Source organism: Amblyomma americanum, chromosome 10 (genome assembly GCF_052857255.1).
Source record: "Amblyomma americanum isolate KBUSLIRL-KWMA chromosome 10, ASM5285725v1, whole genome shotgun sequence".
Lineage (NCBI taxonomy): Eukaryota > Metazoa > Arthropoda > Arachnida > Ixodida > Ixodidae > Amblyomma > Amblyomma americanum.
In genome coordinates, this window is record NC_135506.1 from 44,016,759 (window position 1) to 44,088,069 (window position 71,311).

The window sequence follows — 71,311 nt, forward strand, 5'->3', positions numbered from 1 at the left end:
CCCAACGTGTGCCTTTTGCGCAGACCCACCGACCCTATACGACATTGCCCGGGAACCTGCAAGCACCCTTAAATCTCCCTTCCGCTACCCCACCTATTCCCGGAAATTCTGGATTGGTGCATTTCTTCATCTCGAAGTTGTTTTTGATCGTAATTTTTTCGTATATCATACCATTGCACCATAAAAAACAATGTATCCGCAGATCCGTCCTCGGGACGCTCGTAGTTAATTCACTATTTACTGACAAAACCGCAATGTATTAGTTTTATATGGCAGTCTTAACTACTCGGCTCGACCGCAGACAAACTTGCAAAGCAAGAAACCAGTAGACAGCGAAGCCGACAAAGATGACGTGAATCCGAGGAAAGAGCTAATAGGAGGTAATGCTGTAAAAAGAAAAAAATATGCATGAAAGTTTTGAACAGCACTCGAGTACTTATACGACTGGAAAGGCTGCTTTAGAGGAAGACGTTTCGGATATATTTCGCATTAAAAAAGAGGGAGACAAGTGTGTGAGCGCCCCGTCAGTAGCCTTCACAAAGAAGGAAAATGCATGCCTAGAAAAAAGCACGTGCATCAACATTTTGTGGTTGCCTGCTGCGCTGGACCAGAGGGAAATTAAAACGAAAAAAAGAAGAGGAAAATAAAAAAAATTCAAGATGAAAGGCAGCGCTTTCGCGCATACGTATCTGGAAACTGCTTTACTTTGCCTTCATGCGTGCAATAAGCTTAGGTCGATGTCCAGTCCTATGAACCATGCGCAATATTTTTGCTGCCCTTTGAGTTGCTTACCGCTAGTAACCAAATCCGAGCCATCAACAAGTGAGCTCAGAGCCTAGCTGCCTCTTATCATGCGCCAAGTTTCCTGCTGTGGCTAACCGAATTCCATGCAACGACAATCCTCCAACTGAAGAAACCGAAAACTTCTAGGACAGCATAAATGAACACCGAAAAAAGATTAAAACACGCTAAAGAAAACATGCGATTGTGGATGGTGTGAAAACCGGCTGGGATGAAGCGGTAATCGTAACAACAGAAAGAACCGCTTTGACAACACATCTAAAGTTCTTGAGTATCCAGACGCACATTGAACTGACACATTAAACAACTGAAGGCGTCATTCGTCATTTTAAAAATCCAGAGGAATGCTGAAGGTCAAATTGGGACGGAGTAGAAAACGACGAATTGTGCAGTGGCGCGGGCAGTCGGTTCCCCTCCTCCTCTCTTTCGGTGCGAGCGCCAGGAGTTCTGCATTGCATCAAGTTTTCGAATACCTCAACAATTATATAACAGCTACCGACAGATTCCCTTGCTAATTGTTTCCAAAATTTCCGCATTCAGAAGAGCATTTGGGTATTTTCATATATTTAATTATTTAATTCTCAGATATTCTCTCCCGAAATTTTTTTCTTCCTTTTCTTTTAAATTACTATGAAATTTCACCCAAGGCACAATCGTTTGCTTGACACCAGTTTACCCTATTCTATGGGGTCTCCCATTGAACCCTGGCCAATCCCCCGTCATGGGTATGTGCCATGTGACCAATGCAACAACAACAGGAGAGCTCGCGTCGTTCCAATCCCCCACCGTGGGTATGTGCCATCGTATTTGAGGCAACAACAGCAACAACAGCAAGCCGTTCGCCATTAAAATCATTCTGTAGCCATTTGTCATCTCATCTCATTCATCAGCCTGCCGTCACGTAACATATGGTGTGAGGTGCTGGGGTCCCTTCATCGCCATCCTGGTCCCGGAGCGTCGGCTTCCTGCGCCTGCCGTGGACGTCGGCCGTGTGTACTTGGTCCACCCCGCCCGGCTGTGCCCCAGCCCGCCAGACCTGAACCGACCTCGCCGCTCACCCCAACCCCGTCCCCCGTCCGGACCACAGGACACGACGAACTGACGACGTGGCCGCGACCAGAATTACCCGACCGACCCGAGACGCTGCCCACAAGTGAAGACGCTGCCCCCTTGCCCCTGCCGTTCGGTGTGTCCAAGGACCTCGGCCATTGGCCTTTGGCACCCTACGACCCGGATGCTTCGTGGACCTGGACTCAAACGCCGATGATGTCAACCGTGACGGCAAGCCCTTCACCTCCTTCTTCTGTATTCAACCATTTTTCAAGCCTATCGTCATCTACAGCATTTCGTCTTCAGTGCCAATCTGAATCTGAAGGCGTTCGCGTTGTCTTTGTTCTCTCTTCGTCCTTGTTTCATGCGTTGGTACCATGTTCCATAGTTATGCAAACCAACTAGCCCAGCTGTCTACCCTTAGTGCCAATCTTCTCGTTCGCGATCGGGACGATCCCCTGGCGGTCCCGGGTAGTGCGACGGATTAGAAGACGACGAATTGTGCAGTGGCGCGGGCAGGAATGCTCGCGCCAGGCCGTTCGTTATTGAAATCATTCTGTAGCCATCTCTCATCTCATCTCATTCGTCGGCTTGCCGTCACATAACACTATCAGCTGTTTTAGGCTGCAGCAGTTTCACTTTGAGCGAGGTTTTTTTTTATTGGAATGGACATAAAAGGAGACGTTGGTACTTGATTAGAGTTCTTTATTGAACCCTAAAAGCCAGGTTTGTTTGTTTTTGGCTTGATCATTGTTCTTCATCCTGGTCAGGCTTCCTTCTGTCGAGCTTTATGCCAACTATACTGTGACGTACCTGTATAAGCTCTCGTACATCCTGTCCAATCTGGATAGCATGAACAAAGGTGGCATAGTCTTTTAACTGCCCAGCATATCACAGCGTAACAACCGTGGAGCGGTTATAACGTTTATATTCACTCCAAGTTAAAATAATCTTATTCGCGCCCAATCAAATTTTCAATATTTCGCGCCTTTTTTCTCTGTCTCGAATAACCGAGCGACGATTTTATTATTATCTCGATTAGCGAACGTTGATGTGCCGACCAGCAGTCACAAAATGTTATGGAGTTCTCCTTGCATCTCAGACTTTTGCGATTACGGCCCAGCTCATGCGTATTATTTTTCTCAGAGTGTCTGGTGGCATATATCCATCCTGGAGAATCTGCCCAGAATCGGGAGACGCGGGGTGGCTGATTAGTGAGACACGATGTGCACAAAAAAATGAAAAGACGTTTAACACAAGTGTACAACCAGTGGCTAGCGTTATCTGCTTCCCAAAATGGCTAGCGGAATGTTGACGCCGCGGGTAACGGTACCTTATTATGCTCTTTTTTTCTGGGTGGACAAAATGAGTGCATTTTTGTCCCCGGAATATGTGGGCAGAGACTAGCGGATTTGATCGGGAACCGCGTTGGCGGCCGACGTCTCACACCCGTCCTCACCGCGAAGTCGGATGCTACGTCGGCTATGAACTGCTTCTGCCAATGACGTTGTCGCTGATGTCGTCAGCAAGGGAAATTGACTCAGTGCGATTGAAACCTGTAAAATCGAACGAAGAATTTTTGGCTCTGTCTCCGAGACGTGTTTCAAGGCGTTTGGCGGCGTCTTTTATAAGACTGCGCGTCCACTTATGAGAATGAAGGTCAGACGAGGCGCGAGGCATAGGATTCGTGAACGAGGTGGCCGCCCAACTAGCAGTCCCTCGATATAGAAGCACGCTGTTAGAAAGACAGCTTGAAAGAATCACTCTGCGATAGAGAAAACATAGCCATCAATCTCTCTTAGCAGGGAGCACAAGTTTAGCATCCGGTTCGCACACAGGTTTCCTGTGTACGTTCATAGCGTACAAGCCTGCGAACATCGCAAATTTCCTGTGACCTAAATCGTAACCTGCGTGTGTTTCTCCCAATGTAGGGACTCGATTTAACAACAATAAAACCGCATGAAGCTCGACTTTAATGCCCCAAAATGCAGTAGATTCGGGAGTTGTGAAGCTGGCGTACTGAAGTCCCTTGAAAATAAAATGTTGCGAGCAAATATTTTACACTAATATATGTTATGATAGTGATTACAAACTTCCCTTATGTCTTCCATGAAGCATCAGAACGCAAGGTGCTCTCAGTTTGAGAGAGACAGTTCTTAACTATCAACGTTCGATAGCATACTGAAGTCACGAATTAATTCTCCTGGTAAACTTGGCTGCAACCAGTTGAAGTCTGTAAATTAATATTTATGGTAACGATCATATTGTGGCTGACGACAAAAGTTATCATTGTACCAGCGTAACGTCGCTCTAAGTAGTGGCGCGTCAAGTGAGCGGTAAGTTCAGTAGAGTTAAGGTTGTTACAAGCTACAGGTGGAATTAGCCTTGTGGATTCTGCCGGCAATTGCTCCACCGTAGCGACACTAAAATGTTAATTCATTACAATAGCAAGGCGGGCGAGTTGGTGATACATATTTGAAAAATTACAGCGCGGAAAACGGGGACTTCAAGAGTAGAAAACACAGGACAAGTTAAGAGTCAGCGCTTGCCCTGTGTTTTTTACTCGAAGTCCCCGTTTTCCGCGCTGTAATTTTTCAAATAAAATGTTAAATAAGCCCCACAAATCAGGCACATACCTGAGACCTTGTTGATCTATATCGCTATGCACACAATCAACCATAATAGTCAATAGCTAAGTCCTGCTTTCATCTTCTGGAATCCAGATCCGAGTCCAGGAGAAACTTTAAAAGAAGGCGTGAAGACTCCTTTCTACATAACTGTTTTCCGCCAGGGTAGACAATGCCCTGCAGGGAACTGTGAGAGACTCCTGTATTCTTGAGGGAACCGAACAACACACACTTTTCTGCGTTGTACATTGGACAGCACACAAGATAATGTTCTATATCCCGCCACATACCACACCTGGAGCATAGCAGAGACGAAGGCTGGCCCGTCTTATACATCCACGAAGGGGTACGAGTTGAACACGTGCGAATGTCATGGAGTAAAATGGCTTGTTTTTTTTTGTCCCATGGTCACACATGTCTGGTTGGGGGAACTCCACAGGGTACTGAAATGGCTGAGTGCCGTTTCTCTGAAGAGTCTCTTGGCATCATGGGAGACTTTTTAATGAATTTCCTGAAAACGCTTTATGGGCGAGGCTGACCGGCACCTCGCTGCCTATGACATCCATGAGTGAGGGAAACCATTGGAAATTACATGCCAACAAACTGGGATGTGCATCTTTACAGAGAAAATCATTAAATGAACACCCCGAAAATTGGCGTGTTCATCCTCAGAGCCACGCGCCAGAACTCACGGAGTCATTTTAAAGAGACATTGAAGGCAGCTCCTTCCAATTATTTTTTATCAGTAAAATTACATTCCCAGCGGGCTTTTCATGACTCAGCTGAAATTAGTTCGGTAGAAAATTCGAATTTATTCCTGACAGATTTCAAGTTTAAAGCCGAATGTTTTCTTGCGCAATTGAGTTCCTCTTGACGTTCATGGTAACGTCAATGCTATTCAGAACTTTTAAGATTTCTGGGTGCAAATGGGTTGTTGCGGTACCTCTTTGCTCCAGAGATCTGCTCATAAATGAAGAAGTATTGACGTCATCACAGTTTACATGTGAAAACAGTTAATGGCGAAGAAACCTGCAGTCCTATATTTTATAGTTAGAAGTTATTACAAGGTGCTTTAACGGGACAGTATGCATCGATCCGTCTGTACATCCATGGGTGCGCACCGCCCAACCCCGACGACGAAGGCAACTCAAGAGTCGACGACAAAGCAGCAACCTTCTAAACACGTGCTAACGGATGGACAGCGGGCTGGCAAAGTCACACATCAGCGGGAACGCCTACATGTATAAAAAGCTTTTCGCTCAGTTCTTCGCGTCAAGCAGCACCTTACCGCGGCGCTTTTTTCAACAAAAAAATGAGGCTCTTCCTCTCATCGTCATCATGGCCAACTTCATCGACATCACCAAACAAAAGCACAGTCTCCCATACAGTGACAAAATAAAGTTTTACCTCATTCAAGCACCTTCAAATAGAGGCAGCGAGGGTTTGGGCCGAATGCCGGCGACTGTTGATGGGGATGGTTGATGGTGACGGTTGGTGGTTGATGGTACCCCCCCTTAACTGTTTTTTGACATGTAAAAACAACGGCGCTCTTTATTTACGGCTGGCAATGCTCCGGTAGTTCCTCAGCCCATCGCGCCTGCTTTTCATAGCTCTGCTTTCCTGGCAGGCCATTACCTCTACCTCACTCAGTCGTCAAAGTGTTACCTCTTTTACCCAGCGTACTTTGAACTGTGGTAGATCAAATTGCCCGCAATTTCATAGCTGTGAAGTGAACCGACCTCGCAATTTTCAGGCGCAAAGGACGCTACTGAGATCAGGCTACCGGTGGTGGGCCGATGCACTGTGCTAAGGAGCGAAGAAATGTGTCTTTCAATCGTGAAAAAACGGAGAAATTACTTTATCAATGGCCTCCGCAATGCATCCAGCAATACGCGAGGCATTGAATTCTGACGTTGAGCTGAAACGCTTCCTTGATAAAGAAATAAATGTATAGCTCTCAGAAATGTAATATTTTCTCTATTAATCGTAATACATTTTTGTCTAAGCGGGATTCACTCGTGTAATACACAACATTACAAAATATCTCAGTAGGGATCATGAAGAAGTTCGCTAAATATGTTTGTTTGGTCCTCTTATGAGCGTCTCAGTCTTTAGTATCGCGGTCAGCAAATTTCGCGACGGAAAAAGTGAACTACGCCGCTTCACAGCGAAACGTTGTAGAAATATGAAAAACGAAGGAACAATTTAACGCCAAAGCACAGAATGTCAAGCGTTTGCATAGGCTTTTGTTCGCGCTCGAATTTCCTATTTATTTTTGGAAATGTAGCCACCAGCATATAAATTTGTGCTGGGTGACACTTTATGTCCAACATAAGGCCTCTCCATTGGTTTTGATTTCACGACCATCTGGAGGTTCTAACTGCGCACCTTTCCACGTGCCCTGAAAACTCGCACCTCAGCGTCCCAAAAAGATAAAAACTACTCACTATTGGCCGGCTGGTTAAAGCAGTCGAGAGGAACAAACTTTCAGGGCACTGACCAAAACTTGAACTTCCACTGCTTCTATTATATACACCCTTATATGTACTTCCTTCTTTGAAAACAAAAAAAAAGAAATGGTTGAAAATGTACCTGGTCCGCTTTGTACAGAACATTTTATGAGACGCACACGTGATCCATTATGGAAATTGAAAGCGGCAGTCACTTTTTATTTTTGTGCAATGCAGCTAGCGGCATTTCCGCCACATTTTAGCCATGAGAGAAACAAGTTATAAATACGTACAAACTTAAGCATCAAAACTGCATCCACAGTGGCTGCCTATATTAGAGATCGCCAGGCTAAACTCTTCGGCATTTCCACTACTGCTGTAATGGCCACTTCTCGTTGGGGGTAAGTTGAAGTGTTTTTGCGGACCTTCGTTGCCATACTCCTCCTCAGCAGAACTACAATAGTCGCGTAAGAGCAGAAAAGAGTTCCGTGGTTTTGGAAGCACTGGTGTTTTCGTGTGTGGCAATAATTTATACATCTTGTTAATTAAGAACTAAACGAAAAAGTCATACTTTCAACAATTTGCGTGATTGTACATCCACATCAAAAACTAGACGCGTCACCTCAGCTGTAACCTGCAATACACATATGCTGCCAGTTAAGTTTCAGGCAACTAGCGCGAGTTACAACGTCCAACTCTAAGCGCAGTTTCGTGATGAATACCTTAGAAACGTGTAAGCAGCTGAAATTCATTCGATTTCGGAATTCAGTGACCTGTCCTCCACTGTTCATTAAGCTTTCTTGGATTTTTCATGTTCTCCCTATCTCCTACTTTGGAAAGCGTAAATCTTTTGCCATGTATTCTTTCTTGAATATATATTCATGATGATAATGATTTCGTTTCTGAACGATGAAAGGCCAGCTTGATTAAAGAGCTGGATAAGTATAGAGCCAATCGGCGTGAGGTTGAGCCAAAGACCCGCCTTCACCAATAATTCCAGCCCAAGTAAAGACAGAAGCGCACTGTGAGAAACATAATCAGTGGAAAACCGCCCGGCGGCCAAACCTCACGCAAAAGCATTGGGGCCGAATTGACCAGAAATAAACACCAGTAGTCTAAGTTAATTAGGTTATGCACTATCTAGCAAAAGAGCTCTTCAACATCGCCAGTGTAATAAACTTTCTTCACCTTTACGTCTTTCGCCTAGCTCAGCGTTACAAAGAAGAAATCAAACAGAACATTTCCCGTTATCTTAGTGGAGGAACTTGTGACCGTTGTACCAACGTACTCACTGCGTCGAACTAATCTGTACTTTATACTCACCCCACGCACTAACTACGACGCTCGGATGCCATGTTATCTGCTCCCGTCACTATTGAATGGGGCAGCTGAAAGCGGCTTCTAAATCGTCTCCTTTGCTAAACCAGATTTACTGAATTTCCTCAAAGGGTAACTATTCTTTCGTTTTTATGTTCTTAGGGCCTTGTTACATGACTTGATCCCTTCTGTGAAATGATTTTGTTGTTCAACGTAGGTCTTTCGTAAACTGTGCATACGCGTTACTTGTAGAGCTTCAACATTACACTGTAATACCTACACTGCGGAATTTTGTCTGCTGTTTGACGAAGTCTTTTTTGAGCTCATGTTACCAGTTATTGTCTTCCATTCTTCTGAATTACCATCGATTTGTTGCGTTCATCTCCAAGATTTCTTTTCTCTGCCTCTCAGTTGATTGGTTTCACTCTTTGTATCATTTGACCAGCTGCAATTGTGTGCAGTTGTGTGCCTCTTTTACACTGGGCCTCGAAGGCATTGAAGCTTATCAGAGCTTTTCTTCTGTGTCGTCTGCCTTTTCTTCAGACGAAATAAAGACTGATTTATTCATAAAAGCAATCTGTCGAGCGACGCATGAAAAAAAACCCATATACTGATATACGATGTCATCGCGTTTTTTTGGTCATATATCTCCAAGCCGGTGGAAATTCATTTTTAGCGTCTGTTTTACCCAATCGCATAACTTTGTTATTGTGAGAGCTGTTTGAAGTGTTTAAGAGTTATGTAGCTCGCGTCCGCCACTCAGAGTGCGTTTCTGATTTTGCAATTAATGCAATAGTGCATTTCTATAAACTCAAGACATGAACATTTTTAACGACAGCTGTTCGTTTCAATATGAGTCAGTTTCAACATGAGCCAGAAAGAAAACTTTGGTTGGAATGGTCAGTATTAACTTCATATATTAAAAAGTTAACCGTAGTCACTCTGTTCACCTCTGCTAAATAGATGCATAGTGACTAACCCCATCTCACAGTACCAGGCCAACCCTTATGCATATATCCTTATTGTTGTTGGCCTCTGGTAGAGTGGCACATAACCACAGTCGCACATTGACTAGGATGCGTAGCAAATTCAAGCAGGAGAACATTGGCGTTTTGCATTTGTAGTCATCGGTGAAATTTGAAGTTACATGAATAATTTTAAAAAATCAACAGTGGATTAACTTGGCTAACCCTGGAATTCAGCGAAAAGCAAGCACACTTGCTAAGCATCTGAGGCTCGTTCATGGCAGCTCCGCTACACGCTCGCGACAGCCGTTCTTTATATACCCACAAGACCACGTGGCTATGACGTGGTATCATATGGTCTTATGACAACCCATCGATCTCATCACGTGGCTTCACATCACCCATCGGATGTTCTTAAGGTCAAAGTTCCACCTAAAGGTCACCCACTGTCAAAGGTCAGAGGTGAAAGGTCAGCTAAATATCATGGGTCGAGGTCAGGGGTCAAGGGTTCGACAACATAACTGTACCACATATGGCCATACACGGCTAACGTGGTTGGGCTGAAGGTTGTTCAAGGTCATTCTCCGGCCAACGCGACAACTGCTTTGCCTAGCGTAGTGAAGCTTTTCGCTTCAAAAGGGAAGCGCACGGGCCCGCCCACTAACACCACCTGCCAGGGTGGCAGGGTGGGCGCGTTGCCTATCCAGTGTGCGGAACGCACTCAACGTTACTGACGCCAAGCCACGTCTGCTTGCCCGATACAATACAGCTTTCGCGTTCTAGGCTCCGATGATTTTGAGGAAAGGAAAGCGGCATAACTGACTCCCTGGGTCAGTGGACGCCTCAGTCGCGTTTTGAGGTACGTGAGGTGGTGAGAAAGAGATATGTGGGCTACGTTCATTAGCGCTGACAGCGTTGCGGCAGGCACGCGGCACCGCAGCAATGGGCCGCATCGTTTATTGGGTGACCAACCTATTGCGATCAACCATTAACTGCCATATGGCAGGATGGTCACGTTGCCTATCCAGTGTGCGGAATGCATTCAACGTTACAGACGCCAAACCGCGTCTGCTTGCCCGATTGAAGGTCGTTGAAGGTCATTCTCCCGCCTACCCGACGATTGCTTTACTTAGCGTTGTGAAGCCTTTCACTACAAATTTATCACTAACGCCAATTACCTCCCTCACGCAATGATGTAATCATGAAGTGAATTGCACACTACTTCTAGTACATATCCCCTGCCGCTTACTCAAAAGGAGGGGAGAATTGGAATAGAAAAACGTGGCCCCAGTGCAGCGATGGGGATCTCCATAAGCCCTTCGCAAACCGTCGGCAGGGGAGGAGAGAGTGATCAAGTGATTCAGTTTCACCACATGACTCACCAAGGTTCCAAAGAGAAAACCCCGGTCGGCACAAATAAAGATTAAATCGTGGTAATCTGCAGCGCAAGAGAGTCATGCACAGCTCGCATTGCCGTGAACTGCATGTGCGGACGCGACAAGGGAATGCCAAATGCTGAAAATACGCTGTAGCAAGGAGACGCTCACGGCTCAAGTAATGCAGATGCTCGTTACAATGAAATCCGGCTGTTGAGAATTGCACATTGTCGGAATAAATCGGACCTGAGGTCCAGAAAAGAGAGATTTTGCTAAAAAAATCAGCCAATACATTAGAAGCAATGCGGCAGTGTCCAGTTAGTAAGTGAAAACACACACTTTAAATTGATGTGGAATGAAATAACGAAGCGGAAGACGGACGGATGGACGGATGGATGGATGGATGGACGGATGGATGGATGGATGGATGGATGGATGGATGGATGGATGGATGGATGGATGGATGGATGGATGGATGGATGGATGGATGGATGGATGGATGGATGGATGGATGGATAAATGGATGGGTGGGTGGGTGGATGGATGGATGGATGGATGGATGGATGGATGGATGGATGGATGGATGGATGGATGGATGGATGGATGGATGGATAGATGGATGGATGGACGGACGAACGGATGGACGGACGGACGGATGAATGGATGGATGGATGGATGGACGGACGGATGAATGGACGGATGGATGGATGGACGGACGGACGGATGGTCGGACGGACGGACGGACGGACGGACGGACGGACGGACGGACGGACGGACGGACGGACGGACGGACGGACGTACAGCCTGCCTGCCTGCCAGCAGGCAGGCTTGCAAGCGTGCGGGCGGGCGGTGAGGAGGTACAGAACTGGAAAAACAGACAAATAGATAGATAAACAGGCGGGAGGGTCTACGACAGATATTCTCACGAGAATTTATAGCGTCGTCCTCACTAATAAAATCGAACGTCGGCAATAAAAGGCACAGCGCGAATCAAAATAGAGGAAAATAAACTCTCCAGGCCCAATGGCTTGGGCCAGCTGGCTGCTATCCATGGTGTAGAAAAAATTCGCAGTACAAATGAAACTCACACTGCAGGAAAAAGCCAGAACACTCTATATGTTGTTCGTTCCTGCACTTGTATGTGCGTTTCATTTGTGCTGCGATTTATTTCTTCAAGCTCGCTCATGCTCATTCTTTCGATTCTAAGATAGACGCATTCGTATGCTTGTGAAATAAAACGTGTTTCTTAACAGACAGCTGCTAAATATACACAACAGACTATTGCGGGCTTAACGTCAGTCATGCGTTCATCCCTTCATGCCCAAGCTTCTCCTCGCGCCGTCGTTTTAAAGTGCACTTATGATTCCAAACTCTTTGAAAAGTCTAACCGTTTTTCAAGAAGTGCGAACACAAGATGTGCGTTAGATCTCGTTAAATGCGTTAAACGCTGGGCAGTCGTTAAACGACCGCCCAGTGACAGAACAACGACCTCTTCGCTTCGCGACTGTGTACCGTAACGATATTAACTTTCAATCCCGATTTTCGCTTCTTTACAATAGGGAGTACTGTGACGTACGTGGTAAACAGTCTGAAGTGATTTGATGTTTTTTTTCCATCATTTAGGCCGGTCATGACCCAATAATTTTTCTTGGCGTCATGGCCACTTAGGGTCGCATAAAAATTACAAGGCAGAATAGAGATCGTAACTGCTCTGTAAAGTCACGTATTTCTCTCAGCCTTATTTAATGAATAAACTGCGCTCGCACCATTTATTCGGATTACCTGACTTGAAAGGGATCACTTTCAACTGCCGGAGTCTACACACGAACAGAGTTGCCGCACTGCGGAGCAACTTTCATCAATGCTGGTTTAACTTTTGAAATTCCGCTGTTGATCACCTTTGACTATGCCAACCTGAGCTTAACCTCGAAGAGCATTTAAAGAAGGCAGTTAGAAACGGTGGGACTTTGGAGCGCTCTTCTCACGCTTCTCAAGAGTCGTTCAAAGAGCCGCTCTTTAATTCGTCAAACTCCACACTTTATGCTGCACAACGTGTGTTTCTTCAGCACTTGCATCACTGTATATCTTTCTCCGAGGGAGGCCACGTTGAAACCGCCTTCTGTGGCATATTTAAAAACTGAGTTCAGTTTAACTTTAGTTTCAACATTTCACAACGATTACGGACTCCGTGACAAAAAAGCTTCGGGGACAGCTCCTCTGCAGCCTTTGCACAAGCATAAATGAAGAAAATATATATTAGAAATAAATTTTATGCAGATATAACACCAAAATTCTGTGAGAGTAGTCATAAAATCTTTATAATATGCTCAAAAAATTTCATCTAAATACAAGAAATAAAAAATGGCTGAAAGCTATTTTACCCCATAAGTATGTTTTCTAACGCCTACGTACTTACTAAGCATGCACCTTAAGACGTTGTTACATGTCTCTAAAGGATTGGAGACCAGCAGCTCAGAGAACGTACAAAACTTCATAGCGTAAGGACTACTGAAACTAAAGCTACAAAATACCTTATTCCTTAGGTGTAGCACCAAGATTTGAGAAATATTGCTTGATAAAAGCTCAAAAGCAGCAATTTTACTTTGGTTCGACCTGCCCCTTTGTCCCGTAGAATTACAGAAGTTAAGAAATTTTCTTCCTGATTAAGGTGAGCTCGTTGTATAATAATAACAAAATTAACCCATTACGCGGTAGCGTAATGGGTTAGTTACAATATATACAGAAGTTCATTCTTTACATTACATTCATAGATCCCTAGGATCCCTCATACCCCTCCTGGTGCAGTGGTGCCGCGGTTAAGCGATGCGCCACTGCCCTGCGATGGCAGGTGCTGTCATAGGTGGAGCTTGTGTGACCCAGGTTGCTCTTCCTGAGTGACCAATCATTAACTGTCACAAGCCAAGGTGGGCAGTTTGCTCACTATCCGGTGGGCAGGTTGTGGTGACGCCGCAAGGTCACATGACCTAGGTGGCCCACCTAGCTGCCTCCTAGGTTACTCTCTGGGGATCACCTGCCAGAACCATACTCGTGATTTTAAGGTATGAAAGTTTAGTATTTGAAGATTTGTTTGTTGATAGGCAGAAATGCTTAGCTTTCAGATGTTTCATTTAAATTACAATCGATTTTTTGTTCCTGAGGGATGCGGAGCGGGCGGGTTGTTGACACGTGGCGAAGAGCTGCAGCTCAACACAGAAGTAACGACACTCAGAGCAGAGTTGACATACAAGCGCTCGTGTGTCAACCTGCCTGTGTGTGTTGTTTTGAATTTATAGTCTACAATTTATAATTGACAGATATTACAGTTTAGAGCCTTCTGAGATTCAATTCGTAAGTTTGCTTCATTATATTCTGGATGACGCAGCATAAATTATGTGCGCGTCACTCTCTACAAAATCGGAGAGCAGATTTAGAAGCGGGAACCGTATTTTAATAATTTAACAGTGACGCGCTGTAGATAGATATAAAAAAGTTGAAAAAGCTGCAGGTAAAAAAGAACTTCCACACGCGAGCTTAAGCGGTTTTGGGACGATTAAAATCCCATCGTTCTTCACGGAAACTTACTCACCAGCTTATCAATTCGCACCACGCGACTCTTTGTTTTACATCGCCACGTTTTTGTTTTGCTTTCATGGACACCTACTGAACGTAAACGATGTACCTTGCCACGTGCCCTGAAAAGTGACACCTTACTCTGTGACCTTCCTATCCAGCCTGTACACCTTTTCTAGCTATCATATTCCTCTAAAGAATAAATAAAAACGAACCACTTTTCCTGGGCTGCTCACAGTGGTCGCCAAGAATACACTTTCGAGGCAATGAACTCCACTTGTAGCTTCACTGCTTCCGGTTTCAAGCAGCTCCATTTCCCCTCATGTTTCAATAAAAGAGAAGAAATGAGATAAAACGGAGCTCGCCGAGCTGTACAGAGCATTTGATGACCTGCCCGTGTGTTGCAGTATGCAGGGTCATAGCGGCGAGCCGTTTTCAAGTGACTCAGCTAGCAGCAGTTCCGCCACATTTTAGCCACCGGAAGAAACAAGTGCTAAAATCACCGTAGGGACCTTAACATAAAAACTCTCACTCCAGCTATGCGGCTGCCTATGTTAGGTGTCTGCCTGAAGCCGACGCCCAGGCAAGTACAGTGCTGCTGTGATGGAATCTTCTCGCTGGAGGTAAGCTTAAGGTTTCATGCGCACTTTTGTTGCGATAACTCTCCTAAGCCAAATGACAGCCTGAGTCGAGTAACAGAAAAAACTGGATTTATGATTGATAAACTTTTGTTTTGGAAGGAGGGGTCACATAATCCTTTTACCAAAATATTATAAAGAAATAAGAAAACATCGCACGAAATGATGACACTTCATACGATATAGCGTGTCAAATGATGCACTCGTAGGGAAAAGCTAAACTTATAACTTTTTCCCTAGCGCAAAAACTAGTGAAATAAAAATGCTACCCACTAACGACTGTGGACTCTGGGGGCGTTTCACGCAAATAGCGCAAGTTAAAAGGCAACCATGAGCGTCATTTTCTTGCTCCAAAATTTTTTAATAGGTGCTGTTCTGCTTAAGTATAGCGAACAAAATATATTTTGCATTTTTTTAATTGCTCCAGTGATCTATAGTTCCATCTTTTCTTATCTCGTATCGTCTACCTGTCTTACACTGTGGACAAGGGAAATTCGACTTCTCTTTTCTATTCGTTGTTTTGTTGTATTTTCTACTTGCCTTCTACCATGGACCTCAACGTTGATTCCGGTTTAATTGTTAACGGTGAAACGGCAGCTTGGCGAATGAATGACATGACTAATTGGAGGGCGGAGGTGATATAATCCTTAATGAAAAATTTATAAAGAAACTAAAAACCCAGGAAAAAACAAGAGTTAGAGACACCGTAGAGACATTAACATAAAAATTCTCACTCCCGCTAGGCGGCTGCCTATATTAGGCGTGTGCCTGAAGCCGATTCCCAGGCGAATCCAGTACTGCTGTAATTAACGCCTCTCGCTGGAGGTAAGCTTTGGGGTACATGCGCACTTTTGTTTCGATAACTCTTCTAAGCAGAAGTAATCTAAGCAGAACTAAGCAGAACCCTTCTAAGTAGAAGGACATTAGTTCTAAGCAGAATTAATGTGTTCGGTGTGTGTTACTTGCGGTGAGATATCTACTTCCCAAGCATTATACCCAAAAAGAGCCGAGCAGCGGTCTAGGAGAAAAAGATTTTAACCATTGGAGTATTCGTGGCCACATTTCACCAATGTATAACAGTGATATTGTAAAGACATTAAGAACCACATTAATAAGACCTCGTGAGCATTATTCAATGTTAATTTTGTAAGTCACTCGCTCCATCGCCTTACGTAGTGGCTAAGCGCAGACGCACCAGTCGCAGCTCCTCCAATTCTATTTGACCCGGAGGGTACTCCATTTGGTTCAATAATCTACCGGCTTTACACTTTCGAGAGCAAAGCTGATAGTTGTGAAAAATTACTTACAGTGCAGGGTACCAGATTAAGTTTGACCTCAAGCATTTATTTCACATTTCTTCAAACCTTACTACATGAACGCTTTTGCCTTTCCCTATAACTAAAATCTCCGTTTGGTCTAGGCTACTTGTGATACCGAGCTTCTACACAGAAGACTAAAGAACTAGTTATTATAAACTTTGATAAGTTTTTGAATAGCGTGTTAATAGGGAGACAGAGATTTTGCTTTCCAGTTCGGGTAGCCTACAACTGAAAATAAAGGCTTATACAGTCAATGTCGTTGGCGTCCTTTAGGCTAATTGAATAGTGCCTCGTGTCTAAAAGTATAACTAGAGACAGAAATGTCGGAGGGTTCATATGTGTACATAAAAAGGTTTCCTATGATAAAGTAGTCTAACCACCAACACATTGAGAAAAAAATATTCTTCCACTGACAGATGTGTAATTAGCAGTAAACTCCGCAATTTCCATTTTAATATTTCTATTTATCTCCAAAGCAGCGCAAACTGCTTTTAAGCACCAGTTGTACTCAATTTGGTTAGCCGGTTCGAAAAATTAAGCGGCTCGAGTACTTCACTCAAGCTACTTTCCTGTCTTTGCAGGTACCTTAATAGGTACCTCTAAAAGTCGAAAGAAAAGAAAGACCTCAAGAGTGCATTACCCACGAAAGAAGTCTTTCACAAATACTGATCAAAGAAAAAACCACATTCGCAGCTGATCACGCATTTCTCTTCCAGAGCTTGGTTTCGTGAATTCTTTTTGTTCTGACCATCGCTCAGGATGACAGGCCAGGGAGTGAGGTTATAAATGACAGAGGCTCCTGCTGTGCACACCTGAGTTCCACAGTCAGCGCATCGGCGTGCAATTTACAAAGTCAACGAAGTTTAGTTTTTTAGCAGAGGCTAACGCTCGTTTTGTTCACTGTGCAGACTCTGTTGGTTCCTTTCCTTGTTCCCCAACGGTTGTCATTGCCGCAGACCACAGCCGTTGGTGGTCGTGTTGCGACCGAGAAGGCAACTACTGCCGATAACAAGGAAAAAGAGCTACGTTACAAAGCAAAACAAAAATCATTCAACTAGGCTAGGATTTGCATGTGGATTTGGGTTGAGATTCTCGTTTTGTGGATGCAAATGCTGCGTTGTCCTTCAGGCTATTTCGTGCATATTCGGGTTTGCTTCACTTTTCTATGGTAGTGCCACTTGCGCTCACCATTAGCGCTCACCACTGCGAATGCGTTCCGCTCTGCTTTGCAATATTTTTCCTGTTTTTTGTGGCTCGCCACGCGAATTTTGTTACTGTAGCACGTGCAGCAGCCCAGAAGTGGGCACTGTTTATATGTGACGACCAGACAAGAACATAAGCTAGTGGGCGGACTGATAAGACAGGCAGACATGCATGCGGACGACCAAACAGATAAACGAGAAAAAGGTAAACGAGATAAATAGACAAATATTAGCTTGGACAGAAAAATAAATAAAAAAGAAGTGCCCTGCTCGTGCCGCCAGAATACACAGTGGGCCAGACGGACGGACGGCCGGGCGGGCGGGCGGACAGGCAGGCAGCCACGCAGGAAAAGGCCTAAGATGGTACACCGATCCAATGGGGCTTTTCTGACGGTTGTTATAATTACCTCGATACGACCTGATGATGCCGAAGGCCAGGGCAGGTGTTGAGCTCTTCAAGCGCCGCAAGGGGCAGTTGTAGGGAAAAGGTATCAACCACCTGTCGTCGCAGTCCCCAACTGTTACCCTTGGTTGCAGGTTTCTAATGGGCAAGATTTGTAAGCTACGTTTACACTGTGAACATCACTTTCACGAACGTGTTTGCACACCGCCGGATTTCCGTAGGGTTTGAGACTAAGACAAATTGTTTTTTAGGGAAAGTAAATGGCGCAGTACCTTCCTCACATATCGGCGGACACCTGAACCGCGCCGTAAGGGAAGGGATAAAGGAGGGAGTGAAAGAAGAAAGGAAGGAAGAGGTACTGTATTGGAGGTCTCCGGAATAATTTCGACCACCTGGGGATCTTTAAGGTGCGCTGACATCGCACAGCAAACGGGCACCTTTGCCTTTCGCCTCCATCGAAACGCGGCCGCTGCGGACGGTTTTGAACCCGGGAACTCCGGCTCAGTAGCCGGACGCCCTAGTGCTATGGCAGGGTTTCCTGCGCCACGGCCCTTGACTAGAGCCTTTCATCATGCGTGCAGTGTGCACTGCTGACCAGCCCGTGTATTGAGGTGTGGCTTCAGAAAAGCTCCCCCTGCACCCTGCAGTTGAGGCCGTGTGCACTCGGCCACTTTACTAATTGCAAGGAATCATCTTTATTAAACCAAAAACGTGCACTTCAGGACAAAGGTGTGCCACGTGTCTGAAATTTATTCTGTCCAGCGCCACCTGCCTCCACTTTATCCCTGAAAACTTCAAAATGTGATTCGTCCACATGACTCTCTGTCGCCTTGCTACGTTTCGGCTCCCTTGAAATCTACTGCGCTGCTCTAAGGCACAATTGGTCTTCTACTCTCTGATTTAGATGCCCTCCACACGCCCGTCTCTTTGTGATCTCAGCTAGGATATGATTAAATCCTCTGTAAATATGTCTTCAAAAGTATATTACAGCAAAGAAAGACGCACCGCCCGTACTGCGAGAAACTGAAGCATCGACTTCTAAAAAATAGCAGAGGCACACTAGGGTGCGGGAGCCGGGCTCATAACTACGTCGCGTACGGTTGACATTAGAAGGCGAGAATTGTTCCGGAATTTCGCTTTCAGAAAGCCAAGGATGATGGCGCTAAGCACGCTATGTGGTGAGCAGATTGGATGGCGATATTTGAGGAATTTTTCTGGTATGTCATGCTGAGGCTTCGTGACGGTTCTAGCAGTAGCTGTATTCTTTACGTTTCCGTTAGAAACGTTGGCACGAAGTTTCCCCCAGAACGCAGCTGTAGTACTGCTATCATTTATCTCCTTCGTGTTCACTGTGGTGTGCGGTGTTTTGAGTTGACGTTGTTCATCCCTGTCAACTCGGAAGTAGCGTCAAGAATTAAATCGCGCTATATGAGGCAGTCACGCCTAACCGAATAGTCCCATCCTATCGGTCACCCGCTTCAAGTTCCGCGCCCGTGAGTACAGATGCGGCCAAAAGTAAACGGAGCATGCTATTGCCTTCTAACACTTTTCACTCGCTTCCTAATTGAGACTGGCAACTGTGGTGTGTGCAGGCTAATAGTAGACAATAGTTCGCTTGCTCATGAACAAATAATGCTTCCTCATGTCCTATAGGAAAGGCGAGATTGCAATTAGAACGAAATGGAGTGCTCTGTTTACTTATGTCCGCGCCGGTAGTGCTACTCTCTTTTACCAAATAATTATTTTTTCCTGCAACCAGTAACGTTGACGTCCTTTCCTACCGTATCGCTCCCAAAACATGCCCAAAGAAGTTCGTGACTTATGTGACATTTTGCACCTTGTTGAACACCCCAAAGGGGTGTTCCATTATGAGCTGAGATGTTAGTTAATGAGCCCGCTGAGGCAAAAAACTGAAGCCATTAAATGTGCTGTTTTTTTTTACCAGGGAAGTTTCGTTCCCTACGGCCAGTAATTGCAACGGCATTCCCCATCGTACAGCGCCCAAAACATTCCCACAAATGTTTATGACTTCTGTCACATTCTGCATCTTGTTAACCCTAGTGCTATCTAACACCCGAACAGATGTTCTATTATGATCGGTTACTTAATGAGCACGCTGAAGAGAAAACCTGGAGCTCTTAACTGATTCAGTTTATATAGCCCACAGGCATTTTCAAGCTATTTTTGTAACTTCTGGCCTCTGGCTTATTCTGAACATGTACCCACATTTGGACAAAAAGTGGTCTGGTCTTCTTGAGTCTATAGTACTCACACGAGACTGGAGTGTTACCGCCATGCGTTCCCAGGGAGCCGAGTCCTCTACGTTAAAACAAACCGGTAGTGACTTAGCGCTCGTAAAGCCCAGAACAATCAATCTACTGAAGTGTAAACGTTGCCATCAATCTCTCTTAGCACAGAGCGCGCGTTCAGCATCCGGTTCCCGCACAGATTTCCTGCGTGCGTTCACAGCGTACCAACGTGCGTGCATCGCAAATTACTGGTGATGTGAACTGTAACCGACGTGTTTTTTTTTCACAACATGAAAAAAAAAATGTCGGACCGAGACAATCACCGGAAGCTCGATATTAGTGCGGAAGAATAGGGTACACTCTAAGCGTTTTCTCGTACTTTCGGACAAAACTTTCGTACTTTCGGAGATTAACTACGCTGCCGCCCACACTAGGCTTTCTCGAGAATAAATGTAGATAGGTGAACTGTTAGTCTGCTACGAATCATCCCTTATGGTGCAACTGTTCGTCTAAAGCGAGCAACGTACCAGTGCAGCCGTTCATTTGACATACAGCTTTCTCGGTGAAAAATTTTGCAAATTGGAAAATTATAAGGCACTATTCTGAAAATATTGAAGGTAATGCTTCATTGCTCTGAGTTGTTGCAAGATCTTTCTTTTAAAGAGTTTCCAGTAATCGCATCGAACAGTCAAGACTGCCACAGAAAAACACTGGGGAATTCTTTGGAGAATAGCAAACGCGTGAATAGAAAAAAAAGCTAACAGGACGGTTACGACTATGTAACGCGAGATTCAACGATAGCTGTTTAGGCTTTTAGTCACGTGAACACTGGTTAATGACATCCACAGGATGCTTGCCAGTAACGCACCCACCGGTTACGTGTGTAACAGCTATCGCTGTAAAAATACAAGACTGCCGTCGGGTGATTCGCGGATATATTTATTGTTATAGTGTAATCTTGCATTATATGAAAAAAAATTGCATTCATAAACGGTTTCCCTCTCAAAATGCTTTACCAGAATTGCTGGGTATGAAAGAGAGCAACAGCCTGTCGGGCAACAACCCTAGGTGGGAATTGAACTGCTATTTCGTTGGTTCGGAACCGGACGCGCTATCCACTACATCACCGTGACAACAATTTCAGCCTTCCGAATATGTTTGTTATGTACGTACATATGTAGCATGGAGCAGATAAGTGTAGCCCAGTCGCGATTTATAGCACGCATTGCTCTTGTTCGTGGAATGTGCGGTTGTTTTATTGTCATACGTTTCCGTAGCAGGCTTTGATACGGTTTGAAACATACACGACGCGCTTGTAAACGGCGGGCTTCGCGCCAAAAATGTGATCGAGCCGTGTGTGCATTGGGGCATGGTGCTTCGTTACCGGTGCGGCTGTAATGGTGGCGACGTTCTAAAATTCAGCCCCTCACGCCACCTTGTTGGCGTGGTTCTCTTTCCTCGCCACTTCAGATCATCGCTGCACTGCCATGGGGTATCAACATCATCATCAGCCTTACTAAGCCCACTGCAAGGCATAGGCCTCTCTCGTGTCTCCCCAATTAGCCCTGCCCTTTAGCAGCTGCGGCCACCGTATCCCCGCAAACTTCCTAATCCCATCCGCCCACCTAACCTTCTGCCGCCCCCTGCTACGCTTACTTTCTCTTGGAATCCACTTCGTTACCCTTAAGGACCAGCGGTTATCTTGCCTTCGCATTACATGCCCTGCCCAAGCCCGTTTCTTCATCTATATTTCTTCATATTCAAAGCGGTTTGGACGCCAAGGACTAAGTCGGCCTGGCGTTTTCTAGTGGAAAAAACTGGAATAAGAACAGGTTACAGTGATCCTGCCGATTCGCAATTGAAAGAGCGATTGTACGTACATGAGTTCTCAGTCGGAAGAAGCAGCACAATTTTGTGGTCATCGTCCTGTGTACAGCTTACAGCAGTACACACGATATAGAGCTATTTAAGTTTAGTATATCAAGCTATTTCAGCGCGCTGTCACTAGATGGGCCGCTAGCAAAAAGCCGCTATGCCCTGGTGAAACTCGGAGTTACTCGGGTAAGCTCGAAGAAGCGTCGCGCCAGCTGCCGTCAACGAGAAGAAGCTTCGGAAGGCTAGAAGGAACGTCGCGCCAGCTGCAGCCAGGAGGGCATCGCGCCAGCTGCAGCCGAGTGGAGATAGAGAGGAAGTGAAGACGAAGAGCAACGCGGTTGCATGCAAATGCAGATGCCAGAAAGAAGTCGCCAGAGGAACGAGCAAACGTGCAATGCAGCAAGTGGTATGTCAACAAGGCAAACAACAACAGCAACAACAAATAATAGATGAAGCCGGTCCTTGGACCAAATCCAAAGTCGGACCAAATCCAAAGTCGAATGACGTGTGCGGCGAGCTGAACAGCGACACAAAAGAAGAGAGCATTAACGTGAGTCAACCGATCCAGTGGATACAGCGAGGCGGCAAGGTGAGGCATAGTGGCGAAGACAGTAATACCTTGCAAAACGGGATGCGGAAACCGAATAAGAGCCAGAAACTTGAACAAGAGCCAGAAAGAAGAGGCGAATGATGAAGTCGCCGGAGGAATGTGCGGTAGACAGGCGTGTACGAGTGGCTTCAGGGACTGCCGAACATTAGGAACGATGATCTCGAATCGCAACGAGCACCGTGGGCGGCTTTACGCAAGAGCTGAGCCGACCAATGCTTGCAAGAGCATTTGGGTACAACTTAAATTTTCAAGCTGCTAAAAAGCTAAACAAAGGTATATGTACCTAAACAAAGGCAAACATGCTTATACACCTAAGTAATGCAGCTGTTGGCGTAGCTCAGTTGATAGAGTACACGATGCGAAATTCGGAGGTCATGGGATCGGATCCCACCGGCGGCGGCATATACTTGTTTTTTCTTGAGCTTTTATTATCTACCATTCATGAAAAACTTCAAATTGAAGAAAAAACAATCCGCTTTGTTCCTTGGTTTCGGTGACTGTTGGCTTCTATGATGTATGTGATAACGAGCACCCCTTTCCATTCCCTTGCCTGCTGAATAGTCTAACGAGGGTCTCGAATCGGGCAGTCTTGATGCCACGGGCAGCATAAGAAGTTTCTCCCACAGCTTAAGCCTTCACCGTTCGACCCCGTTCCTTCGTGGCGCTCGTGGTAATACAGGACGTATTACGTCCACCGATATGGACGAGGGTGGTGCTGGTGAACACTCTCAAGGTTCGGTTACAATACCATAAATACCATCGAGAGTAGAAGATCGGACTGCCATTGCCGTAGTTCAGTTGGTAGAGCACCGGGCGCGAAATTAAGGTGTGGACTCGAATGCCACCGGCGGCGTGTGATTGTTTTTTCTTCTGTTTTTTCTTATTAATCTCCCATTGATGAAAACCTAAAATTAAAGAACAAGGCGCACCAAGGTTTCGGTGAATGTTGGCTTCCGTCCTGTAAGTCACATTTTACAAAACAAGGTTAATTGGGCGCCATCTTTTTCGATTAAAGCAATGATTATGCGGTTGATTAGTTTAGAGGGTTTAACGTGCCAATGCGACTTCGATGAAAGAATCCGTATTGAAAAGCTTCGAATTAATTTCCACCATCTGGGATTCTCTGACGTGCACCGACATCGTACAGTACCCGCAGTGCCCAGGCGCCTTGCGTTTCGCCTCTACAGAATTGCGGCCGCTTCGGTCGAGATTGAACTCACTTCCTAAGGCTCGACAACTGAGCGCCCTATCCGCTGAGCCATCGCGGCGAGGCGGAATGTGTAACTCTCAGATAGACGTGTAATTGCCAGTTACCTCAGGGCTCATTGTCCCTATAATCAATTTCTGATTTGTGCGCAGTGCGCTTTCATACGTAATGTTTTGAAATAAGGGAGGAGAGTTTAAATCTTGTGAAAGTTATCCTAGTTATAATATATTGTTTAATTTTTATGCGCAGTGCAACACTTACTGTATCAGTTTAACGAATCTGACAGAGCCGAATTCATAGCAGCAAATAGTAACTCGTTAGTTTCGTAGTGAATTGTTCGACAAATATACAAATTTAAAGAAAAATGTAACAATCAACTGCATATTTTCAGCCACCTATTTAAATATTTGTTGGGTCCAACAATGCCATTCATTCTTGAAAATGCAATCACTAGCTATATGAATTCGTATTCCGTGTATCTGCGAAACGTTACTCCCAGTGTATGACAAAAGTTTGGTTTTTGTTTTCATGGAAACGTGCTCATTATAAGCTGTACACCTTGCTACGTGGTTTCTTAACTGGCCCACCAGTTTGTCGACTTTATAGCCGTCGTATAGTCTTTTCCTGCGCATTTCATTCCTTTGGAAAGTTTGTTACTGCTAGAGGAGGGGAAGGAAATACTTTTTAGGCACTGATCACAACTTGATGCTTCTCAGCATTCTTTTTGTACCCTTAAATTTGCTTTTATCTTTCAAAGCAAACGAAAAAGAATTGAATTAAAATCTAGAACATTCTATAAACCTATCACGTGACTTGATCTGCAAAGTGAAAACGACAAGAAATTTTTATTTTTCTGCGATTCGGCCAGCCACATTTCCGCCACGTTTTAGCCAGCTCAGAAGATAACGAATAAAAATAAAACTGCGCATCTCAGTACAAAAATCGCAACCGCAGCAGGCAGCTCCCTATAATAGACATCGACTGACGCCAACTATGAGGCATTTCCGCCACTGCTGCAATGGACTCGTTTCGTTGCTGGTAAGTTTTAGTAATTTTGCAGAGCTTTGATACGATATTTCCTCTCAGCAGAAATATATTATGCGAGTAGGAGAAAATATTTGTCTCCTTATTGAAGAGCATTGCGTGTTTCCAAAGATGGCTATAATTTGCTCTCCAGTTTGTAAAAAAACTACAGGAAAAATTACGTCACGTAAAGCTACGCTTCCACGTCAAAGACTATTGTCTTTAACTCTGCTCTAATCTGAAATACAGTTACACCAAACATTCACGACTCTGGAAATTCCCTGCGTTTCATGCAACTTATGCAAGCTGCTGCATCGAGTTTGGAGCGCAATTTCTTGATAGGAATTCCGCAGAAATCTGCTGCTTATGCTGCATATAAGTATACCATATTACGGACGACCCTCTGAGTCCATTAAGGTCATTTGGAGTCGCGTTAAAGGCGTCTTTGCGTTTCGTCGCCAATGAAAGTCTGTGTTTGAAGCTGCCTCTCATACCGCGCTTCCAGATATTGAATGAAGACCTAATCATTTTAATCTCGAGCACTGTTTTGCATTTAACCCAGGTATTAAGGCAGGGGAATTATACATTGCTGAGTCTGGGTCAGAGCTCAGTACAAATGATGTTGTCACCGAAGCCGTAGACCCGGCCTGTCGCAACGACGTTTTTTGATCTTTGAACGGCGTTTCGGCATTTGGAATATAAACAGAGATCGAGAGATTTCGCAGAGATTTTCCGTCGGCATGAAACACGATTTTCGTAATAAATTCGTTTCGCAAGTTACAACGGGGGAAGAAATGTGCTTCGAGTACTTTTGCAAACAGATAGTTTGGTTTGGTTTACGGGTGTTAAGTGCCCCAAGGCTACTCAGGCTATGAAGGGCACCGTAGTGGAGCTTTCGGAAATTATGACCACCTGGAGTTCTTTAACGTGCACTGACATAGGACAGTACACGGGCCCATAGAATTTTCCTTCCATCGAAATTCGACTGCCGCGGCCGGGATCGAACCCGCGTCTTTCGGGTCAGGCGAATAAATAGTGGCCGATGGTGTCCTTTCCAGTTTATTAAGCGATCTTAGCAGCTTAATGCGCGAGCTTTGCAAATTTATTCGAAAAAGTACGCAGCTCGTTTTTGTCTCTGCGCTGCTTTCTCTTGTGATGCACGCAACAGAATATTTCTAAAAGTCCTAAGCCACAACAGCTTTAAGAACAACTGTCTGTTAGCCTTCTGACCAAGTTTAAATCTGAGGTGCAAAAATTAACTTTGCTTCAACTTTTAAATCAGTTTTGAGTCATTTAGGAATAAACACCGTCAAATGACCGCTCTTAACAGCTATTCAATATTTTTTGGTCCATTTTTGTTTTAAATAACCATATCTTTGTTGCAAGATCCCGTTGTTGAAAGATCTTCTAACAACAGATCTTGCGATCTGTTGTGACATTTTACTTATCCAGCTAGGGCCGACAGCGGGCCCTGGCTGAACGCCCTGTTTCTGTCAATAACCGGGGACAGCTTGAGATCGGCATTCTTTTGCTTGCAATATTCACCACTGTTCATCTCTCCAAAGATATCAATATCCACCAGCATGGCTGTAATATTACTTGCGGAAACTAGCCACAGCCAGCCTTATAAGAATTTACTGCAACGAACATTCATAAATGTTCCAAGTGAAGCAGATTAAAGCAAGGCTGGTTTTCGCTGTCAGACTGCAATGATGCGAGCAGCAGCATACGAGGCTACGACTAATCGGAACAGTAGCCACAAAACGTCACAGTGAAGTCTGAGTGACAGCGTCCTAATAAACAGCCTTTTAAGGAAGTCGCTTATGCAGAAATAGCCTTTAAAAATCACTAGAAACAGTTCCACCGTTCACATGTACAATTTAAGAATACTGCTGAACTGTATACAATCCAAACGTTTTCAGAACGGTTTTGCGTTATTTTTTTTTCCAGGAGCTTAGCAAGTGGTCTCTGTCTGGCAAATTGTTTATTCGGATGAATTACAAGTGAAACACTAAGGTTTTAAAAGGGATGAAAGCAATGGAGGAGATTTTTGTGCACAGTGATTATTGCGAACTACTCAGAGCTCTTGGCAAGTCTAAGGGCACTTGCAGGCAAAAAGGAACTGTCCAGACTAATACGTACTTAACAAGAAAGGCCCGATCCAAGGGTGTTCACGCGTGTTTTCCTTGTAGGCACTGGTTTTGTAAACTTTACGTTTTCCAACCTAGCGGACCTGAATGCCACCGTCATGAGATTGCAACATAGTTTGAAAGGTTGACGAAGCTCAGCTGTGCAACAGGTGCAGACTCTGGTGTTTCCCATCGCCGTACCTGCGACGTTGTCACACAAGGCAGCGTGCTGTGTGCTGTGATTGAAATTTTTGTGGCGATATCGGCTAATAAGAAAAAAATACTGCACTCAAGAGCAATGCGACAAACCATAAGAAATCGATCTAAGTAGATTCGAATGTTTATCATAGTTAATATTCTTGTCTAGAGGACGGTATGGAGGTGCTATTCTTCTCGCTGTTTTTAACTCAATTTGGGTTGATTTAGTTTTCTGACGCAAGCTTGCTAAAAATCTGCGCAAAATTTCATCTTCGTCGTCAGATCTTGACAGGCTACTGTCTGATATTGACGGGCAATGTTAATATAATACAAGCAAGGACACATTGCACAGACAGACAGAGAAGCAGGCCAGTGCACTGTGAAATGTCAGTGCACGTTAAAACCTCCGGCGATCTAAATTGTTCCTGAGCCCTCCGCTACGCCATCCCTCGAAGCCTGCATTCTCTTTGAGGCGTTAAATCGCCCATGCCATACCATACCATACCATACCATACCATACCATACCATACCATACCATGCCATGCCATGCCATACCATGCCAGATGCAGACAGACAGACAGAGACATGCGGAGAGACAGACATTAGATTGGGCCGAAAAAATAAAGAAAAATAGAGTGTCCCGCACCGCCAGAATGCGTACACAGACACATATATTAGTGTGGGCAGAGAAAAAAGAAAGAAAAATAATGTTGCCCAGCCCGCACCGTCAGCGTACACAGAAACACACGGACAGATTAGTAGAGAAATTTCTCTGTTTTTGTGATCGCTGCTTTGTTGCGGCTTGTTGATGCCGCAGGCAAGAACTGCATGCACTGGAAGCGGCAGCTGCCGATAGACGCTAGATCACCTTTCGCCACAGTCCCGAGCTGTTTTTATACGCGAGTACACTGTACCAATTGGGGGGGGGGGGGGGAACAACTTTCGTTAGCCGTGTTTCCAGCAGGAGCTTCGCTCGGCAACATGTCTGCGTACCGTCGGCCTTCGCTTTGAGATTAGCCAGACACAGAGTGCAGTGATAGGGTCTCCTGAATATAAGCGACACTGCACGTTGAGTCCCGTGTACTATTTTCCGGCAGCTTCGCCTCCTCAGACTGCACAAAATTCTGAACACGCAAGCATTTTCACGTTCGGCGTTAGGGCAATGCATCGGAAATGTATGCAGCAGCATTGGTAAATGCACCTGCGATACACGCTTAGTAGCAGAATCTCATAGTCAGGGAGACATGGAGGAATGTTCACTCCAATTATTCGAGTGAAGCGCCCTCTGCAAAGGTAATTTTTCGGAACGAATATTTGAGTTTCTGCAGTGTGAAATTTGCTGTAGAGCAGGCACACAAGTGGAAAGAATGGTCATGCGAATGGTCATGCGAGACTACTCTAGGCACACTTTCTCCCTAATTGCAACTAGTATATTATATAGCTGAGCATACACCTATGGCAACGATGCCCCTGGTAGTGATAACCCATGGTGACCCATCGGTACATATTTTCTTGTTTTGAAACAAAAACGTTTTCGCAGAATTTGGCTGCGCATGCAGTTATTACGTGTTACACGCGCACTATTACGCATATGCAATACCTATACCCGCAATCGATTCCTGTCTAGGCATATATTATTCAAAACCAATACTTGCTCCTTTGGATGGTCTCTGATTTTCAGTGATGTCCCATAAAATCCAAATCTATAACGGCATACTCTGCTTGACTGAGGCAAGCAGCGATCGTGATGCCGTTTATTAATCAGTCGCCACGATCGTGATCAGGTCAATAACTTTGTCCTCAATCAGCTGCCAGCCTCCTGCATCGCCCCAACTTTCCCACTTTCGTCCAGCAACCTGATGACTCACTGCCGGTCTATTCCCACGTTTGCCTTTCCTTGGAATTCACTCCTTTACCCGAAGGAACCAACAAATACCCCCACCCCCCTCTATGTATTATATGCCTTGTGCATGCCCATTCGCTAGTAATCTCCGGGGGAATATTATCTCGCCTTTCTTTACTGACCCCTGCCTCTTCGTTCCTGTATCTTGACTTACGCCAACCATCTTCGCTTCCAGGGACCATCCCACTTTATGCTTAAGTCAATTCTATTAGAGCCCTAGTACCTGCCCTGCAGATGAGAGATCGCAAGATATTATTGTATGCATAATTCTTGAGGGATAATGGTAAGCTGCTATTCATGACCTCAGAGTGCTTCGAATGCACCATGTCCGTATTGTTCTAGCTATTTCTTTCCCATGATTCGTATCTCCTTTCACTACTTTCCTGGAATGCTTGCATTCCAGAGCACCTTCCAATATCTCGCCGACTCTCGTAAACTGATGGCCCCTTCTTGGGCTATTTAATATTTTTTTTGAGTTTCGTTCACATTAATTCCCGACTCCATCAATTTGGTTTTTGTGCTTAAGTCCTATATCGTGTACTGCAATGTGTTCTCTCCGTTACTCAGCCAGGCAACGGGGCAACCAAATAAGTGATTCCTCAGGTATTCCCCGTTGACTTTCATATCCTTATAATTACCGAACCCTATGAACACCTTATGAAAACACGTGATGAATAGGACTGTAGAGATTGTGTACCATAGTCTGACAGCACATATAGCGGGCTCCAAAATCTTCATCTTAGACTGGCTCAGCCAACACACACTGTTATATTTCGTAATAAGCAAAAACGGTTCTCATAAAATAATTCGTTGATACACTGCATAAGACCACATCCGGGATTACAGCCGCCCACTTGTGACTTGATAGGGAATGTGATTGTTCATTTTCGTCAGACATGCGTTTTTATATTCATCGGCATGTGTTTTGTAAAGAACGTATTGTGGTCTTATGCACTTACAGGATATTATTGATATCGCTCGCCGCCATTGTCACGGCTGTGACGTCCGGAGCATGGGGTCTGAGCGCCAGGGACGTGGACGCAGCCATGGAAAGGGCTGAAGAAACGCTTCGAGCTGAGAGAGCTGCCGCGCTGCACGCGGCACGGACACGCAGAGATGTTTCCGGTAAGCTCCGACCAGAGGTGAAATGCGCCGTGAGCTCTTGTCCGTCGTGGCACAGGCTCTAGCCGAGTGGTGTAGCTGACTGTGGGCCCTTCGATCTTAGTACATCGTCAACACTGTTGAACGATGCAAAGGAGCTCATACGGCAGTCCAGAAACTTCATAGCTGTTGAGAGAGAGAAAGAGCGCTCTTCTAATCTTTCGAAACTTTTAGACACAGGGGCATATTTTTACTCGCACAAAACAGACGAGAAGCATCGATGAAAGTCTGAGTACTTTTGGATAAAACTGCACGTAACACAAGAGTACAGAGCCTAGGTGGGGGGGGGGGGGGGGAGCAGTTGTGGCAGTTGGCACATCCCGTTACCTAATAATGGCTTAACTATCTCGATCAATTAGCGAATTATATGACAGGCCATGGCGCCTGTTCGTGATGGGGTTTCTAATGCTGTCGGATTAAGGGGAAATTAGGAGAGAAGTAACACAAAGGGAGAGATCAAGAGGCGAAGGTACATGACAACATGAAGCACGAGAACAGGAAACATTCGTGCCCCTGCCAAAAGCACTCAAGAAAATGAAAATGGAAACTGGTGACGACACACTCAGCAGTTATGACACGTGCCATGAAAGAAGAAAACCTGTTCTCAACTCTCTACAGATGAAACCTTTCGTAGATCCCCCAGCCGTCCATCCTGTGATCATTTGACTTAAAAGCAGGAATTTTATTGTTTTTTTTTCTGCAATGCACCCAAAATAGTCTAACAGAACATCCCCCGTAATGGGTATGGCCTGCAGAGGTAAACAACTACCAAAACAACCTTAACGCCTCCCAACAGTTCTTGTTTATTTCCTTCAATTCTTTATGTTCCTTCCAAGCCTCTAATCACGCCATTATGCCCCCTCCCCCTCAAAAAGTCACGTCTTCATCTCAGGTATAAGAATACTTGCTGATTACGTAGGTGATGAAGAATAGTATGAAACATATTAGTTCAAAAGACGGCAGAGAGGGGAAGAAGACAACAGCACGGGTGCCTTGGCACCTGTCCCGTAAAATCATCCTTGTCCCTGTCTCACTTTTCGCGCTAACATGTGTTAGCGAGCGTTATTTTCATTACGTCTCTGCTTACTTTCGTATGGACCGTTCCTCCTTAAATCAATCAATCAATCAATCAATCAATCAATCAATCAATCAATCAATCAATCCCTAACTCAATAATCATTAAATCAATCAATTAGTCAACAATCATTCAATCAATTTTATTACCCAGAAAGTCGGGAGGCGAGAGTTGTGGGTTGCCTGGTGGTCCCCGAAGCCATGTGCCCGATTTCCTCGGGGTGGCTGAAGCACGTACGCGGGAGGGTTTCTTCCCCGCCAAGCGTGTGCCCGTGTGCGTCTTTTGTCTTTGGGTTTGTCTCCTGCTTGTATTTGTGTGTTCCAAAGAGCGTGAGCGTCAACATAGACGCTAACCGGAACACCGTTCACGTGACCCAGAGCCGTACAGTGAAAAAGGGCGAGACCAGTGTTGTTCGCGTTCGTGCGCGAGCTGTACGTGGAGGGGAGCCCAGGATAGTGTACACTGCGTACATGTTAAGCTTTTTATCTGAACTCTACCTTGTAGTTGATCTCCACGTGCATATATGTTCTTTACTAGTTACCCAAAACATATCACATGTTTCGCAGCATCTCTAGTCAGTAATGCTGCAAATGGACCTGATTGGTCTTCCATGCTGTTTGTCCAAAACGTGGCACAAACAGGGTGTTGCCTGAATGGCAGATTAAGAGAACACGAAAGGGATTTGACTTACTCTAATGACCGCAACCTGGCGCTTCACTGCTTCGATTGCACAAAGGAAAATAAGAAAAATAAGAAAGTCTGCAAACCCATGTTTGATAACTGCTGAACCTCCGAAAGAAGCAAGGACCGAACCACGAGGGAAATAATTGAAGATCAAAGGATTTTAGCTCTGGGTGACCTTTGCGTTATAAACATTCTCTTGCCCTATCAGGAAAAGAACGGGCGTACTTGGAAAAACGCGCGAAACGCGATTAGCATTCAATCTTGCTTCTCTCTCTTTTGCGCACGGCATTTGTTTTCCACCTGTCCCGCATAAAGCCATCTGTATATAAACATGTAGTTTTCATGAATAAACTTAGTTGAGAGTCAGGAAAAAAAAACAGCGCTGTGTGTGTCTTCTGTGTTCCTTCTGCGTCCGCGTCTTTTGCGCTCTTTAAACCAAGTATTGGCAACGTTATTGCGCTACTCTGGACAAGAAAGAGGAAGGGACTCTTTGTGTGTGGTCATTCATCCATTGCTCTTTTGCAGTAACGAATCCAGACCTGTGGTCAGTCGTGCGTCTTGGATGCCATGGCCAACTCATATCCATCTATTTTAATGAAATTGAGCGTACACCCGATGTCGAAAATATACCGCCCAATGGATTTCCTTACAAGCCGTGAGGTGGAGCTCTCGTACCACTGGCAGCAATGAGTTACGGAAGGGCAAGTAGAAATGATGCTCTGATATTCGATATATCTAGAGCGCTGGCCAAACAAAACACGAGCCAGAAGCAAACCGACTGCCTCTATACTTTTCAGAAACGGGGCAGTACAATACGTGGCTATATATTTTTTTCTCTTATGCATTGGTCTCTCTCTCTCTCTCTCTCTTGTGCAATGTCTCTAATTGGATTTTATGATCCCCGAACAATCAATGGATGCGTTCAAATGTGAAATTGAATTCGCCCCCCGCCCCTGTCATGTGGTACTTGCAGAAGGAGGCCGTGCAGCTGGCTGCCCCTATGCGTCGATGCGCCACCAGCACAGTCGTCGGGCTACCAAACAGGCAGCCGAACACTCTGAGGTGGCCCGACTCTTCGAGGAGACCACCAAGGAGCTGCTGAGAAGGTACACCCACAATTAAGTTTGCGAGGGCTCACGGTGTCCTTCCATGGTGTCGCATCAAAGAAACCTAAGCGCACAGATGCCGCAATTGTCCCTGGAAGTAACTGTAATGTCTCATGCTCCCGTAAAGTAGCGGTCAGAAATATTTGTTTCAAACTGCCAATTATTTAGTCTCTGAAGCTGATTCCACTCTCTTGGTGACGACGTCTAGACTATGCCTAGACGATGGCCACGATGTCTATAGAAAGAAAAATTCTAGCTTGTCTTCTGATGCCCAATGTGCATCGTTGACGACGCTCGACCAACCACATGGGACAACATTGCGTGTTTATTTTTTTAAACTGTTCATGTTAATTCATTTCCTATGCTTTTGTAGCGATGGCTACATTACGGTAGCATTTCTAGCCTTCAGCGTGGCGGCACCGTGGTGGTGGTGGCACTGCCACCCTGTGGCTTCGCCGCCACGCTGTCACGTGGTTGGTCACATGGTGCGGAGCAGCTGCCGGCGGCGCGGCGCCGTGGCTGGTCACGTGGTTCGCCACCTGGTTGGTCACGTGACTAGCCACGTGGTGAGGAGAAGCTGCGGATGCCGGCGGCGTGGCGCGCCGCCGAAACCGAGCTGCCACAGCTGTGCGCATGCGCCGTGTCAGGTGGGACGAAGATGTAGAAGGAACGCCCAGCGAAACGGAGCGGCGAAAGACTGACTTTGCAGTTCAACTGACCAAGTTCCACTCGGCCAGCTGTAGCTATCGCATCACTCCAGGTTTAAACAGAGCTACTTTTCTGTGTTGGCGTGAACCTGCTGCTGTTGATATTCTTTTGTTATTTTTATTTTCTCATGCGGTCAAAAAGTAGCTAGTTTCGTAAAAAAACTATAAATACACAAGTAACACCCTGAACGCACTGATACAGTAGTTATTAAAGGTATTTTCCGGACGACGGTAATGCCATGTGATCATTAGCCTGGCAGTGCATACCATTGAATATTGCATAACTTCGGCAGCCAACGGCAGTGCACATAGATGTCCAGAACTTCGAGACCACCCAGCGACTTGCCAGAAATCTATCCCTGGTCGTCGACGACAATGCTGCACTGAAACGTTTTCAAGAATTTTAACAGGTGATGCGACGCCGATAATGCGACGCGTAGAAAAATGTATTGTTGCCTGTGTTTTTGGAGTAATTCCGCACCAGATGACTTCAACGCATTATTTCAGGTAGACTTGGTCACAAGATAAGCAATTTTCTTTGAATATGCTTGTGCTTCCCTATAAGTCGTTTGCGTGATCTCTTTAGAAAATGCTGTTCTCTCCTTACTAACAATGAGACACTAAAACTGCAGCCTCAGCGACTCGAACGAGGAATCCTGGAGGGAGGACGAGGTGGAAAGACTTGAAGCGGTGAACCTCGACTCGACTGCGCTGTCCGGCTTCTGTCCGCTGACCAGCGTCACGTGCAACGCGTCCAAGAAGTACCGCGAAGCCGACGGCACGTGCAACAACCTGCAGAACCCGGGATGGGGATCGGCCGCTTCCTGCATGAACCGCTTGCTCCCCGCGGCGTACCAAGACGGTAAGCTGGTGAACACTGTCTACTGTCTAAACGACTAGAGCAAACATTGCGAATAACACAGCATGCGCACACTTCAGGAGCAGCTGGTGCTTTGAAAAGGCTGGACATGTGTCATGCGAGTGTTTGTATCTGTCTGGGCAATCACAACTACAGACTAAGGTCCCCGCACGACTTGCAGTAGAGTTAGTGCTCAAATCGCTCTGCTTCCTATTTTGTTCTCGAGAAAGCACCCGAAAGTGCTCCCCACGCAGAGTAGCATGCCAGAGATTTTTAAATGTCGGCTTAATTCTCTACTTTTTCATTAAAGGATTTCTCTCTCACACACACAAGAAAGTGCAATCATTATTGTGCTTTATATTTTATGCACAAGTTTCATACTCAGTTAACAAATTTTAAAGTTATATGAATTACCCCTGTTAAAGTTTTCAACCCAGAAAGTAATTTCATCCTAACTTCAGACCCTACGCCGCTTTTTTTCACTGACACTTGTGCGCAGTTTCTACCGGCTGGGCGACAGTTTCGCGTAAACTCTTTCACGTGAACGAAATCTTGCGGATGCCAAGTTAAACGACGCAGCCTGTGGATTGACACATTTCTTTTAAATTTAGTTCACAATGTATTGATGAGTTTCATTTTACCTTTCCATCAGTGGTTTGATCTCAGCCTTTGAGGGCATAAAGCTTGTATTGAGTTCACTATAATTTATTCAAGAAGCAAATATGTAACAGGCTGCGCTGTTAGTTCTCGCTTTTGAGAGCGTGCGATATCTCTGCGACGTCACCCGTTGCCGACGCGTACGCCCGCTTATTGTCCCCCACAAGACCGTGCTACCCATAACACATCCAAGTCATCTCTTTTCTGTAAGTTTCGTGAAAATCGAGAACAAGACTTGCCTCGTGCATAAAAGAAACACATTAGCCAAGACAGCCTTTGGACGACTGCTTTTCCACCATTGAAACCATATCATCACAGAAAGCTTAATTTGAACCAGAGCGGCCCCGCCGCGGTGGCTCAGTGGTTAGGGCGCTCGACTACTGATCCGGAGTTCTCGGGTTCGAACCCGACCACGGCGGCTGCGTTTTTATGGAGGAAAAACGCTAAGGCGCCCGTGTGCTGTGCGATGTCAGTGCACGTTAAAGATCACCAGGTGGTCGAAATTATTCCGGTGCCCTCCACTACGGCACCTCATTCTTCCTTTCTTCTGTCACTCCCTCCTTTATCCCTTCCCTTACGGCGCGGTTCAGGTGTCCAACGATATATGAGACAGATACTGCGCCATTTCCGTTCCCCCCAAAAACCAATTATTAATTATTATTATGAACCAGAGCCGAAATTCTACTCCACGATTAGCTCGTCAGAACTTCTTTTCATTTCCAATGGTCATCATTCACACTGTATTTATACTTAGTTCAGGCTTCTTTGCGCAGTAAATGGCGATTTCGTCGAATTAACGCCAACTTCTGAGTTTTTCCCTGCTAGCGATATATTTTATAGAAATTTTTCCTCTTACCATACACACACACAAGGGTGCCTAAAGTAGGTGCATAAACGCAGCATGGGTAAAGCTTCTTCGAAATCATATTTTTATATCCCGGATATGTTTCCTGAAATGTTTCAAAAGTGCCTGACACGAAGCCTCACGTTTTTTGTTCCCCGTTCCACACGGTCACCTTTTACACCCCTTTTCTCACCACCATGCATAGGAGTGAGCTCGCCGCGAGTGGCAGCCAACGGCAGTGCGCTGCCTAACGCCCGCAAGATATCGTACACCGTACACCCCAACACGAGCCACCCGGCCACAAACATCACGCACTTGGTGATGCAGTTCGGGCAGTTCCTGGACCACGACTTTGCCCTTGCGCCGCTTATGCCTGACCCAGGGGAGATCATCAACCTCGGCAGTGAGTCGCATTCTTTGTATAGTGGTCAATTAGCATTAAATCCAGCGATGCGAACTAGGTAATGAGTCCGTCCTTTATTGATTTATAAGAAGATATTGATCCATATAAAGTGGTCAAAATCTACTTCAATCAATCAATCAATGAGCATTTATTTCACAAAAAAAGTGTGCAGGTGGTGAAAAAGGGCGGCGGAGAAAAATCTGCAAGTTTCGCAGCTTGACAAAAGCCCCGTCCGCCCCTCGAGCAGCGACAGGCTTTAGTACATGTAAAAAAAAACGCGCATGCACACACACTGATAACAAAAGAAAAAAAACATGTAATCGATGCTGATCAAGAGTTACAAAGGCAGAAATACAACTCAGATCTGTCATTTATGATAACACATGTTGTAACAGAAAACTGTGTCGAAATAGCACATGGTTGTCAAATATGTAAATCTTGGAAGACAGATGCATGCAGTATAGAAGAGACACAGAAAAACACGATTGCACTTGTATTTGAATATTTCATTCATTTTTTACTTGGTTTGGCACACCAAGGACTGCTGGTCTCTACTTGCGTCTACGTTACCCAAGCACTGTAACTGAAAAAAAAACGCATTAGAGACAAATGCACAAAATAACGCCGCCAAGCACAGTAACAAAGTAAAGTCTAGGGAGGTGTAAGAGAAGGGGTCATTAGGACTTGAGCGGCCTCCTATACAGCAACTGCACGATGCTGGAAATTTTGGAACACCTTTCACAGTCGCAGGTTTATCCGCATTCTTGTCGCATCACTGATGGAACGACACCAGGATAATGGCGACCATAGTGTCAGGAGGACAAGGCACTCGAGCAAACACAGATCAGCGAGTTATCTGCGTGTCTCCTCTGGCGTCTTTGTCCCTGCGTTTTTTCATCAATGTTAAACCAGCTGCTCAAGAGAGAACTCAGTTATGTGAAGCCTTAGTCTTAGCTCTCGGTTAACGTTGCTTGAAAAAATTGAGAGTGGAAACAGCCCGCCGATGCCAATAAAAGGGACTGTGAGTATCGGACATAACTTCGATCTCGATAACCGAAAATCATGGGCAAGCGCGCTACGTTGTTGTGCCATCTCTTGGGGAGCATTTCCCTTCATTGCGTAAAAAAAAAATCCGTGTGCTGCATCATGTTCCTTGCAAAGGCTACACACTGCACGCTGGTTTGCAATGTTTACTCGTTGTGCACATAGTCCACGGCGTCGGTTGAGCAAGTTCCTGTTGCCAAATCACGAAACTCCGGGAAGAGGTGGTCTGCACCACAAAATACTTAAGGCTGGAAAACGAAGCAGGTATCAAAGCACGTTATTTCTTTCGACGTTACTTGCCGCGAGAAGAAAGTGGCGTATGGAAGGCAGGGAGTTTAACCAGTAGACTTTTTCTCTTTTTTTTTTTACTATCACAAACCGCGGCAAAGGGGACGATACATGTAAACGCAAAAAAGTGAAAAGAACACGTGCGGATGAAAGAATGAGGGGTGAAGTAATGATCAACTAATAAGGGTCATGCAAGTCACGATCTATCACACAAATATGACACTTTGTGCAAATGAATCAGTGCCTGGCTTGCTTTTAGGGGTTGAAAAGTGCGCATACTGTTCCTAGAATTTTGCTTTCCACCCACGGGCCAGAGTCGAGGCTGTGCGATGCAGCGCGCAAAGTTTTTCTTGAAGCCCTAATTAGAGGTTATCTACAAAGAATATATTAATATTATGATGTATGTGGGTTCAAAGACTTTTTCTAAGGTGTTAAAATGCCTTAACAAGGGCAAGTACTTATCGTAAAACAGCACCCATTTCAAAACCTCGACAATTTAAGTTGACCTGCGTGGAGAATGACTTCAGGAGAACTGCTGTTTCAAAAACATTCTATTCTTAAAAAACGTAGAGCCGTGACCATGCTAAAGTGGCTTATCGCGGTGTGCTGCAGATCCCAACAACGTCATCGATTGCTGCTCGCCAGGGAAGCGCAACGCCTCGAACTGCTTCTCCATCGACCTCTTCCCGGACGATCCTTTTTTCGGACAGTTCGGCCAGACCTGCATGAACCTGCCCCGATCAGCAGCGTGCACTCGCTGCACACTAGGCAAGTACGCCGGGATTTTGTCCGTCGTGCTGCGGCGATTGATGATGCGCGAGGCGTTCCTTTATGCACTTAGTCGGCTCTAAGGTGAGTCATGCCAGAGTGGCATCGCTAGCTCGTTCACATCCCAATTTGGACTCATACTTTTACGCATTAGCAGTGAGGACTATAACTGAGTTTTAAATTTTGTTTATTTATTTATCCTTATACACCGCAACCCCGGCGAGGCTATTCTGGCAATAACTGTTATGGCACCAAGGTGTACAGAGCAAGACAGTTAACTTATCAACATTTTTTTATCCGTTGAAATGCGACTAACAATATTGCTTATTTTTATTTACTAATTTATGCAGCTACATCGCACAATGGGAAATTATTGTCGGTGGTTACAATAATAATCAGTCCCTAAAATCAACAATATACAAAATCTAAACAAAACGGCAATACTCAATGGTGACAGGCCTCAGGCAAGGCCGATAAAAGCAAAGTACAGTGTGGAGCCACGTTGATAATTATTACATCCCAGCTATTCCACTCTTGTATGGCGAATGCGAAGAAAGAGCGATGATAAACAAGCGTGCGCAGGCCAAGTTCGAAACTTCTTTAGTGCGGTCGGTTCCAAGAGAAATATACTACATTGCCCAGCCGAAAAGAAGCACGCGGGGAAACTGATAAGATAGGAAAGAGGCTGAATATCGACTTCTAATCTTCTCAATTTTCCTGTGTGAATCTTTTTGGCAGGCATATTTTCTTAATAAAAAACTGCGTTCCCGTCAAAGTTCCTGAAATTAATGCCGCTAGACTGTATGACATAAAATAGCATCTTCTAAAACAGATTGATGTTGCCAGATTAGTACCCCATACATTTGCCCTCATTAGGCTGCCAAAGGCTCAAGTATTCAGGCTGCCACCAAAGTTACATAGGATGTGGAGAAGGAGTCCAGTGGAGGGCGGCTCTTCCGTTCGTTCTCCAAGAAACGCCTTAACTCTATGCGCCTAATACTTGAAGCCAGTTTTTTTCTTTCGCAGCATCCAGAATATACATAATTTTGAAGCTAGAATTATTGTCTTTCAAAAACGTCTTTTTTTTTTCTTCAAGAGGCATTCTTCTCTGAGAAACTACAACGTCATGCCAGAAAGGCGTAATTAACAAGATATAAGTAAAATTGCACAAAAAAGCAATAGAACACACTTGTAACTTCTCGTTTCTGAACTTAGGCTTTCAACTCATGATTGGTTTAAATTACCGCGCGTGGAAATGTCGAAACGGTGTTATTATTTCAATTGCTAAACAAACAACGGTTTGAAAAATAGAGACGTTCTAATAGAATACCTTTTTTTGTACCCCCGATAAAATTGCGATTCTTTTCACTGCTTTGCAGGACAGCGACAACAGCAGGACATTCTCACTTCCTACATAGACACGTCTCAGATATATGGAAGCTCACAGGCGGATACTCTCAGACTCCGATCAATGTCCGGCGGTAAGTCTAGACACGTAGTTTTCAACAACGGGAGACATAGACAAATGCAGGGCTAACTGGAGGCACGTGGGAAAGGTCTTTGCCCTGCTATAGATGTAGGCATGATAGACAAATGATAGATGATATACAAATGAAGGAGCATAAATACACTTTGCTTAAAAGGTTCAGGGAAAGCGTGCAGAATGTGGTCGAGGAGTATGGATGACCATGCGCCAAAGACCCCCCCCCCCCCCCCCCCAGTTATCTGGAAGCGTGGCGGCTTTATCGAAAAGTGAGGCGCCCAGTATTGTGTTAATAGTAACAACGAATCAAATCCCCGTATCTTTTTGAATGAGGCGTATAGTGATGGCGGCGGGTCTAATATTATAAGCAATACAGTTCGCCCCTAAAAAAGTCATAGGCAATTTGCTCTTACTGTAGAATATCTTTAACACGAAAGGAACGCAGTTAGGTATGCATTTGAGTGTGGTTAAGATGGTTAAGGCAATACCGATTTCATGTGAACTGCGGGTCTAATTTTCTGGGTGGCTAATTAGGCGTATTACGAAAGGAATGTGGACGTATGTAGGGATGGTGACATATCACGGCGTTTTTCAGTAAATGAAAAGCCGGGTAATTCTTCAAATGAGAAAACCTTACATGTCATACTGATACCAAAAATTCTGGAGAAAAACATTTTTGAGCGGGAAACCGTTGATGAACGCTATCGTCAAAAACGTTTCTCATTGTTTTCCTACGGCAGCCTTAACTGTTCGATGCGATCGGTGGAAACACTTCAAACGAAGGCTTTTTCTACATACCAGAAGACTGGACCATTACCTTGAAAATTTCCGTAACAGTATCTTACAATTTTCTTATTTCAAAATTTTTTGTCCGAGAATGGTGGACATGCTACACTGTAGACGATCAGGCATTCTATTGCTCACATTTATTCAGACTACCCACAGCTTCGCACCGTCTACCGAAAATTCAGTGTATACGTTTTTTTCTTGCATTTAGGCTTAATTAAATATTTCGATATTCAGTCCTGATATTAAAAAAATGCTGGTGATTTAGCATTCCTAACTACGAAATACTGTCCGAAAGCAGGTTTTTCACGTGGACACCAACGCCACGTAAATGAAGGCGCGATTGAAAGCGTGTTTCCTTTCCTTTCGCGAGTTGCGCACAGGTGGAAGTTGATGAAGACGACCTGCAATGCAGAGCGCGAGAGTGTGTTGCAGCTTAACAAGAGGAGATATTGGCTGCGGCTAAAGCCCCTTGATAAATTATCAAGGGGCTTTAGCTGCGGCGATAGCATAGCGCCTTCGTACAGTGGCCAGCGAAGCTGATCTGTTCGCGTCGCCGCGGGTGCCGCGAGTTTGAAACCTCGAGTCGCGGCAATATTTATTCTACTTCTACAGGTTGGCCAAGGTCAGCATCATTCAAAGTTTCGTTAATTTTTTACATTTCCCTCATCACGTGACTAACTTCAGAGGCATCACCACACACCGGCATTTTTGCTGTTATAACATAGATAGATAAAGAGAGGGGAGAAAGGCAGGGACGTTAACCAGACAGGCTTCCGGTTGGCTACCCTGCACTGAGATCCCGGACTGCGCTTCTTGTGAAAGCTGCGCCTGCGAAGAGACAATCCGTCATCTCATGTGCGAGTGGCGTGCCCTGTCTTTGTGAACGAAAGGCTTAAGCTGCGCTCTGCTCTCGACCGCCTTGATCCTCGCCCTTTCACAGAGGACAAGATCCTCGGTCCGTGGCCACAACAGTCGACTGCCACCAAGGCTTACAAGGCACTGTTTTGTTTTTGTACGAACGACAGCCTTGATTGACAGATTGTGACTGTGTTTCCCGTTCCATCTCTCTTTGAGGTTACGAGGCCAATAGTGTTTTCGCACCAAAACTATATACACCGCTAACACATACTCTGTCTGAGCACTAGTCAGAGCTAAGTGGGAGTGTTAATGTTATGATGACGACGTCGATGAAGATACTACTTCCCATAATTTCTAAACGGCTCTCCCTACCTTCCGTATCTTAAGCTGCAGGCGCTTTAACGGTGACTTAACATAAAAAAAATGCAGTCTTGCAGTCTGAAAGCGCTGTTCCGGGTCTTTTAAAAAGCAGATGCAGCTACAGCTTGCAAAGCTTTCGTGAAGATGGCGCTAGCTATAATAATAATAATATTATTATTAATAATTGGTTTTTGGGGAAAGTAAATGGCGCAGTATCTGTCTCATGTATAGTTGGACACCTGAACCGCGCCGTAAGGGAAGGAATAAAGGAGGGAGTGAAAGTAGAGAGGAAGAAGAGGTGCCGTAGTGGAGGGCTCCGGAATAATTTCGACCACCTGGGGATCTTCGCTAGCTAGTGGTGATTTCGGTTTTACTCGCGCCTTCCGCTCAACGGCTCCGCACTGGCTCTGTTAAGGAGGAGGTGTGTAGAACTACTACTTAGATTCGCTATCTTTATTCCCGTACAACATATAAATGTTTAAGTCCTCTAGTTACGAATGCAATTTATACGCCAGTTCTGAGGTGCCGATCGGAGAATTCGACAATAAATTTTAAGAAGTGCAGCTTTTTTGCGACTTGGTGCATGGTTAACGGTAAAAGACAAGCAGAACAGGCAGCAATGCGCACCCTGATCTGTTTAACAAATTTTCAGCTAGTAAATACGGTTGCGTTCCAGCGTCCTCCGCGACACTCCAGTTCACACGAACGCGTCCTGTCCCGCCGGTTGTTTACCTTGAATAGACAAAAAATATTTCCTCTTTGAAAAGCTTGATATGGCGTTTTTTCAACAGCATTAACAATATTTGTTTGAGGTATTAGTTTCAACGTTTAAGTATCATTCCATGCATCGAATTTCGCGAATCGAAGACTGTCTGTGAGCTCTTCTTTCCTCAAGGGCAAACGCAATAAAAAAAAAGAGGGCTTAAATTTGTTTTTATAGCCTATGGAAGTGCTTCTGAGAATGACGTGCATATTTGCAGGTCGCCTGAAGAACCAGTACTACATTTTCGCTGGAGAGCTACTTCCTCGTAGTTTTCACGTCAACGAAGACCGCTGCAGCAACCCCTCCAACAGACAGTACTGCTTCAGGGCAGGTGGGTTGTGTTTTGCCGTTTTAAGACGCTCGTTGTGGTTCCCTTTGCACGTAATGTTTGACAAGCTTCCAACCTCACTCAAGACTCACGTTTCAATTTACTCTTGTATATGCTACGTAATGCCGACTACATATCTCAGTCACAAATTCAGAAAATTAACGTCAATGACCCTCACTGTCCACTGGAGGGGAAAAAAATAGCTGTGGTTTAAACTTTGGTTAACCCTCATGCGAAGCGACTTCCTTTGCATGGCTACGTTCACAAACGCCACACAAGCTGCCGATCGGATTGTCTTTAAAGCGTCGATGAAATGCCCGCTTCCAGATGGGGCAGTTGGGACCTGCCACGGTGGGCAGATTCTGATGACGTCAGTAGGTCACATGACCTGCCACGTGACACCTGTCCCATGACTGCACTGACGCTGCCCTTTTGAAAACCTAGCGTAGTGGAGCTTTCGCTTCAAAAGGTGAAAACGCGTCTGTTCCGTGCAGGTGATGAACGTGCGAACGAGCATCCAGGATTGACGGCCGTGCACACTACGTTTCTCCGCCACCACAACCGCATCGCCGGTCAGCTATTTCTGTCCAACATATTCCTCAGCGACGAGCAGCTCTTCCAGAGGACCAAGTGAGACACCATTGGCACTATGCCTAGAAGACATGAGGGTGATGTACACAGGGGACCAAAGAGGACCACTTGTGGAGTACTCATCACCATAAGATAACTAACAAAACCCGAATTGACCAATGGCGAAAAAAATGCTTCGTTGCTTCGTTCCACTCACGTACTATTTTCTGCCGGAAAACCAAGACTAACATGTCTGGCGTAAGCATGACATTATATTTGGCGCCCAATAATAATTGTACATTCGGAAAGCGGCGCCAGTAGAAAGGACAAAAATTAATTCGGAAGGCACCTCTTCAAAATGCAAGTACGGCGCAATCCGAAACATCAAGCAGAGCAACGATGGAAAGTGGACACAAGCTGGGTGATTTTCAGCTTTGCTGCTAGCACCACACCAATGTTTTCATTTTAATTTCTCAATCGTGATGTGTAATGTTCTTTTCCTTAACATGTGTAACGGCAGGGTACGGCGAGATATCGCAAAATTAAAATTCTATAAATAATCTGCAATCAGAAAACAGGCATACGAAAAGATAATTATTTGCTTGTTCTGCCGAAAAGATCGTCTTTTGAAGCATTCCAAAGCTGTGCTCTATTATCTTGCAAGCAGCCAATAGTTTCTAAAATAGTTGTTTTCACATACCATCGAGCAATGGGACTGTCCTGGATGCGCTGATGTCTTTATATTTAACGCTCAGTTAAAGCGCTCCTCTGGTAACCTTTGCTGCCTGGGCAGCGGCAGTGCCTTAGTCATTTGGAAATATACTAATTAATTAATTAATTCCTAACTAACATTCTAGTTAAGATTACAAAGGAATAATAAAAATCGGTCAGTTTTTGAAGAATGGAGTAGAAACACCATAGTAGCAGTTCCTTACAGGTAGCAGTAACATTACTTGTATTCAGGCTTGTTAAATTGAAAAGCTGAAATGAATCCGCAATAGAATTGCTGTATGGAAGCTCATATTTTTTCTGCGCAACGGCACACAGCCAAAGAAAGGAAGAAGGAAGAGGAGAAGGACGAACACAGCGCTGTGTTCCATCCTTCTTCTCTTACTTCTTTTCTCTGGTTGTGTGCCGTTGCGTAGAAAAGATATGGGCTTCAATCAAGAATACCAACTAGTCCAAGAACTAACTCTTCTGAGGAATTGCTGTAAATGTGCAGAAAGCTCAGTAGAGAAAGCCCAGCACAGAAAGCGTAAGACGCAAAAAAGTATCAATTGTAAAATTTCGTAATTCCGGCATCACAGCAAAACCGCTTTCTGTACTCTGAGGAAACGGCGGGAACTTAATATGCAATGTCCCCCGCAGTAGCACCTGGGCTGGACTTAATAGGTCTGCTGAAGCCCCCGCACGGACCGTTTGAGTCTAACGCAAGCTTCGGACAGCACCTATTTGAGTCACATGCAAGGGCCGAGATTGTCTTGCGTTCATTTGGAGCTTCACTTGCTCTTTGTACAGCGTAGAACAAGCCCACAGAAAAAAAAATATACATTCGCCTGTTCGGAGCATTTCGACCATTCAACATTTAGGTGCAGTTTTCTGATTGCACACAGAAAAAATACACATTCGCATGATCGCAGCAGTTCGACCATTCAACATTTACATGTAGTACAAAAAAAATATACATTCGCATGCCCACAGCAGTTAGACCATTAAATATTTAGGTGCAGTTGTCTAATTACAACTTTTTGGGTGTTTTCAGCGGTTTACGAGTTCACTGACCTTGCCTTACCAATTTTAGTAGTATGAATTACACTCACTCACTGAACTTTAGGAGACAGCCAGCACACCTGTTTCACTGTTATGTCCTCGCCATGCAGTAGACTTTGGTAACCGTGTAATCGTGTTACGTTCATGTAAGCCGCCGTGTGCTTATTGCCGGCAGCGAGGGTACAGTAAAGTTTCTTCGTTTATGCTGACTGCCTGTCTTGGCATGCTACTCGGCTTCACTTTTTCTAATGACTTGTTTCGTTATCACGCATCGACTCCGTGGCCAATGCAGTGCATCACTATCACTCGTTTGGCAAGGAACGCTGGTTAGCCATTAGATAATAATAATTGGTTTTTGGGGAAAGAAAATGGCGCAGTATCTGTCTCATATATCTTTGGACACCTGAACCGCGCCGTAAGGGAAGGGATAAAGGAGGGAGTGAAAGAAGAAAGGAAGAAAGGGGTGCCGTAGTGGAGGGCTCCGGAATAATTTCTACCACTTGGGGATCTTTAACGTGCACTGACATCGCACAGCACACGGCCGCCTTAGCGTTTTGCCCCCATAAAAACGCAGCCGCCGCGGTCGGGTTCGAACCCGGGAACTCCGGATCAGTAGCCGCGCGCCCTAACCACTGAGCCACAGCGGCGGGTATTAGCCATTAGTTTCTGCAACTTTTATGAATAATGGCCCATACAGTTTATTCTATCCTATGTTCGACATCCAGGCGCATCGTGGAATGCCAGTTCCAGCACATCGTCTTCTCTGAGTGGTTGCCTATTATTCTGGGACCGGCCGCCATGAGCCGTTTCGGCCTGACGCCCCTGAGCAGCGGCTTCACCACGTACAACGCGAGCATAGACGCGACCATGCTGAACGAGTTCGCCGCCGCCGCCTTTCGTCTTGGACACACTCTCATCGACGGAACTTTCCACGCGTAAGACGTGTCTTGTGTCTCAATTTATCCCTGTCAGTATTAGGGTGCTTCAAACAACTATTAAAGTATAATTCTTGTATGAAGCTGCTGAAGGCCTGTTTTTTAGTTTTTGATTTAAACGAAGACATACGAATAGGAATGTGTACTTGAGCTTTGAGAGTGCTTTCTATACACTGAAGCAGCCAGTTAAAATATTAGTTTAGAATCAGTGGATCTTACAGCTACGTGTCGCGAGAGTAAGAAGTTTTTCACCTCCCACGTTTTCGACACCACATGCTCTGAAGGCATCAGGGTACAAATAAACAGATCGAACTCGTGCTGTCAGGCATCTACGCACTACAAGATACTTAATGCACACGTTCGCAGGCTGTTCTGTCCTGCATCGCCTGTCTTTGTATTCTTCCGGTCAGTCTTACAGCGGCAGTAGCATTCAAATACGTTTTACGGAGTCAACAATGTCGGCGTTGGCATCACAGATCGGCATCAACTCCCACGCTAACCTTACGCAAAAACCGAGTGCTGCTTATTGGCAGCAGGCACGGGAGCAGGCATTTATTGACAATTTAGAAAAAAAACCTAATCGGCTGAGTCAGTGATTAACACGGATTTAAGCTCGATATCCGCCCTTGGTAATCAGGCTTTATTTAAGTCTCCGTTCACTATGTTTGCTTAGTTATTGTAAGCAGTCTGAAACGCCTGAAAGAATTGCGGATTTCGGGCATCTTGCAGCTACACACGCAACTCGCAAGCGAAACACATTATTGCAGCCTAAAAGGCACTAGCGCTATTGTATTCGATAAGTACTCACTGTAGTGCGGCAGAAGCATATTTTGAGGTCTGCCGTTGTGGCGACCCTTTCTCCTCAGCGGCCTGGAAAAACAAAAAGATAAAAAAGGGTCCCAGCATTGGAGTGAAGTGTGCGATAACGATGAGGAGTCTATTTTTCTTGTAAGGTCGTTTCGTGTTTAAATGTGACTCCTCACTGACTACGCAAGGATGTACTCTAGCGGCTGAGGTATCCCCGCGTATTTTCAAGAAATACGTGACGAACTCAGTGCGCTCCAGTCTGTAAGCATTTTCAGCGGACACACTTCACACATTCATACCGCAAGTGCAATATTGGGGAATATATTAAGTAGTGTCATCTAGGCTCACCTCGGAGCATGAAGCGTACATCTCTTCAACGTGAGCGTTCTGCCATCATTGGTGGTCATTGGTGGCAATTCGTCATTGGCTCATCCCCGTAATCAGACGGGTTCCGGTGTGATGTCCGTTTTTCCGAAAGCTTTCAATTTTAGTAGGCTTTAGAATTTTGCGAAGTATTCTCATGGCTCAATTTTCTTTGCTCAATTCCTGGAAAGCTTGTGATTGCTCGAACTATCTCTAAATGTGCCTTCACAAACTTGAACTGTGCGGAAGCCTGTTTTAGCGGTCCAGTTTCACTGTGACTTCTGGAATAAAGTGAACCATTCCCTTTTACAGTAGACACTTTTCTTCAAAGCCGAGATGCGCGTGTAATTTCAATTTTGCAAATTACATGCGGTGCCAATATGATGTACATCCTGGTTCAGGTCTGCCGGACTGTACCTTGAATAATGGGCTTTGTGGAACTGGAGGCATATTTCACTTCATATGCTGCTGTTATTTCGCAACCCCATTTTTATAACATAAAACAGGTACGTTTATAACGCATAGTCCTTAATCTGGATCGAAGAACCCGATATAGAACTACGAAATAATTCTTGTCATTGATATCATAAAATTGCATGATTTTTATGCCAGTAAGTGCAAAGAATTTGATATCGTTAGTAACAGACACCGCGCGTATTTGCCTTGCCATTTCAGCGATAGACTTTTGTCAAGCACTACCTTCGAGCTGCAGAACAACTACTTCTTTCCGTTCGAGTTCTACAACGGCTTCCTAGAGCCCGTTCTCCGGGGTCTCATGCAACAGCGTGCCCAGACATTCGACAGGTAAAGTATAAGCTAGTCAACCAAACAATATCACTATATTCAGCTAACGGAGCATCGGCAAAGATCAAAGCTAAGGCATCCATCTGATGCAATTGTCCCTTGTGTGTTCATTCCTCTAACGCCAGAGCAAGAACAGCTGTCATGTAAGCGTACTTTATTTGGCATTACTAAGCGCATCTGAATACTTGCTATTTTAGAGTTGAGCTGTGCTCTGACTTATAACGTTAACGCCGACGTGATGATGAAAATAACTCATCACAAGAATGTGATAATGCGCGGAGTTCGCGGCGTTCACCTCATAGTAGTAATAGAAGTATAATAATACTAATTCCAGTAACTATTGCAATCAGCACATCTGCCTTCAGTGCAAGGCAAATTACGCTCCCACCGATCTCCACTTAACCTTTTTCTGTGCCGGCTGCAGATCCTTATCCACTTAAACTCCCTGATCTAGTCTGCCCAGCCAATTTCTGCCATCCCGTGCAACGTTTATGTTCTCTTTTCGCCCATTAGATTACCCTAAGGGATCACAGATTGCCTGTTCGCCGCATTACATGGCTCGCTAGTTTCCATTATTTGTTCTTGATTTCAACTGGGATAGCATAAACTCGGGATTTTTGCATGACCGCCTCCACTGTTTTCGTGTCTTTTAATGTTACCGCTACAGTTTTCTTTCGTATGGCTCGCGGCGCCCTAATCTATTTAATTTCGAGCCAATTATCTAACTTCAAAATTTCTGCCATTAAAAGAGCACTGCTTGTGGCGTGTGCGTAGCAGTGAATGATTTCGCTCTGCGCCCCACCAAGCTTCCACAGTAACTGCTGCACGACAAGTTGGGCTCGTAAGTTTCCGTATTTCGTAATTTTGTCTATTATGGCCGTATGACATGCCACACTCTGAAGCCGTCCTTGATCAAAGAGTACACATCGGTTTACACCCCAACCCAGTGTAATTAGTATTGTTATTAAATAAATCACGGCACTCTTATACTGATGTCACGACTTCGACAGAGATGTGACTGATGGCGTAACCAATCACCTGTACCGGCTCCGAAACGAGAGCTTCGGCTTGGACCTCATCGCGTTGAACCTGCAGCGGGCGCGTGAACACGGCGTCCGACCCTACGTGGACTACTTCTACTTCTGCACGGGCGTCAACCTGACGTCGTTCGACGCGCTGAAGCAGTACGTCGACAACGACGTGGTCGAACTGTACAAGGTCCTGTACAAGTAAGCACAAATTATTGCCGGCAATAACTGTATCACTAATAAGTAGTCTCTAATTACTCCTGCGCTGTGTGTTAAATGCCGACAAACATTAAGGAGGAGGCAGCGATAAGGAATGTATACCTATTCGCTGTGTACAGCCCAGACCGCATTTAGCGGGAACACTTTGGAGCGTGGTTTTGCGCCTCACGCCGATCCATCTGGTGGCGCTTAACCCAAGTCAGCATGGCCATACACTGCGATAAGGCCCAGGCTCTTTTTAAATGCGCCATCTGAGCGATTTCTCCGCAGCCACCTTCAACAATTCTGGGGAAAAGCATTTTCCAAAGTGAAAAAGTTTATGAACGCAATATTTTTATATATTGTAAGATTTCACTTTAACATCAATATATACACAGATTCCCGTCAGTTGGCTACCTTTTTTTTTTGCTGTTAACGTTTTTGCTGTCCTGTAAAATTAGACTTCTCTCCATCTCAACAGCGTCACCCCGACCACAAATGAGCGTTTGTCACCTGACCGAAGCCAATAGACGTTAGCCATATCGTAGGCTCCTGGTGCCACGTGACGCAGCAAATGCATATCGGCTGGACAGACATATTGTCTTTGGTCACAAGGTAGCCAAAGATTGCTATAATGCCACCGAGGGGGCGTTGGTTAGCTACAAGAAACCCACTGCTGTGGACAGGTATATGTTCACTTGGCTTTATGACGGAGCAGATTGTCCAGTTATTCGTGCCAGCGATGACGCGAAAACAAAACGACTTCATTGCGAAGCAGACTCTCTCAAAAAAAACAAACGATGTTTACTGTCGGAGAGCAGTTATGCTTAAAAGCAATGAATGGAAGAGGCGGGGCCTCCACCACCGATATGGAAAAGAATTGAGGGTTGATTTCTGTACTTCGGCCAAATGCGGAACAGGTGCGCTGACACTTCGGTTTTCACTTAATTTACGTAGTCTGGATCCACTCTTCACGGCATAGATATTGTTTGAATAGAGATAATAGGTTAAAATAGGTTAATGCCCATATATGCGGTATTGGTCATTCTCTATGCGTTCATAGATCTCTGATAGTTCTCGTACCACTCCCGGCGTAGTGTGGCACTGGTTAAGCGATTCCACACTGTCCTGCGATGGCAGGTGCTGGCAGAATAATGAACGTGCCAAGTAGTCTTCTTTTTTTTTTTTGCTCGATAGCACTACTAGGCTCATTTTCCGGATTGTGGCATACGTACGTAGGTACGTACAGTCGCGATCAGAAGGACCTGCAACGCTCTGGCTACCGCCTTATCCTGGTTTGCGTTTGATAGAAAATTAATACTCTGCTCTGCAGAGTACCAGGCACGCGGGCACGCTGCTCGGCAGCTTTCTACATAACTTTGCAGCAGAATCCGACTCGCATTGATTCGTGACATCAGCTCGTGCCACCTGACGCGTGTTGCGAGTCATACTGGGCACGATAGTACGTAGTACGTAGTTTTTGTCAATAGTATGCAGCCCAAGGGCTCTGCTTCTAAGCCCTCCAGCGCGGCTCCTCTTGCATACTCAGGGACTCTGATCTTCAGAAAGGCAGGAGGAACTTAAGTCCTCAACCCTCTCAAGCTTAGGACTATACAATCTGCTTAAGAGCCACGCTACATGGCTTGGAAGCAAACTCCTCGGTCTGTATATTTTTGACATAGACTGTACGACCCTGAAGCCTGCTTTGTGGAAGGCGGCCCATGTGCCCACCGGGTTCTTGGCAAGCTGGTAGATGTATACACCTGGCAGGCGTTCTCCTGGGTGAACGCCCTCAAGGTAAATGCCTTCAGGTTAAAGGCCTTCAGTCCAAACGCCTTTGTGGAAAAGGCATTTAGGTCAAATGCATTTAGGGTAAAGGCCTTTCTGGTAAAGGCCTTTTGGATGAAGGCCTTCACGCTAAATGCTTTCCTGGTGAAGGCCTTTAGGTAGAAGTCCTTTATGATCAAGGGCTTTAGGCCAATTGCCTTTAGCACGTAGGGACCTTAAGTGCCCGCCGTAACTAGTGCTACACCGCACGATATTCCGCGCTTAGCCATGCTAAACCGTCTGCTGTTTTTTTCTCGGTCTTTCCAACAGCAACGTCCGCGACATCGACCTGTTCACCGCCAGCATTTCTGAGTTCTCCGTGGCCGGCGGTATTGTGGGCCCCACGTTTGCCTGCATCCTGGGACATATGTTCCAGCGACTAAAATACGGCGATCGTTTCTTCTACGAACACCAGGGCCAGGCTGGATCACTCACGGCAGGTTTGTATGGCGCTCGTCAGAGCTGATAAATGAACAAAACGTCCCGCTATTAAAAAAAGCACGTGGGAATTCACCTCGACATCTAGAAACTAAGGAATCAATGCCCCAAAAAATATTCCGCACCGAGTTTCTCGCACTTCCTCTACACGCACGCACACAATGCAGAACTTGTCAGCGGAAAGGCATAGCAGGTAAATAAGATAGATAGATAAAGAGAAGGGGGGGGAGGCAGAGAGGTTAACCAGAAAGGTTTCAGGTTGGCTACTCAGCACTGGGGAAGGGAATGAGGGGACTAAAAAGGGAAGAGAGAGGGAAAGGGAAACACAGTCACAATCTGTCAATCAAGGCAGTCGTCCGTAAAAAACAAAGCAGTGCCTTTGCAGGTAAATAAGAGCAGAAAGAACACAAGTAGCTTCGTGAGGCTAAAGGCCATATGCGTACGTGTAGGGTACAAAGGAGAATGATAAAATGAGATAGATTCAAAAAGGAGAGGAAACACAACGCGGTGCTAAAGTTCACTAGCTGGCGCGCGGTGACTGCAGAGGTAGAGACACTGTTGTTATCATTTACTGCTTTGTAATATTTAACTGCACAGTATTTATTTACCCTGTATTAAATGTTCCTAGCGAATGCAGGCAGCAGCAGCAATACCTAGGAAAGAAAGATAAAGACGTGAGAAATGCAATGGACACCGTAAAGAACCGTCCTTTTCAAAAGCCAGGCTGCATAGTTTGTTTCTTATTCGTACAGTGGAGCCTTTATGGCTTCGCTAAAGATCAAAAGTGCTTGAAAAATAAGGGCAACAGTTCAACTTAGAGTTTTAGAGCTTCAAGGGTGGCTTAAGCATGGAACCTGTCTACTTTTGTCAAAGAATGCACCTGCGTGTACAAAGAATGCGCGATATTATCGCCGCCCTTGCTTTTAAGAACACAAGGTAGAAGGCCCACAGCAGAATTTAGTCATAAAAGAAGGAATAACATAAGACTTTACTGCGAGACTGGTAAGGCTGGTGACATAACTGCGGGGTAGTTCGATCCAATCATCTACAAAAGCCCTCTCTTGTGCTTTTGCTAGCATAGTCGCTAACGTACGCCCTATTAACACTTCAAAGAGTGTCTTTAATTGGTTGTGCTGCGTATCAGTTTCTAATTAACCAAGACCACGAGATGAAGCGTTCGTGTGAAGGAGGCAATTTTGCTGTACTTAAAGGAAACCTCAACAGCAGCTTATACTTCCTGCAATTTCATTTCTCAAGACGTTAGCTCAGGTTGCTATTTGTGTTACCCCAGCAACGCGCTCGGTGTGGCTTAAGTACATTGCTCTTTGCGGAGAAATGGCACAGAGACAGGAAGCAGGAAGTTGAAATGCTTGATGTTTAACAGGCTTTTTACTCTAGACATCATGGAGTATGGTGGTGTCGCGATGTACTGCGGCATTATTGTGCTTGCCGCAGTAGTTCATAGAATAAGGCGCTCCTCTGCACGGGTTGACTGTTTTCATCTTGACAGAACTTGGAATAGAAATAAATGCATAAAACGTTCTTTTGTGAAAGTTCGGTGTGCGCTGAGAACTCTAGATGGTCTCAGCAAGCCCTACATCACAGCGCCGTCATAGTGAGCAGCTTGTTTCTTGTGCTTATTAAGGAACTTTAACAGTGCTTTTTGTAACCTCGCACCAGCAATGACACTTTTCGAGACAAACATTCAGCCCTTGGCTAACCAACAGTTACACTGCCATATGACCGCCACGAGAAATGTTCTACCAATTACAGCACGTATGTGCAGGCTTTTTCACCCGTGTTCTATCCAACTTTCTCGCAGAGTTCCGACTAATATGCAAATTTTGTTTGCATGGTAATATTGAATACATTGGCCCGCACCAACCGGCGGCCGGGCGATTCGCTTTCATTTTAATGGGACAAAGGTACTTATTCAGAGAGCGCCATAACTATGTTGCATTGATATGCACCAGGCTGGGTTGAAGGTTCACTTTCCCAAAGGACGAATTTTTCATCAACTGCGATGTTGCTGTGAAAGCTGTATTGCTTTCCTGTAGTGCTTTATTGTTGCGCATGGGTGGATGCTAATGAGGAATTACTTCCTTATTCCATATTTATTATCCTTGCACCCTAGAGAATCCCAACTAGCCCAGACAAAGCCTCGATATGTGCCACCAGCGGCGGTGGTGATCAAAGCCCTGGCCCCTCCGCATACGAGACAGATGCTCATACCACTTCGCCACCGCTCAGGTTTAGCTGCCTTAACATTAACGCCATCGTGCTGTTAGCGCTTAACCATACACTGAATGATTAAACTGTAAGTAACACTTGATTGCCACCACAGGGAAAAATTTGTTCTTGCAAATGTGCACTGTAACTGTTCTTTTTTTTTAACACTCACAGCACAGCTTGCTCAAATCCGACGCATTACATTGGCCAAGATCATCTGCGAGAACACGGGTGTTGATCTGGTTTCTCCAAACGTGTTTCGACCAAATGGACCAGGGTATGCATCCACTGCTTTCTTTCATGTTCAACATTCTCCGACGAAAATTTTGAATATTGAAAAATTGTAAGATATTTTTGTGCAAACATTCAAGGTAATGCTCCTCTGTTCTGATGTGTAACAAAATATTTCCTTTAACGTGTTTCCATCGATCACATCGAACAGTTAAGACTGCCACAAAAAAACCAATGAGGAATGGTATTGACGATAGCAAAAACGCTCATAGCAAAAAAAAAACAACTTCAAGACTGCCGTCGGGTGGTCGGCGGATATATATATATATATATATATATATATATATATATATATATATATATATATATATATATATATATATATATATATATATATATTGATGTTATACTGAAACCTCAGTGACCATTGGCAGAGGACCAAATGGAAACGAAATGCACAGCGGAAAATGGGCAGGTTAGAGAATACGGCCCAGGTAAATAAAATTAAACACACATAGCTATGCATACGCTTTGCTTGTTGCACTTCAAGTAGATCATTACATACACAACAGGCTGTGGCACTAGGAGGCCACTGTCACCATCGATGAAACACTGAAAAAACAAAAAACGTTTCTTGAGCGGACGCAAGAAAGGGTTGAGTTCAATAACCGTTCTTGCGTTCTTGGCCGGGACCCAGAGTTCTTATACACTGCTCATTGTTTTGTTTTTCTTGCAGAAATCAGCAAACATTCTGTTTTTTGTTGCCCGACACGAACTCGGGGCCCTGGGCGTGAAGAGGACACCTGGTTCAAGGTTTATGGACCTGATTACAGAAATAAATTGTATCCCACCACGTCTGAGAGATGCGTCAAGCTCTTACTCTGCTGCCTTCTTGCTCTGTTGTCTGGTAGAACCGCGGGTAAGGTAGTGCAGCAGTGCCTCAACTGCAAGGTTACACTGTGCGTTATTTAACGCAGGCTTCATGCCTATTCTTTTAGTGGACTACCACCAATTTTTTCCGGACTGCGTATTTAACAGCTTTGATCTGGAATCTTGCGTAGTAAACTGCAGCTAGAAGTTTTCTCAGTGGACTGTCACCCAGGTGAACCGGGAAGTGAATATCGTCGATTTGGAACCCCAGCTGAGCATGTCATATGGTCTAGGTTGCATGGCAAGCGTCAGTCTTGCAGTGAAAGCTTCGCATGAGGGAAGTACACTTCCGAAACATACGAACACACATCCTCATATCCGTTCAAGTTGCATGCCATAGACCCGGCTCCTTTGATCAGGATGACCGCTTCTGCAGCGAGCTCTCCAACCTATATCATATGGTCTGGGCATGTCAGGCCAGTCACAAATTAGCGCGAATTTGTGAGTCAGTGACCGAGTGGGAGGCGGCTCTTACCAGCTCACAAATCGAATACCAAGTCTGGCTCCCCCCAAACCATAAAGCGCAAAGGGGGAGGAAGATTGCAAGGGTGCCAAGGCGCGCGGCCCAGAACTGGCGAGGAGAAATAGGAGATACGAAAGGAAGGAGACAAAAAATTAGCAGAGGTTTTAGCCCTTGTTAAACCTAGTCATGCGAGCGAAAGCTCTGTTCAGCATGGTTACGCATGGTTTGGTTTAGTAAATTTTTATTCCAAATTCATTTGCGTGTCTTGGTCTTTGCTGGTAATGCCTAAGTGCTTCTTCTGGGCGAGCTATATCGACAGGGTGATCAGCCACAGCCTGGCGCTTGCGGCAAAGATTTGACGCGCTCGGACCGGCGCGCACTTTATCCATGGCGAGACTGAACGACCACCGATCAGCAGATGTAAAACCCTCGCCTAGTCACGTGGTACCGCAGCGGCGAGCCTCCAAGCGAGCGCAGCTGCGGCGCCTCTCCACAGCGGGTCACGTGCTATGACGTCACTAGCCACACCCCTGCTCCGGCGGCTCAAGGTCAAACGCGCTCCAAACATGACCTTGGGAGTCGTAGAGCGAAGAATAGAGCTTTCGCTCTAATAAGAGGACAATGCTCCCACCGCGCTTGGAAAGTGCGTCGGGCGTGGAGGGAAACAGAGAAAAGCATAGCTGTGATGTAATATTGTGTAAAACGGAAGCAACGCGTGAATGAGCCTGCACTTGTGCCGTGCTCTAAGCACATTGTATCATGGTCTGCTCGGTTGCGCAGTGAGCTGTTAGACCATCCGCAGTGCGATAGAAGCGATTTCATCGTGGAGGGGGGGACGGGTCGACGGACGCGTGGTGCCAACTACGTGTTGGCTGCCGTTCCCTCAAGGAGCAGAGCAAGACTTAGTGAAGAAATGACTTCAGAGAAAACGGACAGCTGCGTCCGGCAAAGAAAGTAAACAGAAGAAGAAAGCAGCCACAGAAACGCCTTGACGTGCAACAAAATCTGACAAAGAGAAAGCAAAGTCTCTGTGTGAATTGCGTAGTGAAATCTAAAAGCCGTAACTTCAGCAGTTGAGTGTCGCCAATCATGAAAACGATTCATGCTCTCGAATTTCATCAAATCGACCATCGATCGCCACGTAATTTTTTTTTGTTCAATGCATTACTGAAAAAATTGGAAAATACGTCCGCAGCCTCTTTCCCCATTTAGAGCCCTTGAAAATGGCTGTGCTTTTGCGTCCTTTTTGCGAAGCCATCCCTAAGCCGAATCAGACGAAGCGGCGCCTGTCCCAGCCAGTCAGAGGAAAGGAAAAAAAGTAAATCTGTTCTTTCGAGAGGACATGTGGGCTTTCGTTGCGACATTTCCGGCACATGGTGTGGAAAACAGTAATCAATCTAGTTGCTTTTTATTGTTGATCTTCATGGCGGCTTCACCTCTCACAAAAGGGCTCGAAAGGCTCTTGAGCAAGTGCTTGCCCTGACCTTCTGAGGTAGCACCGCACGAGGGCTGCATGAAGACCGAATGGGCTGCATGTGAAGTCACACACGTACTCTCCGTTCTCGTGCCTCAACAGCATTGGCAACAGTACTTTTTTATTAAGGCAAAATCCTTGGCTCATCAGTCAAAATCCATCGTTGGTCGACAGTCCACAAGAAACGGACCGAAAATTCACGTCACCTCATGACATCATCCGTAGTGGCTACATCATCGGGGGAAAATGAAAAAAAATAGGCATAGACACTCAAGGCTGTTTACGTGTGGGACTGTGAAAGAATTACTGTCCCTGGCTTCATTGACACCCACCTATGCACACACCACCAACACACAAGCATGCTCGTGTAGCAGCACCCGGAACTCTGTACGACGGCCGATTGCGTCATAATTTTGATGCGAAAATTGTTTTTGATAAAAGAAAATGGCGCAGCGACTGTCTCTCATCTCGGTGGACACCTCAATCGCCCCTTATGAGAAGGGTAAACAGTCTGGAAGGGCAGTCAATTTAAGGTACATACGTCTCCGGTTTGAATCTCTGTCGGAAGCTAGCCTCCAACTTGAGTAGCACATTTAAGCTATATGTGACGAGAAATCGTATGATACCACCCGAAACGTTGTACAGCAAACGGCTGCGTCACAAGTTAAATCGTACAATACCACCCGAAACGTTGTACAACAAACAGCTGCGTCACAAACTAAATCGTATGATACCACCCGAAACGTTGTATAACAAACGGCTGCGTCACATATTAAATCGTATGATACCATCGGAAACGTTGTACAACTAACGGTTGCTTCACAAATTAAATCGTGTGACACAACACGAAACGTTGTACAACAAACGCTTGCGTCACATATTTTGTCTGTTTCGGTCAGGGCACCGTAGGTGTACTTTATTTAGGCGGGCGAATGCTACAGGCTGCGTTATGGTTACTTTTAAAGTTTGTGCTTTGTCTTCGCCACCAGCATGAGGTCTCATTTTCATTTTTCTCTTCACGCTGTGTGACCTATGTATTTCTTGTACATTCATTTATTTATTTGTTACGCTAAATGTGCCGCACGGCGTAAAACGGGACGCCATTAACGAACGTTATAATACGTTACAAAAAGGCTTGAAGTCCGGTTATGTATAAAAAGTAACATAATCTTCGGGAGTAAATGTTTTTCGTTAGCCACAAGTGGAAATTGGAGTCATTGTTTGAAGACAGGCCGGCCTCTTGAAGAACGCGAGCGCGCACCAGAGAAGTTAGTGGCCATGTCCTCAATAGGCGCTGTCGCGATCACAGTATTGCGGAACGTCTGAAAGCGTGGCAGAACTGCGTTCTGCGCCATCTAACGGCGCACTCCCGCTCGTTCTTTCTTCTCAGGCATGTCTGTAGCTTCCCTCCTACCCTAAGCGCGGCGCATCAAGAACGGAATGAGCGCCTGGTGCCGCTTCGATATCCGGGTCTGCGCAAACCGCTGCGATGGGTGAAGCAGATAGTTGCCGCTTTCGCGGAGGATCGACTCTGGGTAAAGGGGAGGGGACTTGCAATGACGAGTCGTTTCTTTTAGTGCGCAAATTTGCCGAGTCATAACGTAAGATGGCCCCCGCATTTTTTTTTATTCGTGTGCATGGTCTTAACAGGCATAGCGCTCTATTTCCAGCACCACACGCTTAAGTGGGAACAAAGCTCCGAATGCTAGGACAAACAACAGCTCCCGGACGTGAAGAACGGTGGAATGCCGAGGCCTACGCGAAAAATGCAGCAACAGTAAAGAAAAAAGCAAGGAAATGGGTGATTAATTTTTGCGACAAGGGAGTAAAAACACCTTCCTTGAAAGGGAATTAACACTCGGCAACAATTCTCTCAGATGTGTACGCGAGTCTAGCACCAAGTGACACTAATGCGGAGTTTACGTCGACGGCATTCATTGATTTCGCGTAATACTGCGTCAACCGGAGTGCGCTAGACACATCGAAGCCGAGTCTATACGGAAAAGAGGCGGTTCAGACACGGAAACAGAAAAGGGCCAACGGCGCAAGTGGAGCGCCATGTAAACGGCATGTAAAGTGCATGTAAACGGCGCTTTCAGCGGAACAAAAAATGCACAAGTAGACATGCAGCCTTCTAAAGCCGATGGCCAGGGGGGGAGGGGGGGGGGGGTGTTCTACTAGCCCAGTCCGACTTTGCTAATGCCCAGTGAAATTCCCATCCACTGCCATTATTACTTGAAGGCGTCCTGGCATAGAACGACACGGAGCTATCACGAAGACGGTATCAGCAGCGACACATGAGATTTTGTGCCGACATTTCTTTCCAGCCTTTGGCACAATGACCTCAGCAGTTGGTCTAAACCTGGGGTCTTGTTATTGGCCAAGGATTTCTAGTGGAAGGTATATAAGCGGGTCGCTCTGATGCGTTTCTGCGTCTACAAAAATGCCGCCGAGAGTTCCTTCCGAAGAAAGAAGATTTATTACGCGTCTTTTTCTCGAAGGAGTGCCTCAGCGGGAAATATGCCGCAGCACGGGCAGATCGAAATCCGCGCTCACTCGCGCTATTCGTGCCTTCCGGGAAGACAACGGAAGAATAACGGACGCCGAGCGCTCCGGTCGTCGAAGAGCCACACAGGAGGAAGAAGACCGGCTGATCGGTGCTGCAGCAGTCGCGGATGCCTTCATCGCTACTCGAGAACTGCAACAGGAGCTGCGGATTCAGGTTTCTTTGTGCACTATAAGGCGAACCCTGACGGAAGCCCGACTTCATAACTGGGTGGCGGCTCAGAAGCCTCATCTGTCTGACAAGCAGCGACTACAGAGGCTGAAGTCTGCACGGGCCCTGGAGCAGTGTACCGTGGACGACTGGTCTCATGTGGTCTTCACCGACGAGTCCACTTTCAGTACGAGGTGGTACCAAGAGCGGCGCGTCTGGTGGCCAGTCAGTTGCTGGTAGGCAAGGCTGCCACATATTCTCTGGTATACACTTTTAAACTCGCCCGTTATATTAATCAAAAAGGCACCAAGTATTGAGTTTTTTTTTTGGAGTGTGCTGATGCAGCGAACCACATTTGCAATGTTGGTTTCTTCCGTCAAGTTCAAAGTTGTTGCCTGACTTTTCTTGCAACACGTATTAGACCATAAGAGCTTAACAGTGGTTTACTGCTGAAATGTTTCCATGCGTACAGCTGACGTTTAACTAGCTGTGAAATGTCCTTTCTAGCTGATTCCCCGTGATAAATTTCACGTACAGCAGCTGCTCTGCCAGTACGTTCTCCACTTATAAAACAACTGAACTACGAGCGAGCTGGCTCAACAACATTCTCCCCTGCTTTTACTTTCCCCCTTCCCTCCAACCAGGTATCTACCGAGTTACACGCAAAGTGGGCTGTCAAATGGCCGGTGCACTGTCTCAGTATGGGGCGCCGTCTTGAAGGATGGACTTGGGCCCCTCGTGCGCATTGACGGGCGCTTCAACGCGGCACCATACAGGGACATCAAAGGGTTCACGTTGTTGCCTTATATCTTGAACGGCCCATTTGCAGAAGGGCTCTACGGGCTGCAGCATGACACACAGCTCGCATTGTAGAGTCCCTCTTAGACTATCGGGGAGTGAACCGGTTGCCGTGGCCGCTAAACGGCGAGGACTTAAACATCATAGAAAACATTTGGGGACTTCTGAGGAAGCGTCTCGCTTCAACGGGGTTCGGCGCCACAACTGCCAACGCGCTATGGTCCCGCCTCAGCCACGAGTGGGAGTGCATGCGCCCTGATGCTGAGTTGGTGCCAGCTCTTTACCACTCTGTGCCAGGGCGCCTACAAGAAGTAATCGCCGTGGATGGCAGTTTAACGGGGCATTAGGAATGTTGTAGTGGATCAGCCAGACATTCGCAGCTTGTTCATGAGCTTTAGAAACCAGCATGTTTGCCTTTCTTTCTTTGCTTCATCAAAATGCTGTTTGACATACGTATATCAACCCACGCTCTGCTTGCACCATTGACTCTTTTCTGGCCTCATGTCGGGCACATTCCTTTCCTGTACGAGCTCGATGTGTCACACCGGTTGACGCCAGATCAACTGCAATCTGTGAATGCCGTCGTCGTCAAGCCAACGGTGCGTGATCTTCTCAGAGCTCTGTACACGAGGAACACATATGAGAGAATTGTTACCGAGTATTATGGTTTTATCTTTCATGCGCAAAATATATCTGACTTTTCCTTTTCACCTATATGTTTGCGTAACCGCATTTGCAGGGGAGTGCTTGTTATGCAAAATTTCTTCCTGAAAAGAAGCTGGTCATCCCGGCATTCAGCCTTGAGGCCTGTTCGTTCAGCGCGCGCACACTGGAAATTAATATCCTCGCCTGCCCTACAAAAACACAAAAAAATAATTGCACGCTCCATCTCATTTATCAAGAGTCGCTGCTCCGCGATAGCGACACGCTATATGCTTTATTCATCAGCGGCTGAGCTAGATGCTGGCTAGATTCCGAAGCGGCACCTCGCGCTAGCGGCGACCTACGTACTCCGCGCGTGCTACGAGTGACAGTACAAAGATGCCTGAAAGGGGGAGAAGGAGCGAGGGTGCGCCGTTAGATGGCGCTGAACGCAGTTCTGCCACGCTTTCCGACGTCCCGCAATATTGTGATCGTGACAGTCCATCTTCTTGGACGCTGCTTGAGCGTTCGCTAATATTCGCTATCGCGAGAGACAAAAATTTGGAGGACTCTTAAGCTTCGTCTTTAAGAGTGAGACGCGGCAACTTGTTGTAGCGCTGCCAAGGAGTCCACGGAAGGCCAACGCACGTACGGCGCGACGCGTGGCCCGTTGGAAAATTTAAGGAAAGGACGTCTATCTCACATATCTCGGTGGACACCCGAGCCGGGCCATAAAGGAAGGAAAATGAAATGAAAATTGGTTTTAAGCAAAGGAAATGACGCCTGTCTCACAATGCTCGCTGGACACCCTTACCGCGCCTTAAGAGAAGGAAAATCCCTTCCCTTCCAGCGCGGTTCTGGTGACGACCGAGATGAGAGAGAGAGAGAGAGAAAAATTTATTGAAATCTCAATGAGGTTAGCGGTGGGCCGTCGTCTTCATCGTTGACGTCTAGCCTCTTCGCAAGGTCGGGCCCCTATTCCAGGGCTCCGCTGAGTCTTGCTGCTTCGCATGCGTGCTGCACAAGGGCCCTTTGGGCTGTGAGCTCGCTGCTGGTGAGCAGACCCTCCCATTGCTCCGCACTCGGGGTTTTGAGTTTGTGGAATGCATCATTGCGTTTGCACTCCCATGTAATGTGGTATAGCGTGGGGGTTGCCCCGCACCATGGTCATGTGTCCCTGAATTGTGTAGGGTACATTTTGTGTAGGATGTATAGGTTGAAGAATGCTACTGTTTGCAGTCTCCGCCAGTTCACTGCTTCTTGTTGTGTTAATGAGTTGTGTGGCGGAGGGTACTTGAGCCTCTGTCCTCTGCAGCAATTTACCAGCTCCGTAAATACTGCCTTCACTATGGTAGGGCTCTCTAGGGTCTCCAACAGCTCAGCTCGGAACGTGATCTCCTACGTTGAACGTGAGTCACCTACTCGCTCCCGTACCGAGATGAGTCATTTTTCGCTCCCGGCCAAAGACGCCGACGACACCGGATTTTCTGCGCCACGAGCTTCTTAACGCTGTCGCGTTAAAATCCTTCTAGTTTCGCCGAGCGCCACTCGTTCATTATGTTCAGAGTGATGTTTCAATCGAGAAAGGCCAACGAGGTCTAGGTTTGTGATCTCGACGACTGCCGACAGAACTTGTTTATCTCGCTTTGGAGTTGTGTCTTTTTATTTTGTAAACAAAAGGTCGGCCGTTGAAGAACTCGTTTCATTTTTGCGCCACACTTTCAATCTTTTCTTTTCCTGCGTGGGCGTCGGTACCCGTTGTCAAATACAAAAAAAAAATACTCGCTTCTGCAGCCCTTTGACGCACCACTTCTCCGTGTTGTTTCGGAACAACAAAGGGCCGTGGAAACCAGTACTTTCATCTAGCGGTTGATGATGGGCTGGGACGCCCACGCAGAAAGCAGATTACAAGGCTGGCGCTAAACTGAAAGGAATACCTCAACGGACGACTTTCTTCACACAAAATAATAGCAAACAACTCCACAAAGACCGAAACAAGTACTGTCACTGCTCGTCGAAATCACGAGTCTATTGGCCTTTCTCGATTTAAACTTTGCTCAGAGCTTTCTGAATGAGAGCCGCTCGTCATTCAGAAGGGTGCCAAAGGTCGAATTCTCAGGCAATGGGAATGGGAAATCTTAGCGAACATTCCGGTGCTGTGTGAAGAAGAAAATAGGGATGAGGAGTCCCCCTGGGGGCGAGAAAAAACACCAATTTCGAACAGAAATAATAACAGAGTTCGTTCGCTCCCGCCTAAGGAAAGTACAGGCGCGATGCTTCGAACGAAACAGATAATAAAGGTCGAATCAACGCTAGTGGCACGTTGCGACGAGTATCTTTCACTGAATATAATATGGCTGTACGCGGACGATTGCAGTAAGTGACACGGGTTTAATTATAACTCAGTATTCTTCCTTCTCTCACTGATTACTCGACGCTGTCTTATTAGCGCTCTGGAGATTTCAATGCTTTGTACAATCGCTTTGAGAACCTTTGCCAGTTTTTAAGCGAGGCTCGTTTGCACTCCTTGTTCTAACTCTCTCTCTTTCCCTTTCACATTACGCCTAATGGCAAACATCGCGAATAAAAAAAAGAATTCTGGCCGGAAATGTGTAGGCAGGAAATGTGCGTAAAGTTGTAACAAACAAAACAATTGAGAAACATGTATGGCAGCATCTCCAAGAAGCGCTTTCAGCACCGATGCTCGTAAATCTCCGCCGAAAGATTCATTCCACAACGCGTAGGAGTTGCCGAAACCAGCTTCGAAGTTTCCGACAATTGTGCGATCGAGATCGATTCAAAACCACCGCGGCTAGGAACGACTAGCAGACCCGGCGACTCCGACATTTTATCTGCAAAGCGTCATCGTCACTGCAGCAGTTCGTCGTTAGGCAAGAACTGCTTTTTTTCACCTCTCGGTTATTGGGAAGGCTACCGAGTTTGGCGCAGGCTGTGAGGGCCACATGTTTCGACGACCTATATGGGCTTACTGAGAATGCGATTTCTTCCACCGCGTGGTTATGATTTTGTCACATACAATAAGGAGTCTAAAATAAAATTATGAAGGAAAGAGGTCTGAAGACGACGTGGATTAACCGAAGAATAAAGAAGATGAAGAAGAAGCATTCGGTGAGGTGGAGAGAGATGATTGGTGGAGAAGAAGGAGAAGAAGACGACAAGGCTTACGTGGACGAACGCCAAGGCTATAAAAGGGCGAGGAAGAGTGAGGCTCGGAGGGGAGGAACAGAGAAGCGGAGGCTCCGGCGGGTCAGGGACGCATCGGCTGGAAGAGAGCGACGCCGGCTATTGCTCCGGTGAGCTCGCCTTCTACGGCTTCGCATCGTGGACTGCCTGCCGTGCCTGAGCCCGTTCCGGGGAGTCAACGGAGAACGCTGCCACCTGCTACGGCCAGGGGTGTCTCCAGCGCTGTTGCCACCCATCCGGGTGGTGCCCCCAGCGCCAACAACACCGGCATCACCTCCACGGGCGCTTGGACCGGGAGCTTACACGACGCATCCAGCGACGCCAGCCCAAGTACGTCGAACGGCGCCTCGACGCCGGCTACTGGATCCATACAACGCCGCAGCCGCGTCGAACCAACCGTGGGCACGAACGCCGGCTACTAATAGTAGAACGCTAGTAGTAGACGCTGGTAGCAGTGTGCCCGGGTCGTGTGCATTTATAGTCTTTGTGTCTTGTGTTAGCTTTGATAGTTTTGTGTGCTAGTGTGTGTGTCACGTAGGGTGTATTAAAGTGCGTCTGTGTGGGTACACCTGCCGCCTAGTCCAATCTTTCGGTCCGAGTATTCTCCGGGGAGATCCATGACAAAAGTAAGTGGCGAGCCTGTGCCAGGATTCATTGCCTTGTTTCTTTTTGCTTTGTCTCAGATTTTTCCGATCTCTCGATGGCAGAAAGTATGAATTTGGCAAGAACGTTAGAACTGGCGCTCAGGCTAGGGTTAAGCAAGGAAGAGGTGACGCGTCTCTGTGAAGAGGAGGCAAAGGGGCAGAAAGAGGAGAGAGATAGGCAGAGAGAGGAAAGGGCGCAAGCACGCGAAGACGCTCGCGCCGACGCTCGCGAGGCAGAAGAGTGAGAAGCTAAAAGAGCTCGCAAGGCAGAGCAGGAGAAAAGGATATAACTGGAGAAGGAGTTTCTTTTGTGGAAACAGGCGCATGTCGCGGCAGGATATGAGGAGATCACGGACAGTGATCAGCGTTCTTTAGCGGGAAGAAAATCTCCTAGACCAACCAGAATTTGTCCAAGGAAGCCGATGGCTCCCTTCGATGACAAAAGAGGTGATCTGGACGCATATCTGCAACGATTCGAGCGGATAGCATTGAGGCAATGCTGGGAGCGCAGTGGATGGGCGACGGCATTCAGCATGTGTTTAGTCGGAGAGGCGCTGAATGTGTTTGGAAGGATGCCGGCTGCTGACTCCATGGACTAAGAGAAAGTAAAAAAGGCGCTCCTCCAAAGATTCAGGCTTACGGCAGAGGGTTTTCTGGAGAGATTTCGCACCGCGAAGCCTGAGGATTTGGAAACCGCTAAGCAGTTTTTCTGCAGGTTGACTAACTATTTTTATAGGTGGCTTGATATGTCAAACACAGAAAAGAGTTTTGAAGGGGTGCGCGACAAGCTGGTCACAGAGCAATTTTTAGCGTGTTCCAGCTCAAAGGTGGCGCTGTTCCTTAAAGAAAGTTGTGTTCATTGGAAGAGTTCGCCGACACTGCAGACCACTTCCTCGAGGCTCAAGGGATAAGAAATTTGAGCAAGGCCAAGGAGGAAACCCAAAAGATCCTAGAGACAGAAGCGGCAAAGCCAAGAGCATATGGCGGTGCATCTAAGGCACCAGTAAGGCGATTTCTCTGCGGCAAGGTGGGACACCGTGCAGTTGACTATCGGACTAGTAGCGCTGCCCAAAAAACACAGGCTTTGTGTCAAGGTTGTAAGAGGAGGGGTCATACTCTGGATGAGTGCCGATACAGAACGCAGGACCGAGCTGCATGCGTTGTCGACTCCAGGGTAGAACTTGTCACGCCACCTGAAGTTCCACAGCTGAAAGGAGAGCAAACGCCGCTGGAAAATGAGGCGGTGAGTGGTACACCCAAGTCGAAAGCAGCGATGCCAGTGGTGGTTGGGCAAATAGGGGACCGTCCTATATTGGTGCTTAGAGACAGCGGAGCTAACACAGTCTTGGTTCGTAGAAGCCTGGTGAAGGACGAGGATCTTACAGGGGAAGCGTCGGCCGTCACTCTTGTAGATAGCACCGTGAGGTACCTTCCTGAAGCAAGGATTCTAGTGTCCACGCCATATTATACTGGACAGGTAGTGGCAAAGTGCATAGACCAACCCATCTACGATCTCATCTTGGGAAACATTACAGGTGCAAGAAGTGTCGAAGACCCCGATCCCGAGTGGAGTATGCTCGACGTTGAAGAACATCCAAAGGAGGAAAGGCCTGCGACAGCTCAGACAGGTGCAGTCAGTTTCTCGTTGGCAGTGGAGACAAGAGCTCAAGCGACAGCCCGAGCAACGCAGCCTCCGCTCTCTACTCCTGTTACGATGTGCCTGAGCGTAACATCGGGCAAAATTGCAACTAGGCAGAAAGAAGACCCGAGCCTGAAGACCTGCTTCGAAAGAGTTGGGGAAAAAGTGAAAAGAAAGAAGAGTCGCACGTCCTTCGAATATCAATTGGTAAATGGTATTCTGCACAGGGAGTGCATATTTAGTTCTGGAAGGCGGGTCCAGCAGCTGAAGTTACCGACAGGTATTCGAGAGACCGTGCTACGCTTAGGACATGACGCCATTATGGCCGGACACCAGGGTGTTCAAAAAATGGTGTCTTGGATCACCGAGGAGTTTGGCCGGGTGTTCAGAGTGACGTTAAGCGCTTTGTTCGCTCATGTGACGTGTGCCAGCGCACAGTTCCGAAGGGAAGAGTTGGTCCCGTACCTGTGGGCAAGATGCCAGCCATCGACCTACCGTTTCAGCGAGTGGCTATTGACATTGTGGAGCCAATATCTCCAGTATCCGCCAAAGGCAACAGATATGTTCTTACTCTGGTTGACGTGGCCACTCGTTATCCTGACGCTATTCCACCGAGAACTATTGACAGTATCCAAGTGGCGGAGGGTCTTGTGGAAATGTTTTCGCGTTATGGGTTACCGAGGGAAGTTTTGAGTGACCGGGGCTCGAACTTCGCATCGGAACTAATGAAGGAAGTGAACCGCCTTTTGTCAGTAAGGCAGTTACTGACGACGCCTTACCATCCCATTTGTAATGGGCTTGTGGCGCGGTTCAACGGCATCCTCAAAAATATGATCAAGAAAATGCGCCAGGGGAGACATACTGATTGGGATAGATATCTCCCAGCTCTTTTGTTCGCTTACCGCGAAGTACCGCAAACGAGTCTTGGTTTCTCGCCCTTCGAGATGTTGTATGGGAGAACCGTTAGAGGTCCACTAACAACACTCAAGGAGCTGTGGGCTAATAAGGAGATTGCATCTGACCTCAAGACAACATACACATACGTTCTTGAGTTGCGGGACAAGTTGGAAGAAACGTGCAGGCTTGCACATCATGGTGGAAACGGCGCGCGAACGCTATAAGAGCTACTATGACAAGAAAGCCACTCAGAGGAATCTGAATCCGGGCGACAAGGTTCTTATTCTGCTACCCACGGATCATAATAAGTTACTGATGCAGTGGAAGGGCCCTTACCTTGTGACGCAGAAGAAGAATGACAGGGATTATGAGTTATTGATAAATAACACCTAGAAGGTTTTCCATGCAAACATGTTGAAAAAGTACGAAGAAAGAGTTCCCGTACAGTGCGCCCCCAAGGTAGCATGCCCGGTAGTAGCCGAGGCGACAGATGATGTTGTCGAGGTGCCCACGTGCAGTGGGAAGAAAACTACAATGGGATAAGGGGCGAATAAACCCAAATTTGAATGAAGACCAAAGATCACAGATAAAGGCCCTACTCCAAAGCAAAGGGGATATGTTTTCGGATGTGCCGGGCAAAACGGATGTCATATGTTGCAGATTAGATCTCTCTACAGATAGACCAATCAGCGTGAAGCAATACCCACTACCTTTAGAAATTCAAGAATCAATTGAAAATGAGGTGCGGGATATGTTGGAGCTTGGTGTGATTGAGAGGTCATGGTCAGCATACAATGCGCCTCTCGTGGTTGTCAAAATTCCCGATGGTACTAACCGATTGTGTGTAGATTTTAGTCGGCTAAATGACATCGTAGTACTCGATGCAGAACCCATACCAAGAGCGGACGTGGTGTTCGCTAAGGTGGCTCACAAAAGGCTTTCTTCTGATCTTGACTTAGCTAAAGGGTATTGGAAAATACGAATAGAAGATTCGTCTAAAGAGAAGACTGCCTTTTTTGTGCTCGGCGGGTTTATTACAGCTTAAATTCATGCATTTTGGTTTGAAGACAGCGTCTGCAATATTCACGAAGCTGATGAGGAAGGTATTGAATGGGCTTCAAAATGTAGAACACTATATTGATGACATCCTTGTAGCAACAGATACGTGGGAAGAGCATGTAATTACGCTGGAAAAACTATTTGATAGAATTCAACAAGCCAGGTTGACCATAAAACCGGAAAAACGTGAGGTGGCCTTTGAAGTCATTTCTTTTCTCGGACACAAGCTTGGGATGGGCCGCATCGCAATGAAAGACGACATCTTGGACAAAATACAGCAGGACCAGACACCGACGACCAAGAAAGAGGTACAACCGTTCCTGGGATTAACGGGATACTACAGGGACTTTATTCCCGATTATGCCCACATAGCCGATCCGCTTGTCGAACTCACTAAGAAGGGGGCAAGCAATAAGCTGAATTGGACTGCTGAACATGATAAAGCATTCGCGATGTTAAAAGGGCATATGGCAAAACCACCCGTTCTGCTTGCTCCGAATTAGGATAAAGAGTTTTTGCTTCGCACTGATGCATCAGACCGAGCTTTAGGAGCCGTACTCTTGCAAGAAGAGAATCGCGTGCTACATCCGGTATTTTTTGCAAGCAAGAAATTATCGGCTAGTGAATGCAACTCCTCCACTGTTGAAAAGGATTGTTTGGCGGTGGTGTGGGCGGTAAAGAAATTCCACATTTATCTTTATGGGAGACATTGCATTGTTAAAACAGATCATCATCCGCTTGAATACTTAACCAAGGCCAAAATGAACAATAGAAAAGTCATGAGATGGAGTTTGGCCTTGCAAGAATACTCATTTCAGGTGGAATATATAAAAGTCAGAGATAACCTTAAAGCGGACTTCATGAGTAAAGGCAACTGAACAGCTCTAGGTATCTCTGGGATGTATCTTGTTGTTGCTATGCTAATGCATCTCTGGGATTTATCTTGTTGTTGATGATGATGTTGTTGTTGTTGTTGTTATGTGATTATACACGGCAGCGTGTTGTGGACATCAACATGTTTATTAAGGGCTCTGTACGGACAACGGCAGCGGTGTAATAATGTTCCGAAAATGCAGTTTGGTGTGCTGTGTTAGTGGTGTGCTTTTGGTGTGTGCTGGACATCTGCAGTGTGTTGTGTGCAGGATCCGGAATCGCCACAGAAGATAGTCGGTTGGCTGGATGGCTTGAAGATGAGTATGACGTGAGCAGTTTTTCATGGAAAAACTCTTGAGAGAGGGGCCCTTGTCACATATAATAAGGAGTCAAATAAAATTATGAAGGAAAGAGGTGTGAAGAAGACGACGTGGATTAACCGAAGAATAAAGAAGATGAAGAAGAAGCATTCGGTGAGCTGGAGAGAGATGATTGGTGGAGAAGAAGGAGAAGAAGACGACGACAAGGCTTACGTAGATTAACGCCAAGGCTATATAAGGGCGAGGAAGAGCGAGGCTCGGAGGGGAGGAACAGAGAAGCGGAGGCTCCGGCCGGTCAGGGACGCATCGGCTGGAAGAGAGTGACGCCGGCTATTGCTCCGGTGAGCTCGCGTTCTACGGCTTCGCATCGTGGACTTCCTGCCGTGCCTGAGCCCGTTCCGGGGAGTCAACGGAGAACGCTACCACCTGCTACAGCCAGGGGTGCCTCCAGCGCTGTTGCCACCCATCCGGGTGGTGCCCCCAACGCCAACAACACCGGCATCACCTCCACGGGTGCTTGGACCGGGAGCTTACACGATGCAGCCAGCGACGCCAGCCCAAGAACGTCGAACGCCGCCTCGACGCCGGCTACTGGATCCATACAACTCCGCAGCCGCGTCGAACCAACCGTGAGCACGAACGCCGGCCGCTAACAGTAGGATGCTAGTAGTAGACCCAGGTAGCAGTGTTCCCGGGTCGTGTGTATTTATAGTGTTTGTGTTTTGTGTTAGCTTTGTTAGTTTTGTGTGCTATTGTGTGTGTCACGTAGGGTGTATTAAAGTGCGTCTGCGTGGGTACACCTGTCGCCTAGTCCATTCTTTCGGTCCGAGTGTTCTCCGGGGAGATCCGTGACAGATTTGAATTTATGAGAGGTGGGCACTTAGTATGTGCGGTAGCAGAAGTATCATTCTCACTGCTTCATCCCGAAATAATGCGAAGAGTTGTTTTTTTTTCTATCTCAACGGAAGGAAGAAGCACTTGACTTTAGCGCTGCTTTCTTTTTGTTCATCGGAATAATAAAAATTATTAGCTGCCTCTTCTATCACTAACTTCCGAGCACGACATTGGAAATGCCTGGCAATTCGCTTTTTAGCACCTCTACGCGCACTGCAGAGCAAAGACTTGACGGGACACGTAAGCCCCGCCTTAAAGGTATGACGCCATAACGTTCGCAAGTACTTTCAACGGCCTGTGCTTTCTTTCACCATTAACCACATCCCCATTTCTTTCACCTTAACTTACTCTTAAGAGGAGAATGTGACAGCATTAGAGATCCCTCCTGCGCAAGTACTCTTTTTTTGTCACCGTGGTTCTGCCTATAGGCATGCCCGTATATGTGGAGTTCTCTATTTTGCATTCCTAG

At 46.0% G+C, this 71,311-nt stretch overlaps 1 protein-coding gene across 3 annotated transcripts; it reads left to right on the forward strand.

The window, feature by feature from the left end:
* Nucleotides 1-7,256: 7,256 nt before the first annotated feature.
* On the forward strand, nt 7,257-55,147 carry LOC144106636 (salivary peroxidase/catechol oxidase-like). 3 transcript variants are annotated; one of them, XM_077639476.1, is made up of 15 exons: nt 7,257-7,329; nt 29,874-30,037; nt 32,806-32,938; nt 34,278-34,507; nt 36,211-36,408; nt 38,353-38,508; nt 39,888-39,989; nt 42,979-43,092; nt 43,584-43,719; nt 46,155-46,364; nt 48,210-48,338; nt 49,349-49,567; nt 51,662-51,831; nt 54,233-54,335; nt 55,026-55,147. In XM_077639476.1, the coding sequence occupies exons 1-15, from the start codon at nt 7,310-7,312 to the stop codon at nt 55,081-55,083; spliced, it is 2,142 nt and encodes a 713-aa protein (XP_077495602.1). In that variant the 5' UTR covers nt 7,257-7,309; the 3' UTR covers nt 55,084-55,147. The 3 variants fall into 3 exon arrangements, with proteins under 3 accessions (XP_077495602.1, XP_077495603.1, XP_077495604.1); XM_077639477.1 differs by lacking the exon at nt 7,257-7,329 and adding an exon at nt 14,634-14,779; XM_077639478.1 differs by lacking the exon at nt 7,257-7,329 and adding an exon at nt 24,658-24,697.
* The last annotated feature ends 16,164 nt before the right edge of the window (nt 55,148-71,311 follow it).

Excerpts from the sequence above, each read along its gene's own strand:
- LOC144106636 (XM_077639476.1), top strand. The coding sequence starts at position 7,310 with ATGGCCACTTCTCGTTGGGG. Across the intron at positions 39,990-42,978 it reads ACTCCGATCAATGTCCGGCG|GTCGCCTGAAGAACCAGTAC; the intron begins GTAAGTCTAGAC and ends GCATATTTGCAG. Across the intron at positions 43,720-46,154 it reads CAGCTCTTCCAGAGGACCAA|GCGCATCGTGGAATGCCAGT; the intron begins GTGAGACACCAT and ends TTCGACATCCAG.